Source organism: Salvelinus fontinalis, chromosome 10 (genome assembly GCF_029448725.1).
Source record: "Salvelinus fontinalis isolate EN_2023a chromosome 10, ASM2944872v1, whole genome shotgun sequence".
NCBI lineage: Eukaryota > Metazoa > Chordata > Actinopteri > Salmoniformes > Salmonidae > Salvelinus > Salvelinus fontinalis.
In genome coordinates, this window is record NC_074674.1 from 5,716,793 (window position 1) to 5,788,881 (window position 72,089).

The window sequence follows — 72,089 nt, forward strand, 5'->3', positions numbered from 1 at the left end:
ACCCGGCTTGACTGTTGACCCTTTGTAAGACATGTTTATTTGAATAAGAACATTTGACTGATTGAATGATTATTCAGAGCGACTTGGTTTCATCATCATTACCCTCACAACACATCTTGTCATAAATGTCAAAAGGTAAGTATTAGAAGAAGTATGCATAACATAAATAATTTGTCTGTACAAAGGTAACACGTAGAGGCCAAAATGCAATCTTTTGTTTACTTTGGTACCGAGTGCTGTCACACATGTAACGTTCATGCATTTTTTTCTATGTGCGCTCTAATGAGGTTATTAATGGACTTGTCATTATCAACAGAAGGAGTTTCCTAGAGGTGCCCAAGATATCAGCAGAGTTGATGTCATTCTGGCAATAGCTCCCAGTGCTAGGACAGTTTACAATCAGAGAGTTACTGGTCCACAGTGGAGATCTTATCTTTACCATTGTCAAATATTTGACATGACATGTGTGTATGTGTGTGTGTGTGTGTGTGTGTGTGTGTGTGTGTGTGTGTGTGTGTGTGTGTGTGTGTGTGTGTGTGTGTGTGTGTGTGTGTGTGTGTGTGTGTATATATGTCTGTGTGTGAGCGTGTGTGTGTGTGTGTGTGTGTGTGTGTGTGTGTGTGTGTGTGTGTGTGTGTGTGTGTGTGTGTGTGTGTGTGTGTGTGTGTGTGAGAGAGAGAGAGAGAGAGAGAGATAGAAAGTGATAGAGTGAGAGAGCGAGAGCGAGAGAGAGGGATGGTATATAAGCGGAGTTCTCCAAAATAACGTTTGCTACGCTAGTTAGAAACAGACACCTAGCTGTCTGCCATCCAGCACCTTTCACCGAATTTTACAGAGTATATCTCACCATGCACGGTCAAAACCACAGCAAAGCAACGCAAGGTGTGTGTCTGGTGGCTCTGATTCTTATGCATCAGGTAAAGCACTTTTTTATCATTGTTTTATCATTTTCTTTGGAGTAGTGTTGTTAAACATCTTTAACCAGTAGTGAAACTTTAATGTTAAATGTTGTTGACATATACACTTTGTATGGCAGGTGTATGCTAGTCCAATAGGAAGCCATGATTCAAGGCTGAGTCTGCAGCAGGGCACCAAGCTACTGGAACGGAGAACCCGCATGACCCCTCTGTGGAGGTTCATGGGTACCAAGCCCACTGGGGCGTACTGCCGAGACCATTTTGAGTGCTCCACCCAAATCTGCAGGTAAGATATAGTTAACTGCCTTGGCTTTATACATTAGCAAGGATTGTTTTGTTTTCCCATTTATGTTGATCGACTGTCACTTCTCTCCTGGTGTAGAAGGGGCCACTGTGCCCTCAATGGGGCAGTTCATTCCTAGAAGTGGAGGAGCCAGAGGTTTCTTCTCACCAATCAGAGAACATTGACTAATGTTTTAATGGAGTTGATTTACGTAACAAGCATGTCAAGAATCTTCCCAGACATGGTGAAATTTATCAGATTGCAAACAGTTTTTTTTAATGTAGGCCAGAGATTAAACATTTTGAAATTAGAGGAATGGTTTTATCAACTTGGTGTATATTGATCTCACATGTACTTGAAAGCACTTTAACTTACCATTTATAAGCATGTACTGTATAATACTACAACTCAAGAGCGTTGAAACTATTTTTATTTTATTTTGTATTTTATCCCCATTAGCTGTTGCGAAAGCAGCAGCTACTCTTCTTGGGGTCCACACAATGATCACCATTAAACATTGCCGTAAATGTCCTACATGAAGACTGACATCCTACACAACGGTGTTCAGTTGAAATGTTTAGTATGCACTGTTAACTATTAAGTGTGTACTAAAGTGAATATGAACCATTCATCCATGTGCCATATAATACTGTACTGTAATGATTCTTGCTTACTCATGTCTTATGTCTTTGTAGTGATTTTTATAGAAATAGTACAATGAAGAGGCAAAATGTCAGATTTATTTGAAAAAGGTAACACACCAAAGATTTGTGCATAGATATTTGCATAAGAGCGTACTGTAAAGGAATCAATGTACTGTGCCTGTCTACACTGACATTGTTTAACGAGAGAAGACACACTTAAAGTTGCAAAAATAAAAGTACATTTCTGATCATTTTGATGTTCTTGCTCATGTCTTACTGATGACACAGCACAGGTATTTCAACGTTTTGGAGCCTTTTTGTTTATTTTTATGAATAACTTCATAACTTTATATTGAACTTTATTTTATTGTTTGTGACAACTATTCGGTTGAAGATGCTGTAGTCAATTATACACTGCGGCTAGGCCTAATGCACACAGAAAATACAAACTGACTAGTCTGAGAGAAGCAGTGTAACAGACAGGGACCAGAACGCACCTTCCTAAACCCTGACATTTGCTTCCCTTTCATGTTCTCATCCGATGGTGCAACTATAACAAGTTGTAGTAAGAATTATTTGACTGTATCCATTTTCAAAGACCTTAGTTATCAAACTGCTGCTTCCTATACTAGACTATGGTGACATCATCTATCAAAACAAAACACAACCAAGATCTCACTTTGCGATTTAGATGTAATTTATAACAAGCCGATTCAGACAAGTACATTGGTTAAGGAAACTCACACTACTCCGTTCGACAACAGCAGCCATTACACATTCCAAAGGTACATCATGAGGTTAGAGTAACATCTTTCAGATACAAAGGCTTGACTTTAATCATTTACCTATAGAAATCAGGGCATTAAAATCACACAGTGAATTAAAAAAAGGCTTTTTCAAATGTTAAGATCAAACAGTTTTTGTTTTTAACTAATAGAAACATGTGTAGTTGTGAAGATGTGTGAAGATATTTGTAAATCTGTAGGCCTATGTATGTATATATTATAGGTACTAAGTTGTATTATTTGTATTAGTAGTTGAAGCAGTATTTTTTATTAGTTGCATTAGTAGTTGTAGAAGTAGTTTATATTAGTTGTAGGCCCATTTGTAGTTGTACACAACTTTTTAGGCTCTTAATATAGGGTTTTATTTATGTATTATTGTCATTGTTATTAGACAGTAGGTGCCATATTATTATTGTTAAGAAGCATAGTTTTTTTTCTTCATTTGGACACTTCTGAAAACGAGATGGTGCATCTCAAGAGATTTCACCCTGCAAATGTTCAAATTTCAAATAAACATTGGAGAGAATGTCAGCGAGGTTTGAGGGCTGAAATTCACACAAAACCATCAATATCACGAGGAGCTGTAGAGTCTCTGAGGCAGGGGTGTCAAACTCATTCCAGGGAGGGCTTAGAGCAGGGCTGCCCAACCCTCTTCCTGGAGAGCTACCGTCCTGTGGGTTTTCAGTCCAACCCTCTTCCTGGAGAGCTACCGTCCTGTGGGTTTTCAGTCCAACCCTCTTCCTGGAGAGCTACCGTCCTGTGGGTTTTCAGTCCAACCCTCTTCCTGGAGAGCTACCGTCCTGTGGGTTTTCAGTCCAACCCTCTTCCTGGAGAGCTACCGTCCTGTGGGTTTTCACAATAACGCACAGATGGTTACGGAAACTATACTCCATCAACTGGTGAGTGCACTGTGGGCCTATTCATGACAATAGGCTGGCTACCTTTGACATGCTGTGTATCCTATATCTAATGTACATTTATGATTAGTCTAGCCCTGCTTAATACCAAAAACAATTACATTTTTTGGAAAGGCAAATATTGTTGATTCTTGTCTGATTTTTAAAGTGCACTGGTTATGTTGGAATTTATATACTCAATGCTAATATCAGCACCTCCCCTTCTGTCACATTTCTTGCATCAGTCAACATTTAAGTCATTTAGCAGACGCGCTTTTCCATTCAGTGACCACTCGTCCCCTGTGGATGTGGGCATGGTTATCCTATGTGGGCCTAGCCATGGTAGACAAAAGAATTGCCCAGCATTGTTATGCATGACCCTAAGCATGATGGGATGTTAATTGCTTAATTAAGATGGGTTTTGTTTGTTGACGTGTAACTTTTTGTATGCCGTTTTTCCGCAATGGATTTTTATTTTCTAGTTCAATACCCTGTCTAGCTGGTGGCCGCAACACACCATTAACATTGGATGCCAACCGCCTTTAAACCCCACCATAGAAGAAGAAAAATAATTCAGTGATGACATCACAGCTATCAATTCTTTACCAAGTGCAGCTTGCCACCTGCTGTGAACACAAATCTCAGTTTTTGGACATTATTCCTTTCTAATTAATTTATTCATCACTGTGTGTAAATACGGTATTTGTTTTCCCCATATTTCACTGACAGTTGTCAATAGTTTAAGAATATTTGCATAATTATTAAAGCATTATGTATCTATTTTTTTATGCTAGCTATGCTAGCTAACATTAATAGCTATATTTTTGCCTGTCATTGTTTAACTGGCTAGTCTGATGTTGCTATCTACTTGTATTTTGGTTACATTATTATAACAGATGAGGAGCTGTATATCTTGGTTTGTTATTGTTAAATGAATGTGCCTTGTCTTAGTCTGCATGCCATTGTATTCATGTTTATTATTTCCACACCACATCTTGTATGGATAAATGAACAGTTAATTGGATAATCACAGCTGAGTGCAGGGCTGGTCCTGGCATTTCTGCCACAATTGCCGTCCCAGTAAGCAAAATGACGTTGAAAAGATGTCTAAAATACATGTTTTCCAGACTTTGAAGTTAGGTTCTGAATGAAAGGTGAAAAGACGTCAATGATAGACGTCTATGTTTGGACCAAATCAAGGCTGGTCCAGACCGGACAAAATCTGAACAAAAAAAGATGTCCGGACAGGATCAAAAATACAGCCAAAAGGCGTCAGCCTCGGTCCGTGCTCACTGGGGTACAGCCTACAGTGTCGCCTGAAATTACATTTTAGGAATGCCCATCTACGTGGTAGGACTACTGTTTCGTAAACACAAAAAAAAAGACATCCAAAAGACGTTGGTGTCGGTCTGTGCTTACTGGGGTGTAGCCTACCATGTAGGCCTGCAATGGAATGTTATGAATGCCCATCCATATGGTAGTCCCACCATTTGTAAAACATGCCGTCGCATTGGCAAGTCCTGATTTCTGTGACTAATCAATTTGGCCATTTAAGCTCTGAATTTCAGCTACCCAACTTTATCAGTAGGAGTTATCCTGAACCTATTCGCAATGTGTTTATACAGCGAGAAATGCAGAAGTATTTTATTTTTTGCTATGATCAGTATGTAAAAAATTTATACAAACTTGAAACAGCTGATCATAACAATTTAGCCTATGGGGTGAAACTCCTGGACAGCAGTTGTGTGAGTGCCCTGATTGTCCATTCCATATTGTCCATTTTAATTTGACCTGTCCTGTTTTTAGGATATGTTGTTTTAACATGTGAGCACATTTTTCTTATTTTGATTGGTCGCCAAGTAGGTTAAGCTATTTGATCGGAGAAACCTGCATGATGTAAAAAGTTCCCATCTCATTACATTGTCATATCTCCAGCCTGTAGGCTACAGAAAAGGCCACATACTCTTTCTACCATGTTATATCTGCTAAATTATTTATTTAAAAAACATTGATGGCATGTTGATGGAGCGGCAGGGTAGCCTAGTGGTTAGAGCATTGGACTAGTAACCGAAAGGTTGAAAGTTCAAAACCCCGAGCTGACAAGGTACAAATCTGTCCTTCTGCCCCTGAACAGGCCGTCATTGAAAATAAGAATTTGTTCTTATTAAATAAAGGTTAAAAAAATGGAATGCTGCAGCAGAAAATGGAGTCAGTTTAGCTCAGAAAATGCCGCCCTCGTCAAAAGTGAAAGACTAAAGTTACATACATGGGATGCTTTAGTGAATTTCAGAATGTCTGGAATAGAAAAGGCAGAAATAAAACAATTCAATAAGCATTCGCAGCCAGTCATCCAAAACATAGTCCTATGCAGTCGTTAAATTCCTATAGAAGGCTGAGGATGTGTGTTCAACAGGCAGACAAGTTTCAAACCATTTAAATGCATTCAAATCATTTCGTCATAGGCCTAATGAGCGGGCCGGCCATGGCTAAGTGACATGGCACAGAATTGCAAACTTTTTTTTCATCTCCAATCAACATTAAAGAACCATAAACTAAAGAACTCTCTAAATCTCCATGAATTCACCTACTCAATCATTGTTTAAACACCGCCCTCTACTTCAGCAGTGTTGGCCTGCCTGTACGTCTACAGCGTCTACAGCAGGGAGCTGTTGAGGATGGATGGCTTATTGGTGAGCGTTACCTACTCCATTTGGGGGATAGTTGCCATTGCTAAACCACTTGAGTAGTCCTAATGGTCCTGATTGTAACTGTTTTCATTTTTTGTATATATTTTTTTGCTGCGCCATTGTGGGATATTTAATGGTAAGGCGTTTGTATATTCCTCACGGACATTAAAGCAATGATTTTAGCCATGTATGGTTAATTAGGCACGTTTCAAAATGCAAATAGCAAAAGTTGTTCATGAACACATTTATCAACACATCTTCTACCGGTGTGCGTATGACGCTTGTAGGATTGTTTGAAAAATCACACTTTTTCTATGCGTACGAACATTATAAATTCGGTTCATAAGTAGTATTTTATATTTTCTATGCATTATTGATAAATGAGGCCCCAGGTGTTTGTTCCTTTTTCTCAGATTAACAAATTGGAGAAGTTTAAATACATCAAGTGCAAGTCTGACTGCTACAGTGGTGGGAGACGATGAGTCGGGCCACCTGCAGCCCGGTGGATGCCACCTCAATTTTCTTGCTCTTCCTGGCCCAAATGACCGCATCAGGTACACATACATACCCTCTCCTCCAGTATTGCTGCAACCTTAAACCTTCAAATGTGACAACAGTTCTTCTGTTAATCCTGTCTGCTGTCATCGGCTGGCCTTCATATCGTCTACACTCGAGCTGATACTCATTCAGGACGTCATGTTCTACATAAAGGCTGCATATAAAGTGGCAGGAAGTTCTCCTTTTGACCTGCTGTTGATGTTCAGTGCATTTGCTGAGCGCTGCAGGTTTTTATTAACAAGGGATGGTCAACTTTGATGGGCACCAACAAAAAAAAACTCATCATGAGGCCACAGTGGCTCATCGGTTTGCGTACCCCCCATCAGCTAAAAGAAAGAAAAAAACCTGCAATTACTCTCATTTTGCCATGGGGCGGAAAGAAAAAATTGCAGTTTTACAGCTAATTTCCTGCAATTCTCCACATTTTACCATAGGGTGGAGGGAAATGTTAGCAGTTTTAATATGATAACTGATGATCAATGTGCCTCACCCCGGTTGATAATTATTTACTACAAGTTTAGATATCTGGTTGCTAGACTAAAAGTAGCTGACAAGGGCTAATTGAACAACCTCATTTCGAAATTTTACCTTATGTATTTTGTCATTCTAACTCTCAACAGTAAGTTGAGACCCTGACTGAGTTCCAAAAAATATATATTTCGTGAAATTGGTCCGCAGGCCTAAAAAAGTTTCCCCTCCCTGGTGTAGACGGTCTACGTCTTTTTTTATAGAAGTGTGAACCAGCAGTCCTTCAGTCCTTTCTCTGGATTTTGGGGGGAATATGGGGGACAAAACAAACCGGGGGGTCCTGAGATCAACGTCAGCTCAATCGGCAAAAGTAAGCGTTCTTTCACTCACGCAACTTTCAAAACGTGCACCCGGGGGCCCCAGGACAGAGTTTAGGAAACCCTGGTCTGTGTCAACCTCCAGCGTTATTAAGAGCGGTGTTAAAATGTCAGCTTCTATTGCAGTGTCCCACCCTCTTTGACAGGTGAGTTTAAAAAGGGGTAAACAAAATTGGTCCAGAGGTTTTAAAACCAGGGTTTAAAATATATACGGGAGTAGAAGTTGATAAATTCACAATCAAAATGCAACAGATATCCACTCTAAAATGGTTTTAAAAGTGATACAATTATTTAAGAAGCACAGAGAGGCCGGTACTGGATAAAAATCTGTGCGAGTCTGTTTGTTCTTCTTGAATCATTGTCTTCAGTGACGGGTTCCCCACCGACGTCAGGGTAAACTTGCGCCCCAGAACAGCCATCATTCCTGCACTGTTCTCAGTTCTGACATCTGGTGGATATAGCGGGTATTGTACACGTGGGGAGTCTGTATGCTATCCTGATTGCCAGGGTCTTTTTTTGTGTGCATTCCCACGTTGCTCCAGGCTGGACAGGCATATTCATACAGGGGTCTGATATAACTCTCTGATAGACTTTGATGACAGTTCCGGGGGTGGCTTCTCCTTTCTTTCTGCAAAGCACCCTCAGGTGGTTCAGTCACTTCCTTCCCTCATTCTCCAAGCACAGGAGCTTCCTGTTCACTTGCCTGTTTTTCTTGAGGTGCTTGGAGAAGAGGATGCACTGTGTCTTGAGAGGGTTGAGTTTAACCCGCCACATGTCTCTATTTCAGTTATTCAGTTCTGTAACTTCTTCCCAGCATGTGCAAAGGTCTTTGAGGCCGCCCAGTAGTAGAGGTCATCCGCAAACTGGGAGACCTGTCTCTCTCTCTTGGATGGAAGTAATTAATATCACATATATACATTAAACAGTAGAACGCTGAGGGTGGAGCCTTGGGTTACTCCTGCCTCTGGAAAGAACCTGGGCGATGTGGTTTCTCCCACCCTCACCACTATCTCCCGTTTTATATATTTCTTAAATTAAAAAATGTTTAAGAGTGACCAACTGAGTGCGGAGTTTCTGGTTATATAGCTGGGTCTGATATGACATATGATATATAGCTGGGTCTAATATTATACATGATTTATAGCTGGGTCTGATATGATATATAGATGAGTCCATTGTGACACATCTTGTCAAAGGCCTTCTCGACGTCAAAGAACATCGCTACTGTGACCTCTTTCTTGTTCTATTCTTATTCTTTTAGTTTTTTATATATTTTTTCATTTTTTTAACCCTCTTATGTTTGTTGAGTGGTATATATTTCTGGGGTTTTTTGCATTCATGTCTGAAATGTGCTATATAAATAAAGCTGGATGATTTGATATCGGCCAGCCTCAGGATGTTATCGGTGGTGGATCTTCTTCCTCAAGCCGGCCTGGTGGAGCCAGAGGACCCCCATGTTGTCAGTGTCTCTGAAGCCAGCACCCTCTCCAGGAACTTCCACAAGTTGTTAAGAAGGCTGATGGGCCTATAGTTGGCTGGCTGGTGGGGGTCTTTACCTTGCTTGGGGATCATGGTCACTACTGCTGACTTCCAGGGCTTTGGAAAGTGACCAACATGGAGGCAGAGGGTGTAGAGGTCACAGAGATGGGAGTGGAACTGAGGGGAGGCCGCTTTGAGTGGGTGTCCTCCCCTGGTGCCTTGACTTTTAACTTCTTGATGTGTCTCAGCAGTTATTTTATGGTGACGGGTGTAATGAGGGGTGACTAGTGACCTCTGACCTTGTCTTCATTTACTCTCTCCTCAGCTTCCTCTTCTGCTGTATGAGGTGGAGTACTGGAGGGGGAGGTGCCTGGGGCTGCCCCTGGGCTTCATGGAGACCCTGTCTGGCTTTCAGGAGAACTTGACCCATCTGGACAGTCCTTTGGGATAGGGGTTCTGGGTTACATGGGGGCAGATCAAGGCTCTGGGTGGTTATGGTGAGTTAAGGTTTCCCAGTCTGCAGTTTTAATGTGATCTTCTCATTACAGACTGGGCTTGGAGGCAGGCCTTAACATGTGATGACAAAACAAGAGAACAAATTAACAGAAATTACAACATATCTTAAAGCCACGCCCCTACTAAGCCACCTCTCCCCTCCAGGGTTCCTCCAGGAACACGTTGCTACATCGAACCATTAAAGGTTCCTCAAGAAGCGCTCAACTAACCGAAGGTGCAAATATGAACCATTGATTAGCAATGTTTCCTTCAGGAACTCCAGGGGTTCCTTGAGTAGCCACGAATTCTAAGAGTGTACTGCCTTCTCTCTCTCCTCTCTCTTTACCTGATGCATAAGAATCATAGCCACCAGAAACACACCTTGTATTGCTTTGCTGTAGTTTGACCGTGCATGGTGAGAATATCCTGGAAAATTTGGTGAAAGGTGCTGGATGGCAGGCAGCTAGGTGTCTGTTTCTAACTAGTGTAGCAAATGTTCTTTTGGAGTACTCCGGTTCTCTCTCTCTGAAAAATAATAATTTCTCTCCCCCCTGCATCTATTTCCTACTCCTTCTCTCTCCCATCTATCTCCCTCATTAACAGTGAAAGAGAACCATTAGGGGACCACCTAATTTTACTACATCCTTCCTCTTCTCCTTCCTCTTTTCCTCTCTCACTCCTAGCCCTGTTTTCCTCTTTATGTAACACCTGTTAATCCCTCTCTCTGATCTGTCCGGTCTGTTTAAGAGGAGTGTGAAACGTGACTGACGGGCAAGAACTACAGAATAAAGTTGCCAGTTAAAATCAAGGAACGGTTGTGCTCGTGGTTACTGGAGGGAGCGTTGATCGACATGGTAATGGCTCTATAGTATTGGAGAAAAGTTGAAAAAACTGACCCTCCGTTACATCTTGATGTGTCATGTCGTAAAGTACAGCACGCATAAAGCAACTATTTCTGTCTTACAATCTCTCTCCACCAGGTGTAGCACTTCTCTCATTGTTTACAAACAATAAATGGACAGTGACGGCGCTAAGGGGGGGATATCTAGTCATTTTTTTCGTTATCATTGCATGCGATCATCATTCTCAAAGTCGCTGTTTACTTCTAAGATCACTTTAGCACCGCCCTAAAAACCCGATTCAAATTCGACACAAACCTTCAAATAGGTATGTAATGACACATTATATAAACTCTTTATAGTGTTTTATTTACATTTTAGAGGCGATAAGGTGATAAGTTGGACAGATCGAGTGAAAAAAGCAATTTACCCACACTACATCTGTCCTTCTCACTATCTATCTCGCATTAGTTTCGCTTCCCCACCCGCCATTTTTAAAAAGACAAGACGGGGTTCATTGCCTGCTTGAATTATGCAGAAATGGGCAGTGTTTAGGTCATGTAATTGATTTTGTTGGAAAGGGGAGAAGTTGTGCTTTACAATGGCATTGACATTACAGTTGATCTGAAAGTATTACGTTTTTGGGGCGCTAAAATAAGGGCAATTGTATGGACCAAGGTGATGTACGAGTTTACGTTAGCTAACATTAGCTAGCTAACATCTTCATAGCTAGTAGCATGGAGTCAGGACATAACCAAACTGTTGCTGAGATAATGGATGTGGAAACTTCCAAGGAGGCATTGCTGAAACTCATGCATATGTTTGCAGTGTAAAAACGGGGGTGAATGTGATTCATACCCGAATACCCCAACCAAGGATCAACTTCCAAAGAAGCTGAGAAGTGAACCATCTCTGAGCCAGCTACAGGACAACATCGTCCGCATCCTCACGGCTAAAATCAAAGAGAGCGCAGATGACATCATGGATTTGGTGAAAAGGAACACTGTCAGCATCGATAACCTGAAGCAAGCAATTGATTTCAATGTTGATGAAGTAAATACTCTGAAGCAGCAGAACGCAACATTGAAAACTAAGGTTGCAAAGCAGGAGAAGAAACTTACTGAAATGGAGTCAAAGGTAAAAGAGAATGACCGGTATAGTCGGAGATGAAATCTTCGAATTTATGGAATCGCAGAAAGATCTGACGAGAACATCAAACCAAAAATGAAGGGCAATAGTCCCGGAGGAGGAGCGAAATGTTGTTGCAGGTTCTCCGGATGTAGTGCACCACATGGGTAGGCTGAGAGATGGGGGAAACAACCAGCCACCATGACCAGTGATCATGAGATTCATCTCCAGGACAGCGAGGGATCTGACATGGAAAAGTGCAAAGAAAAATTATTATTTAAAGAACAACAACCAGAAGTTCAAGGAGGACCTGACAGCATTTGACAAAGAAGCTCGGAATCGTCTGTGGCAGATGATTGAGAGAGCAAGGATGGAGGGGAAAAGTGCATACTTTGTGGGAGCCAAGGCTTTTGTTAATGGAAGGGAAATTCGCGCTGGCGCCTAGCTTGAGGACTACTGGATTTACCAAGTGAGTGGTACAGGGCTGATTTTTATTTGCAACTTGTAAAAGGTTGTATTTCTTTAGGAAAGAGCATTATTTGTGTGAGTCAAGCTTTTTATATATATGTTTTTATGGCAGGGAAATTCGCACTGACACTTAATGTTAGCTTGATGGCTATTCGTTTTACCAATCTATGGTACAATGTTATTTACAATTGCATAAAAATATACTTTAGGTCTACCACCTGCGTGGGCAAAGGACTCTTTATTTGCAACTAGTAAGAACGTTTCATTTTGTGAGACCCCGGTTCATGTGAATGCATACAAGTTTAATATTCTTCATATAGTCACTGTGATAGCAAATGTCAATTTCAGTTTTTTCTATTAATGTCAGGAGAATCCGTAATATTTTTAAAAGGAAATCTTTATTTTTGTATTGTAAGGGTAAGAGTGGCGACTTTTACTTCATTCAAGAAACTCATGCCTGTTCCACAGATACTGCGTTTTGGAAGTGGCAATGATATATGGCTTTCATTTGGTACCAATCTGTCAGCAGGTGTCGCTATTTTAAAAGGCAACTTTAAGAGTAATGTACTGAGTCATGAAGCAGATAATACAGGGAGATGGATTATGCCATAGGTAGATGTCAAGTAACTGTATGTTATTGAGAGACATTGAGAGGAAAATAAGAAAAATTATGTCTAAATTTCCATTGGCCAAAGTAATATGAGGTGTAGATTTTAATACAGTATTACATGATAATCTAGATAGATGGCTTCCTAAGGATAGCAATTCTGTTTGTGAGATAGGGAATATATGTCTAAGGTTTGGTGTTCCAGATATTTGTAGACATAAGAACCCAGATAAATCTTTGGTACTCCATGTAAACATAAACTTATCTATACAATCCCATACTTTTTTTCTGGCTGATATCTGAAGATATGGCTGACAAGGTTGATACAGTCTCAATTGAACCATCGATTTTAACAGATCACAAAGGGATTTCAATAAAGATAAATATGCATGGTTTGTCAATAAAACAAGTTGCAGGTTACTGGACATTGAATAAGACTTTACTAGAGAATTAAGTATTTAAGAAGGAAGTAGCAGGAATTGTTGATTAAATATTGGAATCGTGCCTGTGTTATGAATACGTTTGGAAGTTACTGGGAGCTAATGAAATTTGATATAAGGCTGTTGGCTATTTGAATGGGGAAAGAAATTGCTTGTGCCAAGAGCGAGAATATGACATCGTAAAGGGAATAATGGATTATACCAAAAAAACGAATAACTAATCAAGCGTTACTGGAGTTATCATCACTACAAATGCAGTTAGACTGTATCTACGAGGAAAAGGCCGGGGAGCGTTTGTAAGATCAAGACTAAAATGGATGGAAGAGGGAGAGGAAAATACAAAGTATTTCTTTAATTTAATTTGGAAAAAATGGCGAAATGACTTACATATGTAAATAAATTATCAATAATACTCCCAATAAAAATCCAAAAGAAATCTCTCAGCATGTTGCCCAGTTTTATCAGAACCTGTATACATCAGCCCAGTCAAGTTCCAATACGGATCCTTTCCTTTGACAATGTAGCAAACATTCCTAACAAGATAGATAATGATTTTTGTAATGAGTTATCCTAAATGTAGATAAAAGGCTGTATTAAAAGCCTTAAAGACAATAGGTCCGCTAGAAATAATGGCTTAATAAGCAATTTCTATAAAACATTCAATGATCAATTGATTCCTTTCATTCTTACTGTTCCAAGAATCAATAGAAAAAGGGGAGTTACCTGCTTCCTTAAAGCAAGGTGTAATTACTTTGATTCCCAAACCTAATAAGGTTAGTCTTTATATAGACAACTGGAGGCCAATTAGCCTGTTGAATAATGATGGCAAATGATTTGCCCTTGTATTGCTAAGAGGTTGAAACAAGGCTTGCATCATATAATGGATGAAGAACAATCTGGTTTTATGCATGGTCGACACATTAGTTAAAACATCAGGTTGATCTTAGATATGATTGACGATAATGACCTCATCCTTGATGATAGTCTTCTTATGTTTGTTGATTTTTACAAGGCTTTTGACATTGTAGAACATTAATTTATGTTCAAAGCGTTTTTTGGGGTTTGGTGAATTAAACTTTTTATTTTATTTTTTGAAAGCAGTCCAAACTTTATATAGTGGTTGTACTAACTCTGTGAAATTAGCTCACAGGACATCCCAAAGATTTGATATTGGGCGTGGCATTAGGTAGGGCTGCCCAATTAGTAAATAAAATCATGTTTTATTGGTTACTCAAGTTGTGGCTCTTCATATCAAGAAATTGAATTTTCAAGGTGTTTCAGAACTTGGCAAGGAACTTAAACTATGTCAACTGGCTGATGATACTACCATATTTTTGAGAGATATTTCATTATATGGTCGGGTTTTATTGTCCGAAGCTGAAGGGTTATCCAGATCAGTTTATGTCTCGTTATCACTTGACTTACCCCCTAAAATTGTAAAGGACCTAGATAAGATTCTTTATAATTTTATTTGGAGGAACAAGCCTCACTATCTATGGAAAGATATTCTCAGTTATACCCAAGAACAAGGAGGTCTTGAGGTTTTAGATTTTAGTACTCTAAATAATACTTTTAAAATAAATTGGATTCTGAACTATATTAAGAACCAGAACAGTATTTGGAATATCTTCCCTAAGTATATGTTGGTGGTTTAGAATGTCTGCTTCGGTGTAATTTTGATGATAAAATCCCAGTATAATTGTCCAAATTTCATAAGCAGGCACTTTTAGCTTGGATGTTGGCATATTAACATAATTTCCCCCCTCACAGATAACTTATATGGAACAACAAAGATATACGATTTAAAAATAAGTGTCTTTTTTTTCGGTACTGGTTTGAGAATACAATTATTTTGGTTGGTCAGTTACTGAATGAGGATGGATATCTACTCTCATATGGGGAATTTCTTTATAAGTTTAGAATTCCAATAACCCCGAAAGAATATGCAATTGTTTTCGATGCGATTTCAAAGGGGGTTGTGTTGATAATTGGATATGGAGAAGGGCGAGCCGGTCAAGGATCGATTCAGACAAGGTGATAAATTGTATGACAAGCGACAGTTTAATTATGAGTAAAGATATCTGGTACAAGCGTATACGGTCTCGTTCCTTCGGCTCATAGAGAACCTCCAGAAAAAGCCCAGATAACAGAATGCATAGACATTTCATACAACACAGAAAGTAGGTTGAGTCTGGAAGTTCTGGTCCTTTGGTTGGTTCTGGACAGGTTGTTGTCTTCTCAGATTGGTCCTGATGAGCTGGGCGTCATCCTTCTGAGTCTTATAGCAAAAGTTCTTTGTTATCAAATGTTCAGCTAAGCAGGAGATTTTGTGTGTGCGTAGTCAGCCCTCCGTCCTTGAGTATGTGTGTGTGTCTGCACCCTTTTCTTATCAGTGTTTAGGAATGTTCTGTGTCAGCCATCTGTCTCTGGGTGTGTGAGAAACCCTGCTTAGAAAGAAGTTAGTTATAACAATGTAATAGCAATATGCTTGTGTTATTTTAAATGGTATTTATTACAAATGTATTTAAAATAAAATAAAATCCTCTGTGGTTGATGTAAGTAACATAGATTTACATTAAAACATTAATTGGCAATATTAACATCCTCAAAGATAAATGTAGTAATAAACAGAGGTCACCAGTCTGCTCGTTATGGCGCACACCTGTCACCATCGTAACGTGTAATTGCGCATTATGACACTCACCTGGACTCCATCACCTCCTTAATTACCTGCCCTATAATTGTCACTCCATTTCGGTTCCTTCCCCATTCGTCATTGTATCTGTTCCTGTTTCATGTCGGTGCGTTGTTTGTGTTTTTTTGTTCATTTATTAATTAAATGTATTCACTCCCTGAACTTGCTTCCCGACTTAGCGTACATCGTTACAGATATCCAATATTTTCCTTGCCAAAAAACCCAATACCGATATTAAAAATCTTAGCGACCTTTTAAGCATTCTAGTACAGTTAAATAGTTAACACACACACATGGACACAGCTGTCTAAGGCACTGCATCTCAGTGCAAGAGGCATCACTACAGTCCCTGGTTCGAATCCAGGCTGTATCACATCCGGCTGTGATTGGGAGTCCCATAGGGCAGTGCACAGTTGGCCCAGCGTCATCTGGGTTTGGCCGAGGTAGGCTGTCATTGTAAATAAGAATTTGTTCTTAACTGACTTGCCATACTTTTATTTTGAAGGCAAACCGCATATTCTACTATCGTGCACTATTGTGCCTAACTATTATATGATCCCCAATCAGGGACAACGATAGACAGCTGCCCCCGATTGGAAATCAACCACACCAACATAGAAATAAGGAAACTAGAATGCCCAACCTAGTCACACCCTGACCTAACCAAAATAGAGAATAAAAACCTCTCTACGGCCAGGGCATGACAACACGAAGTTGACTGTTCCTTTCAACAGCTTGGAAAATTCCTGAAAATTATGTGATGGTTTTAGAAGCTTCTGATAGGCTAACTTACATTATTTGAGTTAGTTGGAGGTGTACCTGTGAATGTATTTCAAGGCCTTCAAGACAGCTTGCCTGTCGAAACGTTGGTAATTAAATATTTTTGCATCTGAGCTCCTAGAGTGTGCGGCTCTCCTTTATTTTCAAGTTTTCTACTCCGCTAGCCAGCACCTCGCCAATACAGGTGTGCGTTTCTTTTTCTTCTAGATTGTATTTTAAGGCCTACCTTCAAACTCAGTGCCTCTTTGCTTGACATCATGGGAAAATCAAAAGAAATCAGAAAGAAAATTGTAGACCTCCACAAGTCTGGTTCATCCTTGGGAGCAATTTCCGAACGCCTGAAGGTACCACGTTCATCTGTACAAACAATAGTACGCAAGTATAAACACCATGGGACCACGCAGCTGTCATACTGCTCAATAAGGAGATGCGTGCTGTCTCCTAGAGATGAACGTACTTTGGTGTGAAAACTGCAAATCAATCCCAGAACAACAGCAAAGGACCTTGTGAAGAAGCTGGAGAAAACAGGTACAAAGGTATCTATATCCACAGTAAAACAAGTCCTATATCGGCATAACCTGAAAGGCCGCTCAGCAAGGAAGAAGCCACTGCTCCAAAACCGCCATAAAAAAGCCAGACTATGGTTTGGAACTGCACATGGGTACAAAGATTGTACTTTTTGGAGAAATGTCCTCTGGTCTGATGAAACAAAAATAGAACTGTTTGGCCACAATGACCATCGTTATGTTTGGAAGAAAAGGGGGAGGCTTGCAAGCCGAAGAACCTCATCCCAACAGTGAAGCACGGGGGTGGCAGCATCCAGTTCTGGTGGTGCTTTGCTGCAGGAGGGACTGGTGCACTTCACAAAATAGATGGCATCATGAGGGAGGAAAATTATGTGGATGTATTGAAGCAACATCTCAAGACATCAGTCAGGAAGTTAAAGCTTGGTCACAAATGGGTCTTCCAAATGGACAATGACCCCAAGCATACTTCCAAAGTTGTGGCAAAATGGCATAAGGACAACAAAGTTAAGGTATTGGAGTGGCCATCACAAAGCCCTGACCTCAATCCTATAGAACATTTGTGGGCAGAACTGAAAAAGCGTGTGCGAGCAAGGAGGCCTACAAACCTGACCCCGTTACACCAGCTCTGTCAGGGGGAATGGGCCAAAATTCACCCAACTTATTGTGGGAAGCTTGTGGAAGGCTACCCAAAACATTTGACCCAACTTAAACAATTTAAAAGGCAATGCTACCAAATACTGACATTTCACATTCTTAAAATAAAGTGGTGATCCTAACTAACCTAAGACAGGGAATTTTTACTAGGATTGAATGTCAGGAATTGTGAAAAACGGAGTTTAAATGTATTTGGCTAAGGTGTATGTAAACTTACGACTTCAACTGTGTGTATATATATTTTTAAACTTGATTACAACGGAAAAATCCGCCTTCGCCGCTTACGTAGTACGCTGTCCCCTTTAAAACAAGGCCATTTCGTTTCTCCATATACAAACTCATATCAAGACAATAGGGTATCTATCAGTTCTATCTACCAACTGAGGACAGGATCTCCATTGAGTGAGTGATTGGTTTGTTGATTGATTGACTGGTCGGTTGGTTGCACAGCGAACATAATATTATTTCTCAGGGATGCAAACTAGTTACCTTTTGGCGAAATTCGCCGTTTTGAATCGAAAATAGGGGACCTAGGTGAATCGTGTAGATCCGATGAGAAAAGTTTGGGGGGGGCTTTGGATCACTACTGGCTGTAAGCGAACGAAGGATGCGCGTTTGGAGCACTACTGGCTGTATCCAAGGCTCAGCCAATCATTCACATAACAGAATGCAGCACGAGACTGAAGAGAAGAGACAACCAATTTGCTAGTTACAGAATCAGCGCACGCACGCTCTGGAAAGACAGCAGTAGGGTGCAAAGGCAGTTTGCCAGTTACAGCAGCTCGTCCCTGAACGATAACGAAGAGGTCGGTGAGAAGCCTGACCACTGAAACTGGGGTGAGAAGGTGATGAAGTGTACTTCATGAGCTGTAAACAAAAAACAACTGGCATTTGGAAAGTTTGATGTGAGGGAGAAAGTGTGGTGGAACAAGTATTGTTAGCATTGAAACCTAAGGATCCACCCCTTTTAATTTTTTTTGCCTAAAATGACATACCAAAATCTAACTGCCTGTAGCACAGGACCTGAAGCAAGTATCTACATATTCTTAATACCAATTGAAAGGAAACACTTTGAAGTTTGTGGAAATGTGAAATGAATGTAGGAGAATACAACATATTAGATCTGGTAAAAGATAATTTGAAATGCAATAGAAAGGCCATAATATATTATTCCAGCCTAGGCGCAATTTAGATTTTGGCCACTAGATGGCAGCAGTGTATGTGCACATTTTTTAGACTGATCCATTCATATTGCATTTCTGTTCAAAATTGCCCAAAGACTGCCCAAATGTGCTAAATTGGTTTATTAATAACTTTTCAAGTTCATAACTGTGCACTCTCCTCAAACAATAGCATAGTATTCTTTCACTGTAAAAGCTACTGTAAATTGGACAGTGCAGTTAGATTAACAAGAATTTAGGCTCTCTGCCAATATCAGATATGTCTATGTCCGGGAAAATGTTCTTGTTACTTACAACCTCATGCTAATCGCATTCGCCTATTTTAGCTCAACCGTCCCGCAGGGGACCCACCGATCCTGTAGAGGTTTAACTATCTTGCTATAGTAGCTGGATCGAATTCTCCGTTAGCTAGCCAGAGAAATGTTGAGCAACATTAACCAACTTAGCTGATCAAATAATTGAGTTTATTGTTTGAAAATTTGATGGCTAATAAAGTCAGGCAGCTACCTAGCTAATGTTACAACATCAGATGAGCGAACGTTAGTAACCTAACCAATTCGCTATAGTATTAACTGGTATACGACTCCTTGCCATTCCTCAAGTTATAATGCGTTAGTTGCTTACTGGACTCTGGCAATCTGTGTGAAATGTTAACTAGCTAACAAACTAACTACTATCTGTGAACTAATGTTTTCCCTCTACAGTATGTGGTTAATTTTCAGAATGAGAGAATTGGGTGAAATTGAGGTGTTGCTTGTTAAACAAGTGGATTCAGGGATCAAGTGTAGCTGGAGCTGGGCCTGACTTATGCTGGATGCCAATAGAGGTGAAAGAAACGCCACACACTTTCCCTCTTTCAATACAGTGGCTAAAAAGGGATATGCCAGGTGTACTCTCTGCCTGAAAGAGATCAATTATGCCAACAAAGTGTATCATGCTCTGCTGGAACATTGTAGAACAGATCATATCCCAAGATGGCGTAGCAGTCAGACGTCTTTGTCCTTCGTCTTGTCGTGTCCCATGTATATATCTTTTTATATATTTTTCTTTGCATATTTTTTTATATATTTTTTCTAAACTTCAACTTCAAAATACTCTCCTGCAACCCGCCTCACCCAATGTGGTGTGGATCTGTTTTTTCTAAAGTGTTTTTATTTTCCTCGAATCCGGAATCCCCCAACAGAAGCTAGCCAGCTCACTAGCTACTAGCTAGTAGTCAGCTAACCACTGCTAGCGGTCATCAGCTAACCTTTAGCTCGGAAAGCTCTCGCCAGTTTGTACAACGTGACTCAAACCAGAGCATACCGGACCTTTTTTCTCTCCATATCCCCGGATTCCTACCGCAAGCTCTGGACATTTTAACCTGGATCATCGCAGCTAGCTAGCTGCTATCCGAGTGATTACACCTGGCTAACGTCGGTCCGAAGCAAGTACCAATTAGCCTGGAGCTAGCCCATGCTAGGCCCTTTCTCCCAGCTAGCTAAAGAGGCCCTTCAGCCACTCTGGGCTACAATACCCGGACCCCTTCTACTGCCGGTACGGGGCACGGAACCCCGCCGATCCTTCACGACTGGACTACGACGTAATCTGCTCGAGGGGGTACTCAACTGGCCTCTACATCACGACGTCCCCTGAATGCCCATCTGTTAGCCGCGGCCCGCTATCTGCTATCCGCGGCCCGCTAGCTGTCTAGAGCATATTGGACTGTTAGCTGTATAGATCCAGCGGCCAATTTTTTGGGCCACTATACCTATTTTTCCAATTGGACTTGGACCCCTCTGCTACTCGGAACCCTACTAATCCATCACGACTGGTCTATCGACGTCACCGCACGCGGAGGCTAAAACAAACTTTCCTCCTTTGAGACGTACCTCTAAGGCCCGTCTTCTAGCTTGCTATCCCCGGCCTGCTAGCTGTCTGAATCGCAGTGTCTCCAGCCAGCCCAACCACTCACTGGACCCCTATTGATCACCCAGCTACGCATGCCTCTCCCTAATATCAATATGCCTTGTCCATTACTGTCCTGGTTAGTGATTATTGTCTTATTTCACTGTAGAGCCTCTAGCCCTGCTCAATATGCCTTAACCAACCATGTTGTTCCACCTCCCACATATGCGGTGACATCACCTGGTTTAAACGTCTCTAGAGACTATATCTCTCATCATTACTCAATGCCTAGGTTTACCTCCAATGTACTCACATCCTACCATACCTCTGTCTGTACTTTACGCCCAGAAACCTGCTCCTTTTACTCTGCTCCGAACGCACTAGACGACCAGTCCTGATAGCCTTTAGCCGTACCCTTATCCTACTCCTCTGTTCCTCTGGTTATGTAGAGGTTAATCCAGGCCCTGCAGTGCCTAGCTCCACTCCTACTCCCCAGGTGCTCTCATTTGTTGACTTCTGTAACCGTAAAAGCCTTGGTTTCATGCATGTTAACATTAGACGCCTCCTCCCAAAAGTTGGTTTTATTCACTGCTTTAGCACACTGCCAACCCGGATGTCTTAGCCTTGTCTGAATCCTGGCTTAGGAAGACCACCAAAAACCCTGAAATTTCCATCCCTAACAATAACATTTTCTGACAAGATAGAACTGCCAAACGGGGCGGTGTTGCAATGTACTGCAGAGATAGCCTGCAGAGTTCTGTCTTACTATCCAGGTCTGTACCCAAACAATTCGAGCTTCTACTTTTTAAAAATCCACCTTTCCAGAAACAAGTTTCGAACCTTTGCCTCTTGCTATAGACCACCCTCTGCCCCCAGCTGTGCCCAGGACACCATATGTGAATTGATTGCCCGCCATCTATCTTCAGAGCTCGTGCTGCTAGGTGACCTAAACATTGACATGCTTAACACCCCGGCCATCCTACAATCTAAGCTTGATGCCCTAAATCTCACACAAATCATCAATCAACCCACCAGGTACAACTCCTAATAAGTAAACACGGGCACCCTCATAGATATCCTCCTAACCAACTTGCCCTCCAAATATACCTCTGCTGTTTTCAACCAAGATCTCAGCGATCACTGCCTCATTGCCTGCATCTGTAATGGTTCTGCGGTCAAACGACCATCCCTCATCACTGTCAAACGCTCCCTAAAACACTTCAGCGAGCAGGCCTTTCTAATCGACTTGGCCCGGGTATCCTGGAAGGATATTGACCTCATCCCGTCAGTAGAGGATGCCTGGTTATTCTTTTAAAAGTGCCTTCCTCAACATCTTAAATAAGCATGTCCCATTCAAGAAATGTAGAACCAGGAACAGATATAGCCCTTGGTTCTCTCCAGACCTGACTGCTCTTGACCAGCACAAAAACATCCTGTGGCGTTCTGCATTAGCATCGAATAGCCCCCGTGGTATGCAACTTTTCAGGAAAGTTAAGAACCAATATACACAGACAGTTAGGAAAGCTAAGGCTAGCTTTTTCAAACTGAAATTTGCATCCTGTAGCACAAACTCAAAAAAGTTCTGGGACACTGTAAAGTCCATGGAGAAGAAGAGCACCTCCTCCCAGCTGCCCACTGCACTGAGGCAAGGAAACACTGTCACCACCGATAAATCCACTATAACTGAGAATTTCAATAAGCATTTGTCTATGGCTGGCCATGCTTTCCACCTGGCTACCCCTACCCCGATCAACAGTCCTCCACCCCCCACAGCAACTCACCCAAGCCTCCCCCATTTCTCCTTCACCCAAATCCAGATAGCTGATGTTCTGAAAGAGCTGCAAAATCTGGACCCCTACAAATCAGCCGGGTTAGACAATCTGGACCCTCTCTTTCTAAAATTATTAGCTGAAATTGTTGCAACCCCTATTACTAGCCTGTTCAACCTCTCTTTCATATCGTCTGAGATTCCCATAGATTGGAATGCTGCCACGGTCATCCCCCTCTTCAAAGGTGAGACACTCTAGACCCAAACTGCTACAGAATTATGGCTATCATACCCTGCCCTTCTAAGGTCTTCGAAAGACAAGTTAACAAATAGATTACCGATCATTTCGAATCCCATTGTACCTTCTCCGCTATGCAATCTGGTTTCAGAGCTGGTCATGGGTGCACCTCAGCCACGCTCAAGGTCCTAAATTATATCATAACCGCCATCGAAGAGACATTACTGTGCAGCCGTATTCAACGACCTGGCCAAGGCTTTCGACTCTGTCAATCACAACATTCTTATTAGCAGACTCAACAGCCTTGGTTTCTCAAATGATTGCCTCGCCTGGTTCACCAACTACTTCTCTGATAGGGTTCAGTGTGTCAAATCAGAGGGCCTGTTGTCTGGACCTCTGGCAGTCTCTATGGGGGTGCCACAGGGTTCAATTCTCGGGCCGACTCTCTTCTCTGTATACATCAATGATGTCGCTCTTGCTGCTGGTGATTCTTTAATCCACCTCTACGCAGACGACACCATTCTGTATACCTCTGGCCCTTCTTTGGACACTGTGTTAACTAAACTCCAGATGAGCTTCAATGCCATACAACTCTCCTTCCGTGGCCTCCAACTACTCTTAAATGGAAGCAAAACTAAATGCATGCTCTTCAACCGATCGCTGCCCGCACCTGCCCGCCCGTCCAGCACCTCTACTCTGGACGGTTCTGACTTAGAATATGTGGAGAACTACAAATACCTAGGTGTCTGGTTAGACTGTAAACTTTCCTTCCAGACTCACATTAAACATCTCCAATCCAAAATTAAATCTAGAAGCATCCTTCACTCATGCTGCCAAACACCCTCGTAAAACTGACCATCCTACCGATCCTCGACTTCGGCGATTTCATTTACAAAATAGCCTCCAACACTCTACTCAACAAATTGGATGCAGTCTATCACAGTGCCATCCGTTTTGTCACCAAAGCCCCATATACTACCCACCACTGCGACCTGTACGCTCTCATTGGCTGGCCCTCGCTTCATACTCGTTGCCAAACCCACTGGCTCCAGGTCATCTACAAGTCTCTGCTAGGTAAAGCCCCGCCTTATCTCAGCTCACTGGTCACCATAGCAGCACCCACTCGTAGCACACGCTCCAGCAGGTATATCTCACTGGTCACCCCCAAAGCCAATTCTTCCTTTGGCCGCCTCTCCTTCCAGTTCTCTGCTGCCAATGACTGGAACGAACTGCAAAAATCACTAAAGCTGGAGACTCTTACCTTCCTCACTAGCTTTAAGCACCAGCTGTCAGAGCAGCTTGCAGATCACTGCACCTGTACATAGCTCATCTGTAAATAGCCTATCCAATCTACCTCATCCCCATACTGTATTTATTTATTTATCTTGCTCCTTTGCACCACAGTATCTCTACTTGCACATTCATTTTCTGCACATTCTACCATTCCAGTGTTTAATTACTATATTGTAATTACTTCGCCACCATGGCCTATTTATTGCCTTACCTCTCTTATCCTACCTCATTTGCACATGCTGTATATAGATTTTTCTACTGTATTATTGATTGTATATTTGTTTATTCCATGTGTAACTCTGTGTTGTTGTATGTGTCAAACTGCTTTGCTTTATCTTGGCCAGGTCTCAGTTGCAAATGAGAACTTGTTCTCACCTAGCCTACCTGGTTAAATAAAGGTGAAATAAAGAAATTAAAAGATGTCCACAGGCAGAACGTGTACAATGTAAAAATGTGCAGTGTAGCCCAAAGATAGTGTCAAGTTCAACACAACAAATGCATTAACACTTTTGTGTGAGTGAGGGGGGATTATTGATTTTTTTACTCAGTTCACGTTATTTTTGCACACATGTAGCCTTGTGCGGTTGATCGATTACATTTACATTTAAGTCATTTAGCAGACGCTCTTATCCAGAGCGACTTACAAATTGGAAAGTTCATACATATTCATCCTGGTCCCCCGTGGGAATTGAACCCTGGTCCCCCCGTGGGAATTGAACCCACAACCCTGGCGTTGCAAGCGCCATGCTCTACCAACTGAGCCACACGGGATGTCTACTTTAGTGGGCACTATAATGGAGCAGAAATAGAATGTGTTTCATACTATTTCTACTTTAAGATGTTTTTTTCCCAAGTGCAATATTAATGTGTGTGTGTGTGTGGTGACAAGCATTCTATTATAAAGACTGTCATGGCTAACTGCAATATTAATGTATTTTTTCCCCCCGCAAGACTTGAGTGTCATTTGCAGTAAAGTCTAGGCAACAAATTACATTGGATTTCTTTATTTACATTTTTTAAGCTGTGAGTTAGGTTCACATTAAACACTTTTTATTTTACACACAGAGACTGATCATGTAGATCATATTCTGTTTTGTTTAATTCGTTAAAACCTGCATTTCCACCTAGCAGGGATTTTGCATGTTTCAGAGCAACAAAAAAGTGTCACCTTTTTGGGCCCTCACCAGTTTGCATCCCTGATTACTACAGGAGACTAAAACATTTATAATCTAAGTTAACACACCTGGTGAGATGACGACAGTGGTAGAACCAGTTACCATTGAACTGGACTGACCACCTGCTCTGATTCTCTGCACCTTAGCACACATGCACTCACAACACACACATACATTCATGAACATCTAATCAAGTGGCTACCCAGACTATTTGCATTGCCCCAACCCCCTCTTTTACGCTGCTGATCGCTGTTTATTATCTATGCATAGTCACTTAAGAACTCTCTACATGTACATATTACCTCCATTACCTTGACTAACCTGTGCCCCCGCACGTTGACTCTGTACTCGTACCACCTGTATATAGCCCTGCAATTGTTATTTTACTGTTTTTCTTTAATTATTTGTTACTTTTATTTCTTGTTTTTTTTAAAGTCTTTTAAACTGCATTGTTGGATAAGGGCTCGTAAACTAAGCATTTCACTGTAAGGTTGTTGTATTCGGCACATGTGACAAATATAATTTGATTTATATTTGCTACCAGGCTTTTATTATGGTAGATAAATACTGCACAGTTTGAACACTTGCCCCCCAATCTCGCTTCCACAAAACACATGTACATTTTGGACTATACATTTTGCCCTCCTATATTATAGCCATTTACTTTATGTTCATATTCTTATATTTGTATTATTTCTTATTGTATTATCGAAGGAACCTGCAAGTAAGCATTTCCTTTGACGGAGTATACCATGTGTATCCTGTACATACAACTAATAAAACTTAACTTGATTAATGGGGTGTGTCTGTAGCAGGGCTGTCCAAAAGACAATGCAGGTGATATCATTACCAACCCAGTCAGCTAAAGTGAATGTTTTCTCTCATTTGAGATCACACACACACCCGTTCACAGGAAATACAAGTTATTAGGGGTTCAAGCAGCAAAGCTTGATTATTAGGGAAATCGTTCTTTTTGCAAAGCTTGTAAACATTAATTAAACTATTATATTATTCTGACTATCCACAGTAATCACATTATTGTGTGCATGTATGTGTACTCATTGGCTCATAGCGGCCATATTGTTTGAGCTAGAGTCCTTTAAGTAGTCAACATCATTGAAAATTGTCTAAAATACATCAAAAGTATATTGCATGGTCTTTTAGATTGAGTTCTGACATTTGGCAAGCGTGGTAATGAGTACAGAAATAGCTCATCCCACGGTAATGTGTCCAATTGTTACTGATGGTCGTCTTATGGGGCCAAATTCTGAACCTTGGCATGGATGCTTGCAGCTATATTTAGAGTTGAATTTGAATGAATGTTTAGAATTTTTGGTGACCGGTGTCGTGGCAATTTCCTGTATTACCAAATGAGGAGAGTTACAAACCACACACCAGTCAGAGTTATGCTTAAACTTCACCTTTAATAATAATTAAGCTTTTGCAATAGCATTTGACTTTCAACATTTCAGTATCTCTAATGAAAAGTTGAGAGTGGTCAACATAATGGCAACTGAGATCTTTTATAGCAAAGATCCACCCCCTAGTCGACATGACAAACCACAGGAATAGGAACTGTTCACAAAGAAAGACTTTTACTTGAGAGAGGAGTATCCCATAGCCAGATAGCATTCGCTATAAATTATAGTTCAGTTTGGTCTCTAAGACGGGGTTTTAATCTCGTTCCTGGTACTTCATAGTACAAAAACACCAACTCATCCAATGGCATATATCAATTGTCAACTCTAGATACCCCCCTCTCAAGTACACCCCACTCCTGGACAAGCTCACTGAGGGGAGTGAGCCTCTAGGTCATATACTATCTCAAGATAAGTGCAACATCAGAGGGGACATACAATGGTTCCAGACACTGCCATACTCCTCCCCCCAATGGGAAAAGGAGGGAGTGACTGGCGTACAGACATTGTGGAGACAACTAGACAATGTTTCATTCTGTCCTCCTCCCCTTCTGATATTCTGCATAGCACCAGATGGTTTTACAGATACATTCACATATGAAGACAAGCCTGACCTCTCCCCTCTCTGGGCCCCAAGTGACTGAGCCCTAGCTGAGAAGGGATACGTGCAACTGCCAACCCTATAGTTCAAAGGGAAACATTCTAATGACAAGTATCTCACATAAGCATAATATGCAAAAAAAACATTGTATCTATGTTACCCTACTTATTCTGATTCAGCCGCCACATTCCCCTCTCAAGGAACTCCGTCCCTTCTGAAGAATCAGAACAGTAACATGGTACCTTACTAACAGTAGTTGCAGAGTATATGAAGAAAAAAAAATACATAATCAAAATTTAAAGATAATAGGGAATCAAATGCCTTCAATGTCGAGTACCTTATTTCCATGTAAGCTTTCTCCCTTCAGAAACTGAGTTTACAACCTTTATACCACAAGACAGACTTGCACATGTTTAATCACACAGAATAATACATTGTTGAGTAAAATAAAAAACAACAGAACATAAATGCTCCCTAAATTACAGGAGAACCAGTGTCTAAACACAGGCCTCATCAGAACATAAGGACAGTCATCCCTCTAAGCCTCATGCTCAGAATTGGGTTATCCCACTATCAGAGATATAGTCAGGAATAGGGAATAGGTCAGGGAAATCATTCATATACTGTGAACCCTCTCTATCTACACTGTCCAGTGAGAATATTTCCCTTTGTTCACCTGATTGTCGTCCATCAATCTCAGATTCTTCATCTACACCTACTACATTTGCAAATAAGTAAGAACAACATCAACCACTTTATTAAACAATTTCTGCACACAAATGATAATTAGCAACAGAGCAATCAGTAATATTAGACCATAGATGAACCAGTGGAAAATAGTCGCTCCCCAAGCACCAAACACTGACTGAACCCACCCTAACGGATTCCAGTCGATGTCAGGCTGGTGTTCCCTTTCATCTACACCACTAAGCTCTTTCAAATGTTCCACTACAATAGTCAAATTGTCATCTCCCTGGGGTATGAATGTACAACAGTGATCTCCTATCATTTGACACACCCCTCCTTCACGTGCTAGCAACATGTCAAGTGCCACCCTATTTTGTGTTGCCATGAGTCGAGTGGCGTGCAAAACTGGTCTTATCATAGAAAACCCTGCAGTGGTCAAATTTACCAGGGATTCCAAATGATATCCTAGCCTATCCAACTCATGTGCATTCTCCGATGCCCCGTACCAGGGGAATAAACAGCTCCAGAACTTTTCCATTTTCGAGGATCGTCGCGAGTCACTGGGGACATAATTGGATTGCGAGATGTCCCTCTTAATTAGTCTTAACCTGGTTGGAATGGAGGAATTCGTTTTATGCATTACCACAAGGGATATGTTTAGTTTACTAAAAATACAGCACCCTGTCCAATTTGTGGGTAGGTAGAGATATGCTTTATCACCACAAATCCAATAATGATCAATAAATGTTGGCGAGCCAAATTGATGAGGAGAACGATCGTCAGTTTCCGCATCAATAATGGTGTGCCCCACCCTCAGTCTAAAGGGGTATCCAGAGCTGCATGTTCCCTTCTCCCAGCTACATCCTATTGGGAAAACACTATAATTGACACATGTTGACATTCCCAGATAGGATTCATTAAATTGTGGAATGGAAATATTGCTTGGGTTGTGACAATGACAGGACCTAAATGGGGTTTGCCGGGGTTCGACTTGAATAGGTTCTGGTACATGGGATCTAGGTTCTAAGATGATTCTTCTCCACCAATGGGAACAATCAAATCCCCTTCGTAAATCTTTTGTTGATGACAAATTACCATTAATGCATTTATCCCTCAGTGTTCTGCCTAGTGAGGGTTGACCACCTGTGTTCTCATTGGACAAGAGCACTTCTAGTGCACATAGAGTGTCATTAATGCTGACCTCTACTGAATACTGTAAGAATGGGGAGATTGCTGAATGTGGAAACAAGCTACATACATAACAGGAGGTATTTCCTAACATCAGTTCAGTCTTTACTGTATAGTTAAGCAGTGACCACCAAGTGATTCCCTCGTGATTCCTACTGTGATGCTCATCCAGTGGATGCGTCGACCTTCTTCTTCTTTCGATATGGGAGCGGCTATTGTTTGCTGGACTCCTGTCCTGAGCCTGCCGTTGGCTCGAGCTGGAGTGGCTGTTATTTAAGTCCCGCCATGAGACTGAACGGTCATCAGTCGAGTCCGTACCATGTTGTCTTTCCAGGACCGGTTGTCCTTGAGTCACTGTCCATATGGCAACTGTAATGAGAAGGCTCAAGACAAGAGCAAGAAACATTATGCGTAGAGTCTGGACCTGATCCTCCCATGGCCATCTAGTCGGTGACTTCCGGCGTCTCTGGTCCTCCATCCTCAGGGTCTGGTGGGCAGTATGGCACCTTATGCAGTGGCTGGCATGGATCCAAGTAGACCTCTCAGCTACGCAAACAGCAGTGGGGGTAATCAGCATCACCTGGTATGGTCCAGTCCACCTCTGCTGGTTCCAATGCTTTCGTCTCAGGTCTTTCACCATCACTCAGTCACCTGGTTGCAGTTTGTGCAGGATCCCCACCAGAGGCTGGGATAGAGCCGCTTTCACCCTGGGGAAAATAGCCTTAAGAACATTGTTTAGAGCAGTACAATAACTTACCATGTCATCGTCACAGCCCATCGGTGTCAGCTTGTTCTGTGGGAAGGGAGAATTAATCATCCTCATTGGTCTACCTGTCAGAACCTCATGAGGAGCCAATCCAGTGGTTCTGTGGGGCCGCCCTCGCATGTACATCAGAGCCAGGGGCATCACAGTGACCCAGGAAAGCCCTGTCTCTGCCATAAGCTTCACCATCTTAGATTTTAGGGTTTGATTAGCGCGTTCAACTAAACGGATTGCGGCATATAGCTACAATGGGTCCTGAGGTCTATCTGCAGACTCTCAGACAAGTTCTGTATCACCAGGTTTACAAAGTGGGAGCCATTGTCGCTGGTTAATTTAGATGGTAACCCCCACCTTGGGATGATCTCCCTAAGGAGATTCTTGGCTACTGCTATAGCAGTGGAATGTCGACATGGGAAAGCCTCTACCCACTTGGAGAAGGCATCCACTATCACCAGACAATATTTGTAACCTTGACAAGGAGAGAGTTCAATAAAATCCATCATTATGTGTTCAAATGGTCCTTCAGGGGTTGGATGAGTCGACAGTGGCATGAGAATCCCTCTTCCCATGTTGTTAGTCATACAAATCACACATTTTGCACAAAATTGTTCAGCAAACTCAGAAAACCCAGGTGCAAACCAAAATGTATTTACAAAATCAACAACTCCCCCCTTTGGCACATGATCCCTACCATGTGACAGCTTAGCTAAGTAGGGAAAACATGAACGTGGTAATACTGGTAGCCCAGCCGGGCCCAGTCAGAGTTTCTGCAACTGGTCATATGTACATAGTCGTTTCCACTTCCTCAACTCAACAGGACCTACAGAGGATTGCAAGTCAGAGATATCAGTGGGAGAGAAGAGGTTATGATCAGGAAGTTAAACCATCTGTAACACAGGTGCCTCCAAGGAGACAGCTGCTGCCTTAGCTGCCAAGTCAGCCATAGCATTACCTTTGGAGACAGGGTCGGAAGAGTTAGCATGAGCAAGGCACTTACAAACAGCAATTTCAGAAAGGAGCAAAATAGCTTTTAGCAAGTTATCAACAAGTTTTGAATGAGAGATTGTCTTACCAGAGGAGGTCAGGAAGCAGCGCTGTTTCCACAGAGTACCAAAATCATGTACCACGCCAAAGGCATATCTGCTATCTGTATAGATAGTAGCAGACTGGCCTTTAGCTAATATGCGAGCTCTAGGGAGTGCAAAGAGTTCTGCTGCTTGAGCAGAAAGGTGGGAGTGTAATTTAGCACTTTCCAGCGTGGTTGAGGCAGTAGTAACCACATACGCAACCAATGGTTCTCCTTTCTCAGAACACTGAGCAGAGCCATCTACAAACAGTTCCCAATGTGCATTTTGCAAAGGGACATCAGGTAAATCCGATCTTGGTTTAGAGACAAGCTCCACCAGGGCAGCACAGTTGTGCGGCTCTCCATCGTCCTCAGTGGGCAACAAAGTAGCAGGATTTAACACAGTGCACCTCTTCAGGGTCACATGACACATTGTCAGAAGAACATTCTGATAATGGAGCAGTCGAGCTGGTGTTAGATGGGCCATCTTTGCCTGTGAAATAAGAGCATGTACAGCATGAGGAACGTGTACAGTGAGTTCACACATGGCAACAATGTCTGCACAAGCCAACACAGCTTCAGTAGCAGCAGCCACAGCTCTCAAACAACAAACCAGACCTCTGGCCACACTGCCCAGCTGTTTGGAATAATACCCGAACGGGCGCTGCTTTCCTCCATGTTCCTGTGTTAAAACAGATGACATAAAACCATTTTTCTCACTAACAAAGAGGTTAAAAGGTTTAGAATGGTCAGGGAGTCCCAAACAGGGAGAAGTAGTCATGAGTTGTTTCAGTCTGGTCAGAGCAGTCAGTCCCTCTGGTGTCCACTTAATTTTGACAATCATAGCCATTTTGTGGCCATAAATAAGGTCAGCAAGCGGCTGCACCACCTCAGTATAGTCAGGTAACCACTCACTACAATACCCTGCCATACCAGTCAATGACATCATGTGTCGTTTAGTAACCGTCTGTGGGACGGAGAGAATAGCCTGTATCCTCTCTTTACCCAGCTGCCTGCCATTGGGAGAGATGTCATGACCCAAATACCTCACTGTCTGTGAAACCAACTGTACCTTCTTCTTTGAAACTTTATGGCCATTCTCAGCGAGAAATATCAACGGAGGCCGAGTATCAGTTTCACAAGTTTCCATTGAGCTGGAGCACAACAACAAATCATCCACATACTGAATTAGAGTGCTGCCCTCAGGGGGTATAAAACCCTCGAGATTTTGTGCTAAAGCCGCTGAAAAAATAGCGGGGGATTCCACATAACCCATTGGAGCCACAGTCTATGTAAATCCCTGTCATGAGAATTATGCTCTCGATGTTCATAAACCCAATTCAATTAACTACCCAGAATTTGTAGGAAACTGGTTGAAATTAATCAGACGGAGGCCCAGCTACGATAGTCAGAAAATTTATTTACGAGAGCGCTCCTGTGCATATGCAATGATGTTCCCTTTATAACATTCTCTTAACATACGCACATACATACACAATAACATTAGGAGAGCTATCTACTTCTCTACAATTCTCACCACAGTTGCTCACTACCCAGCTGACAGTTCCAGTCCCCCCCAGATACAGGAAACCTGGAGGGGCTCTCCCTGTCCTTTCTTATCTCCCCAGAGCCAGCAGCATACCACCCTGCATACCACTACTGGCTTGCTTCTGAAGCTAAGCAGGGTTGGTCCTGGTCAGTCCCTGGATGGGAGACCAGATGCTGCTGGAAGTGGTGTTGGAGGGCCAGTAGGAGGCACTCTTTCCTCTGGTCTAAAAAAAAATATCCCAATGCCCCAGGGCAGTGATTGGGGACACTGCCCTGTGTAGGGTGCCGTCTTTCGGATGGGACGTTAAACGGGTGTCCTGACTCTCTGAGATTAAAGATCCCATGGCACTTATCGTAAGAGTAGGGGTGTTAACCCCGGTGTCCTGGATAAATTCCCAATCTGACCCTCAAACCATCATGGTCACCTAATAATCCCCAGTTTACAATTGGCTCATTTATCCCCCTCCTCTCCCCTGTAACTATTCCCCAGGTTGTTGCTGCAAATGAGAACGTGTTCTCAGTCAACTTACCTGGTAAAATAAAAATAAATAAATATAGGTCGGTTCAAACATAGTTTAATGATCCACTTAGTTTTCTTTCGGCACACACATACATTCCTCTCTTCTCAGGTCCAACCTAGTTGGACCTGTGTTTATTCTTTTTAATTACTCCTTGTCCATGCTACATAACCTCTAATCCCTAATTGTTAAGTTTCTGGGGGAGAATTATTTAATCAATTATCTTAAACCTTTATAAAATCTTTTAACAATCTCTTACCTAAAAACGTGAAGGCCAACCAGAACTGAGATTCTGGTGCCACTGGAATACTGAAAAATGCATTCGTCAAATCAATCACAGAGAACCACGCTGCTGTGGGTGGTACCGCCCCCAACAGTGTAGTAACATTAGGACCCACCGGGGCACGGGCAAGAACTGCATCGTTCACAGGCCTTATGTCCTGGACCAATCTCCAATCACCTGAAGGTTTTCTAACAGGCAAGATAGGGGTGTTACAGGGTGATTCTGGACAGGGAATTAAAGCACCATTAGCTAACAAGGATGCATGAACAGGAGTAATACCTGCTATTGCCTCCCTACTGAGTGGATACTGTGCTCTAGATGGGCGCCTGGTATCTTTAGGAGTGACCACCATTGGCTCAGCTCCCTTTATTCTCCCAAAATCATACTTGTCCCTTGCCCATAGGCGTTCAGGGACCCCTCTCAGGAGGGTTGCCTCTCAGGAGGGGTGAGTCTTCACTCAACAACATGATATTGGTAGAAAAAGAAACCTGATCAACACCATGCACACCCCTCTCAGTTGGAGTTTCCCAACTGAGTGGGTAACAACTTGTCAGTGTGCTGGGTGAATAAGTTGACCCATCAGGGCGCATCTCCCAGTCTGTAGCATCAACCAAGCATTTCATCCACATTCCAGTATCCACCCATTCTACTCTGTCTGATTTTGCCAGGGACACATGTGGTGCGCTATCCTCAAACAGGTAGAGCTCTTTCTGTGCACGGGTTAGATTAACCCCTAAAGCACAAATCACTGCTACAGTATAAACCCTCACACTGCACTGACTCATTCTGTAATGTATCACACAGCCATTGTTTCTCATAATGGAGATCTCTTGTCAATGGTGAGAAATGGGAGGTGCAATGTAAGCCTCCTTCAGACATGAAACTGCCCTTGTGGCCCCAATGGGTTTTGGCCTTTGAGAAAACACGAGCAATATTGGGCACCTCATCATCAACATCCCATGCATAATACCAGTCACAAAACTCAGACATTAACATACATTGCTCACCCCCTTCCTCCTCTTCCTCATGAATAACAGTTAAACCGGTTCAGCCACATGTTATGTTGATGCCCAGTTTACACAGGAGGTCCCTGCCCATCAGATTGACAGGACAGTGGTCAGAGTAGAGAAATTGATGTTGACACTTCTCCTCACAAAAGGAGACAGGCAGAGGCATGCTCTCTGAGTGGGAGGCCTGAAGCACCTACAGTTTTGACTATTTCATTAGACATGGGAGATTTTGTCATAGCCTTGCAGTTAATCACAGACATAGCAGCCCCAGTATCAACAAGAAATATTAGTGACTCACCATTGACGCAAGCCTCCACGGCTGGCTCTACTCTCGGAAGGGTGTGACACTTTAAAAACAAATGCTCTTGTTGCTCTGAGGATTTTAGCACAACTGTCCCTGTCTTCTCATCATCATGTCAATACACCTCCTCCTGTCCCTGTCCTGGATTGTACAGGGTCGTCTGTGCCGGCGGCCCCGTCTGCCAGGCTCCAGGTTGTCCTCTGCCTGGAGGGACTCCTTGTGGGCCCCACTGTTGCTGTTGCTGGACCCCGTGAGGTTGCCCGACCTGCCATTGATTGAGAGGTGGCTGCCACGGCTGTTGTTGGAATGGGGCTGTCCATGCATGTGCTCCTTTTCCTCCTCTTCTTGCCCCCTCCCATTGGGCCCCTCTTCGTTGGCTCGGAGCAGTCAGCAGCAAAATGACCCGGCTTCCCACAGTTGTAACACTTGCGCACTCCACCCACTTGTCAGGTCCCTGCTGGGGCTGCTCCCTGGTAAAACGTCATCTGGGCAGCCTGTAGTTTCTGTCTTCACTTTTTCTTCCTTTATTTTTTTCTTCCTTCTGAGTACTTTGTTGTCTCTCAGCATGCTTGCAGTGCTGTACCACCATTGCTAATGGCTCAGTCTCCCAACTGATGCAGGTAGTCCTCACAGCAGCGCCGTTATCTGGTCCTGATACGCACCATTCACAGCCCACAGGTAGTTGCAATCAAACTGTCCCTGTACATCCGCCCACCTGAGTCCCAGTTTCTTTGTACAGATATGGGCTATCTCAGCAGCAGATGGTTTGTACTGACCCACCAATACCCTAATTTCTGCTGAATATTTCACAGCGTCCTTACTTGGGTCTGGTAGGTCCTCTACAATGTCTTTGATTTCATTATGTCTCCACGTCCTCTGGACATACACAATGGGGTTCCATGCTGCGGCGGTAGCAGCATTAGCATCATCAGGTCGAGGCTGAGGGTTGGGACAGGCCATCAGAGGGTATTGTCGATACATGTCTGATGCTGGATCGTATGGGGAGGGGGTAGAGACACGCCTTTCCATCCTGGCCCGTAGAGAGTCCTTCAACGGGGGAGTCAGCTGGGGGCCCCTCCGTCCTCACTTTCCTCACTGGAGCTGAGTGGAGCCTTGAGAAAAGGATTGTTGATCTTTTTACCATTCTGGCGTGCTCCCCCCACTGCGCCTCCAGTGGGACTGGCCGGAGTCACTCCAGACCCTTTGAGGACTTCAGCCAGGCTCCGTGCCAGACGATCAATGTGTTGGGAGAGACAGGGGGTGGGGCTGCAGGTTGTAGTGGTCTTGCATCCAGCGGATCAGCAGGGGGCGGCTGAGGAGGAGGGAGGTCCGGCCACACTGGGTAAAGAGTTTGAGGAGTACAGTATGGAGGGGGACAGTCTCTGTCATCATCATCCTTCCTATTCATTCTCACTGTTTCATCTTTCCCCTTCTTTTCTCCTTCCTGAGTCTGAACTACAATATTCTGACAGGGTTTTCCCCGAAATGGGTCCTGTCTTTTCTTTCGTTTGTCAGCTTCCTTTTCCCATTTCCTGACTTTCACCCAGTCAATTTGATCCTTTTCCCCTAGTTTACCTTCCTTCGCTACCAATCTCTGTCTTATCTTGTCTAACAGCGTCACACTTAGTGTCCCTGTCAAAGGAAAACCACCCTCTCTATGCCACCTGTTCCAGAATATCCCTACCCCATTTATCTACCATAACCGTCAAGGCTCCAGTAGGAGGGTCCGGAATGCCTGGTTCTTTGCACCCGCTCGTACCCATGGCTCCTTAGTCACACACACACACACAAACACAAAATCTCACACACACACACACACACACACACACACACAGGGAGAGAAAAACAGTTACAACAGAAATTCCTTAAGTACTCACACAGAACTTTAATGATCACCCACACAGGATATGTCAGACGCTCACACAGAACTGGTCAGATGTCCACACAGAACATCAGAACATAATTGAAAGGTTACCCACACAGAGTCAACCACACAGAACGCTCCTACAAAACAAAACCCTCACACAGAGTAACCCAGGGCATACCTGGCTAGCACATTTTAAATAATTTGAATTCACCACCTCTGAGGGTCACTTAGACAGTCACACAGACACTTTCAGAATGAGGTCCTTCTTCCAATAGGGCTTCACCAAGTACCGTGTTTCACACAGAACACACAGTCACCCTGGCCCGTCACCCCCACAGACCGCACCAATCCCCACTGTGATCAATTCAGTGTCAGGACGGCTCTAGGTCGCCTGCAACTGACCAGTGGCAGAGTATCTTTGAGTCCACAAACTCTCTGATTACTCTCCTCTGACTCGGCCCTGCTTACGCCTCCAAGGTGCCCCCCTCACACAAGAACACACTCAGAGCCCACGTAACAGAGGCTTTTGTTAAAAAACTCAACTTTAAGTGTGGTTTGCTCACCTCACCTTTTTTATTATTTTTTACTATGTTCGGGATGTGGTATCCACTCGGCTCGCTGCCTCTCAGATCTTAGGTTGGTCCATCTGCTCCGTTCCCGAAGTGTGGTCTCCCTGAGATCCCAGGTTTGAGGGATCCCTTGTGCACGATTTATCTAGGTTGTCAGGAGCAGTCACCGAGTGAAGATTCACATCCCATCCCCGTCGCCAAATGTTGTGGCAATTTCCTGTTTTACCAAATGAGGAGAGTTACAAACCACACACCAGTCAGAGTTATACTTAAACTTCACCTTTAATAATAATTAAGCTTTTGCAATAGCATTTGACTTTCAACATTTCAGTATTTCTAATGAAAAGTTGAGAGTGGTCAACATAATGGCAACTGAGATCTTTTATAGCAAAGATCCACCCCCTAGTCGACATGACAAACCAAAGGAATAGGAACTGTTCACAAAGAAAGACTTTTACTTGAAAGAGGAGTATCCCATAGCCAGATAGCATTCGCTATAAATTATCGTTCAGTTTGGTCTCAAAGACGAGGTTCTAATCTCGTTCCTGGTACTTCATAGTACAAAAACACCAACTCATCCAATGGCATATATCAATTGTCAACTCTAGATACTCCCCTCTCAAGTACACCCCACTCCTGGACAAGCTTACTGAGGAGAGTGAGCCTCTAGGTCATATACTATCTCAAGATAAGTGCAACATCAGAGGGGACATACAATGGTTCCAGACACTGCCATACTCCTCCCCCCAATGGGAAAAGGAGGGAGTGACTGGCGTACAGACATTGTGGAGACAACTAACTGGTTCCCCATTAATCACGCCATCCCTTCACATGGTTTAAAAATAGGTAAAGACACATTCACATAAGAAGACAATGTTTCATTCTGTCCTCCTCCCCTTCTGATATTCTGCATAGCACCAGATGGTTTTACAGATACATTCACATATGAAGACAAGCCTGACCTCTCCCCTATCTGGGCCCCAAGTGACTGAGCCCTAGCTGAGAAGGGATACGTGCAACTGCCAACCCTATAGTCCAAAGGGAAACATTCTAATGACAAGTATCTCACATAAGCATATTTTGCAAATAAAACATCTTATCTATGTTACCCTACTAATTCTGATTGAGCTGCCACACCGGGTGCAGTACTTGTTAGACAGGTTCATTGTGGTAGGAGTGGCTTTTGAACAATGGATAGCTTTTGAATATATTTTGAATATTTGAAACTTCTTCACTTTCACCTTCACTTTCCCTGATGTGAACAGTCACGGATGTACATGTATTTTTTGAAGCTTTGTTTTTGTAATATATTGATTTCATATTTTAGTGTGTAGATTTCTTTTTGACCATTACCAAGGATTTTCTGGAAACATGACCCAACACATTGGCCCCTCTAAGAAAGATTACCCATCAAATCTGATCAACTGGTGTTTTGTCCACAAGATGGAAAAAGGTAACTTAATTTTATACTTAATAAGTTCTTTTGATTTATTTTAAGTACTACACAAAAGTACTTCTTAATTACTGGTTTACAACACATAGCCAACTATTAACATCTTGAAAAAATTATAAAAATTATGACTTAGGGGAAAACACAGGATTAGGTTTTCAACAGCACTAACTTTGTTGAAAAGGTGAAAGCAAACATTTGTTAAATAAAGGTAAAATAAGATTGTACTTCAGAAGTTACGTACAACACACAGATGATAAACCCTACACAACACCTTTGTCTCCGGACCACAGGTGTCGCTTGTGTCTCACAAAAAAATTGGAATCGACATCGCGGCTTCGTTCTTTTACGGATTTGCTCCATCGAGTGCACGTGGCATTTTTCAGTCCCGAAGATAAAACTATGGTATTGTTAATTGTACCTAAAATTATTGATATATTTATTCATGTAGCACTGTTTGGTAGCTTTTGCCTTAACACGCAAGTATGTACAGTATGTTAAACACTAGATCAATAGATACGGATGGGTTTAGCCTATGCTACTTGTGTTAGCATGCTAGCCTTACCTAGTTTACTTACCCTGTGATTTTTCGATATAGCATCCAGGGTAGAATATCTTCACTATGTATCTCAGAAGTATGACTTCTATGTTCTACAGATGAACAATGACAAAAGTTTATCTGATCGTGTATCAGTACAATAGATTGTGTCTTTAAGAAAACAGCAGGTTTTATTTTTTCCATGGCGTTATTTGTACCAGGAAGAATGGTTCCTCATTGTCTGTTAGATTCCACAGTCTTCATGTAAAGTTACAATCAAATTGTTGACTGTTGTTTTGTAGCAAACCCCTGCAGAAACCAAAGGGCAGGGTCAAAGTAAATACAACCTTCAGTCTTCTGATCTGACCTGCTGGGATATATCGTAATAACCCAGCACCAATAACCAAGCATTAACAACACAACCTTGCTCTTTTTAAGGAAACCAACCCAAATAAGTGACCCAAAACCTGCAACCCAGCAGTTAGGTCAACCAAACAAACAGTACTTTTTTTGTGTAGGTTGTTCTTTGAGGAACACGTTATAGCCTGCAGGTATAACGCTTTATCATGCACTTATAATGCATTGTAAGACATGTCATGAGTCAAGTTTACTTGTCATGTGTACTTGACTTGACTCAAGACAAGTCATAAAGTATTATACCTGCAGGCTGTTCATAATGTTTGGCATGTTCATAATGTCCTATTATCATCTCAAGGCACAGAAAAGACCCACAGCTGTGCAATGCTTCCTGTGTATATACCAAATGATCGCTCATGGTCAAGTGAAATAGTCCATATTCATACATTTCTTTCCTCAGCATTGACCGTGTTGTGTTGTTTTACAGAGCAGGCATCGTGACCACCCAAGGGCTGATCCTGGAGTCAACGTGGGACCCTCTGAGGAAACACAGCCTCCTGTAAGAAAAACATTGTTATTGTAATTATTGTGTTTATTTACCATCACCTATTAATGTAATAACTTATAATATAAATGAACTAACTGTACATGTAAAAATGAACAATTGCAAAGCATGCTGGGTGTTATTCTAATGAGCTCCGGCCCAAAACAAGGCAAATTAAAATATGCAGTGTGCTTTGCAGTTGTTAATTTTCACATACATTTACATTTTTGTGAACTTTTTAACTCAGCATTTTTTTGAGTGTGGTTGCTTCTGTAATGGTGGTGTATGATGAACTGACATTTCCCAGAAACATACTGCCTAAAGTAAGAAGCAAATGTTTTAATTGTATTTTGAGTTTGTTCAAACATATTTTTTGTCCATTTCCTTGGTCCAAGATTGCACATCTATGCAGTACTGTTTTCAAGGTAAAATAATGCACAACATGAATAGAAAACGTACTTACGCATTGTGGCTACAAAGGCCTTCATCAGGGTGACGATTGTGTTTTTTAAATTCTTGCAATGCATACGCCGTAAATGATAAACGCTTTAAAAATGTTCCACTATATGAGAGTGCCTTGATTTCTTCAGGATTTTTTTTGCCACATTGTTTACAATCCAGCATCAACTACTGTTTATTCCATAGTATGTTAACCTATGAAAGACTACCTTATGGTATACACCTATAACCAAAGAAACTGTCCTCTCCTAATTGGAGATGGAAGGGAGTTCCGTGTGATCATGGGCTCTGTATAATACTGTGCGTCCCTGTGACTTCTTGACTGTTTGCAGGTTCAGGGTGTCAACAACCCGCTGGTTAATGTTGGAGTGGTGGTCCACGACCTGTGGATAAGTCCCATGAACCAGACACCTCTTCATGGAGAGAGGAGGTATGACTAGCAGTGCTCAAGGAAACTTGACACAGAGTAAACATGAAAGCTTGGGGATTTGAACTTGCAACCTCTTGAGTGAGCGCATCAATGGTTCTGCAGTGCCAGCAGGTTCATACTCATTGCTCGGGAACATGTATTTAAGACACTCCAAAAATAAGGGTGTGGTTAGGGTAGAGTGTTGTTCCCTGGGGTACAAAAAAGTCAAAGGTACACTTCACAGGTACACGTATTTATTTGTATTTATTTTTATGTAACCTTTATTTAACTAGTCAAGTCAGTTAAGAACAAATTCATATGAGCTCACATGGTACAGTTCGGTACCTTGTAGGTATAATGGGACATTTTTCTAGACAATATTTAGAAAATAAGGTATGTTCATCACAGCACTTTGATAGGTGATGGCAATGTACTGGTGGGGCTCATTAGCATAGTTGGGGGAGAGGTCAAATACATGTGTATTTGTGCCAACAGTCAGTGGAAGTGTTGTAGCAGTTTAAGTGTTTGATGGTTATGCCAATGCAAATTGAGCATCTCCTTTGACACTGTCTGTTCTGCAAATCTATGTGTTACTGATGAGTGGCAATGCAAGAGGTCATTGTACATTTTCCAGTAATTTAATGGCAACTTGTTGCTGTGAATTTGTCATTTCTTAACTGGAAATCATTTGTCAGTAAGTTATTGTACAATTCACAATAACTTACTGGCAAAACGTTTGCCATTAAACGTCTTAGGGCTCAAATCCCGTTAACGGGATTGATTTGACAACAGCCAGTGAAAGTGCAGGGTGCCAAATTCAAACAACAGAAATCTCATAATTAAAATTCCTCAAACATACAAGTATTATACACCATTGTAAAGATAAACTTGTTGTCAATCCAACCAAAGTGTCCGATTTCAAAAAGGCTTTACGACGAAAGCATACCATGCCATTATGTTAGGTCAGCGCCAAGTCACAGAAAAACACAGCCATTTTTCCAGCCAAAGAGAGGAGTCACAAAAAGCAGAAAAGAGATAAAATTAATCACTAACCTTTGATGATCTTCATCAGATGACACTTCTCCTTAATGCAACCGCTGTGTCTGATTTCAAAAAAGCTTTATGGCAAAAGCACACCATGCAATAATCTGAGTACAGCACGCAGGCCCCAAAACAAGCCTTACAGATACCCGCCATGTTGTGGAGTCAACAAAAGTCAGAAATAGCATTATAAATATTCACTTACCTTTGATGATCTTCATCGGAATGCACTCCCAGGAATCCCAGTTCCACAATACATTTTTGTTTTGTTCGATAAAGTTCATCTTTATGTCCAAATACCTCCTTTTTGTTAGCGCGTTTAGTTCACCAATCGAAATTCACAAGGCGCGGGAAAGTCCAGACGAAAAGTCAAAACAGTTCCATTACAGTTCGTAGAAACATTACATTTACATTTAAGTCATTTAGCAGACGCTCTTATCCATGTCAAACGATGTATAGAATCAATCTTTAGGATGTTTTTATCATAAATCTTCAATAATGTTTCAACCGGACAATTCCTTTGTCTTTAGAAATGAAAAGGAACAGAACTCGCTCTCACGGCCGCGCGCCTGACTTAGCTCATGGCATTCTGCCAGACCCCTTAGTCAAACAGCTCTTATTCGCTCCCCCTTCACAGTTGAAGCCTGAAACAAGGTTCTAAAGACTGTTGACATCTAGTGAAAGCCTTAGGAAGTGCAATCGGACAAAATTTACAATGTATCTTGGATAGGCAAAGACTTGAAAACCTACAAACCTCAGATTTCCCACTTCCTGGTTGGATTTTTTCTCAGGTTTCTGCCTGCCATATGAGTTCTGTTATACTCACAGACATCATTCAAGCAGTTGTAGAAACTTCAGAGAGTTTTCCATCCAAATCTACTAATAATATGCATATCTTAGCTTCTGGGCCTGAGTAGCAGGCAGTTTACTCTGGGCACGCTTTCATCCAAACGTGAAAATAGCGCCCCCAAGCCCAAAGAGGTTTTAACCTACAGGTGTCTTGCTGACTCTAGCAATACATGCAGGTAACCTACTGTGCCTTCCCTGAGTCTTCTGTTGATAGCATGCAACATTACTTGCTAATTAGCAGCATACCGTAGCAGTGGCAGCCTATCAGAATATTGAAGGTGTGGCTTTCAGCTACTTGTAGCTCTTTTTGGTCTCCCAAGAGAGGGGATGCCATCCCAGTGAATGTGCTCAATTGTATTCTGTTCATAAACAATAAGGTTGTAGAGTGTCAGTTCTCCAGCCTTGTTAAAGGCTGACTGTAATAAGTGCATGTTATACCAAAGAGCCGTTCACTATTTAATTTATAGCTGGTCACTGTCGTTGTAATAGTCACTTCCCTGACAAACCAAGGGAAAACACTGTACTGTAACCGTACTCTTATTTTTGAGAGTGTGTGGATATGTGTTCTTGGTATCAAATAAGTGTCTGGTGGCACTTCTGAGACATTAATGCACTCCAGACCAAAAGGTTGCAAGTTCAAATCTCGAGAGAATTTGTGATCACTTAATGTCAAGTGTACTGAGCACTGCTACTTTTTTGTTGGTGTTTTCAGATAATCACATAATTATTGACCTGATTCTAGGCAACTTTTAGAAATGTATTCTTGACAATAAATTTGTGTCCAATCTCTGTCATGGCCACAGACCAGGTGGTGTAGCAGGAAATTCAGATCGCTGGCATCCCCCTTACGGAAAAACCACATGATTTTACATGTGGAAAATCACATGATTTAGTTTCAGAACACATCATGTGACATTTCAGATGTGAAAACGTTTTTTTGGAGCACATCACATGACATTTCACATGTGAAAACATTTGATTGTATGAAATTCATGTGGTTTTTCCCTAAGGGTGAGGACAATGTTAGGATGTTTAAGAATTTCTCAAAACATTGGTTCTACCAGTCGTCAGGAAGTCATGGGATGGTCCTTAATGGTCTCAATCCATCCCAAACCATTATAAATAAAGTAATGAAATGGTTGTTTTAAAGTTAGAGGCTCACTGTTCAGCTAAAGTATGATCCCACGTGGGATTTGAACTCACAATCTCAAGTGCACTGTACTTTCTTCTGCACCACAAAGTCTATAGCATTCTTATACACATTCATTACATCTCTGCACTTCGCAAAAGAGTGGCATTTATATATTTTTAAATGTAACTAGGTAAGTCAGTTAAGAGCAAATTCTTATTTACAATGACGGCCTACACCGGCCACACCCAGTCGACATTGGGCCAATTGTGCGCCGTCCTATGGGACTCCCAATCATGGCCTGTTGTGATACAGCCTGGAATTGAACCAGGGTGTCTGTAGTGATGCCTCTAGCACTGAGATGCAGTGCCTTAGACCGCTGCGCCACTCGGGAGCCGTCTGTGCTGCTATTTTAGTCATCAATTAATCTGACTATTCTGTCATCATTGATTTCATTGACTTGTTTTAGAAAATAGAAGATTTTCGGAATAGTTGTCTAATGATGGTGGGGCATAATATTCTGTATAGTTGTCTAGTGATGGTGGGGCATAATATTCTGTATAGTTGTCTAGTGATGGTGGGGCATAATATTCTGTATAGTTGTCTAGTGATGGTGGGGCAAAATATTCTGTATAGTTGTCTAGTGATGGTGGGGCATAATATTCTGTATAGTTGTGTAATGATGGTGGGGCATTCTATTCTGTATAGTTGTCTAGTGATGGTGGGTTATAATATTCTGTATAGCTGTCTAATGATGGTGGGGCATAATATTCTGTATAGTTGTCTAGTGATGGTAGGGCATAATATTCTGTATAGTTGTCTTATGATGGTGGGGCATAATATTCTGTATTGTTGTCTAGTGATGGTGGGGCAAAATATTCTGTATAGTTGTCTAGTGATGGTGGGGCATAATATTCTGTATAGTTGTCTTATGATGGTGGGGCATAATATTCTGTATAGTTGTCTAGTGATGGTGGGGCATAATATTCTGTATAGTTGTCTAGTGATGGTGGGGCAAAATATTCTGTATAGTTGTCTAGTGATGGTGGGGCATAATATTCTGTATAGTTGTGTAATGATGGTGGGGCATTCTATTCTGTATAGTTGTCTAGTGATGGTGGGTTATAATATTCTGTATAGCTGTCTAATGATGGTGGGGCATAATATTCTGTATAGTTGTCTAGTGATGGTAGGGCATAATATTCTGTATAGTTGTCTTATGATGGTGGGGCATAATATTCTGTATAGTTGTCTTATGATGGTGGGGCATAATATTCTGTATTGTTGTCTAGTGATGGTGGGGCAAAATATTCTGTATAGTTGTCTAGTGATGGTGGGGCATAATATTCTGTATAGTTGTCTTATGATGGTGGGGCATAATATTCTGTATAGTTGTCTAGTGATGGTGGGGCAAAATATTCTGTATAGTTGTCTAGTGATGGTGGGGCATAATATTCTGTATAGTTGTCTTATGATGGTGGGGCATAATATTCTGTATAGTTGTCTAGTGATGGTGGGGCATAATATTCTGTATAGTTGTCTAGTGATGGTGGGGCAAAATATTCTGTATAGTTGTCTAGTGATGGTGGGGCATAATATTCTGTATAGTCGTCTAGTGATGGTGGGGCATAATATTCTGTTTAGTTGTCTAGTGATGGTGGGGCATAATATTCTGTATAGTTGTCTAGTGATGGTAGGGCATAATATTCTGTATAGTTGTCTTATGATGGTGGGGCATAATATTCTGTATTGTTGTCTAGTGATGGTGGGGCAAAATATTCTGTATAGTTGTCTAGTGATGGTGGGGCATAATATTCTGTATAGTTGTCTTATGATGGTGGGGCATAATATTCTGTATAGTTGTCTAGTGATGGTGGGGCATAATATTCTGTATAGTTGTCTAGTGATGGTGGGGCAAAATATTCTGTATAGTTGTCTAGTGATGGTGGGGCATAATATTCTGTATAGTTGTGTAATGATGGTGGGGCATTCTATTCTGTATAGTTGTCTAGTGATGGTGGGTTATAATATTCTGTATAGCTGTCTAATGATGGTGGGGCATAATATTCTGTATAGTTGTCTAGTGATGGTAGGGCATAATATTCTGTATAGTTGTCTTATGATGGTGGGGCATAATATTCTGTATAGTTGTCTTATGATGGTGGGGCATAATATTCTGTATAGTTGTCTAGTGATGGTGGGGCAAAATATTCTGTATAGTTGTCTAGTGATGGTGGGGCATAATATTCTGTATAGTTGTCTTATGATGGTGGGGCATAATATTCTGTATAGTTGTCTAGTGATGGTGGGGCATAATATTCTGTATAGTTGTCTAGTGATGGTGGGGCATAATATTCTGTATAGTTGTCTAGTGATGGTGGGGCATAATATTCTGTATAGTTGTCTAGTGATGGTGGGGCATAATATTCTGTATAGTTGTCTAATGATGGCGGGGCATAATATTCTGTATAGTTGTCTAATGATGGTGGGGCATAATATTCTGTATAGTTGTCTAATGATGGTGGGGCAAAATATTCTGTATAGTTGTCTAGTGATGGTGGGGCATAATATTCTGTATAGTTGTCTAGTGATGGTGGGGCATAATATTCTGTATAGTTGTGTAATGATGGTGGGGCATTCTATTCTGTATAGTTGTCTAGTGATGGTGGGTTATAATATTCTGTATAGCTGTCTAATGATGGTGGGGCATAATATTCTGTATAGTTGTCTAGTGATGGTAGGGCATAATATTCTGTATAGTTGTCTTATGATGGTGGGGCATAATAGTCTGTATTGTTGTCTAGTGATGGTGGGGCAAAATATTCTGTATAGTTGTCTAGTGATGGTGGGGCATAATATTCTGTATAGTTGTCTTATGATGGTGCGGCATAATATTCTGTATAGTTGTCTAGTGATGGTGGGGCATAATATTCTGTATAGTTGTCTAGTGATGGTGGGGCAAAATATTCTGTATAGTTGTCTAGTGATGGTGGGGCATAATATTCTGTATAGTTGTCTAATGATGGTGGGTCATAATATTCTGTATAGTTGTCTAATGATGGTGGAGCATAATATTCTGTATAGTTGTCTAATGATGGTGGGGCATAATATTCTGTATAGTTGTCTAATGATGGTGGGGCATAATATTCTGTATAGTTGTCTAATGATGGTGGGGCATAATATTCTGTATAGTTGTCTAATGATGGTGGGGCATAATATTCTGTATAGTTGTCTAATGATGGTGGGGCATAATATTCTGTATAGTTGTCTAATGATGGTGGAGCATAATATTCTGTATAGTTGTCTAATGATGGTGGGGCATAATATTCTGTATAGTTGTCTAATGATGGTGGGGCAAAATATTCTGTATAGTTGTTTAATGATGGTGGGGCATAATATTCTGTATAGTTGTTTAATGATGGTGGGGCATAATATTCTGTATAGTTGTCTAATGATGGTGGGGCATAATATTCTGTTTCAATGTTATGCCTCAATCACTTTGAAAAAATATTATATTTATCTTGAATTTATTTTGAACAAATCTGAGATTCACTTTGAAGTCCAAAGTGTAGGAATACAGGTGAAATCTGTTGTTAAATAGTCATTGTGGTGTAGCGGTGTAGTGGCAAGGATGTAATTCTGTGAACCAAGAGGTTGTGAGTTCAAACCCAGGTTGAGGACAGGTTGAATAATAATTACTGTGAAATCATGTGTTTTTTCTATAAGGACTGTTTAATTGTCTATTGAATTATGTTGATTGTTTCCCATTTGTGTTTTTCTAGTCAGAATAATGATGAAGATCCAGAGGAACCCATGGAGGTAAAATGACACACACACACACTGTGTGCCTTTATTTTATCATTTTATACAATGCCTGTTTTACATATTTGGGGGGTTTTAAAGGGCAATTCCACCAAAGTAATGCATGTCTATTGACTGTTCAGTGATGAGCAAAATGGGACACTGAAGCAAAGATCATACACCAAGACATAACCTCTGTGGTTAATGGTAATAGTAAGAGATTAGCATGTCTTGGGGGTATGATCTTTGACCCTCTGTAACATTCTCACTCATCATAATTCACAATTCATTCAGGATTATCTCTAATCTTAAAAAAAAGACGTTTTTAATAACAACAAATCAATACAGGAAGTACATGTGGGAACACAAGTATATATACATAATATACAAAGGACAATTGGGCTAGGGGGTACAATATCACATTACACAAGGACCTAAGGGACATACATACACTTAGAATTCTAACAGATTTTTTGTTAGTAAGAAAATGTGGTGTTTTGTTTGTAAGATATTATTTCGGAACCAATATTCTAAAAACAAAGGAACCAATTAGCTGCAACATGAAGTTAAGGCCACCAAAAGTAGAGAATACATGACGAGGAATAAAATTACACATAGAAGTGGGTCTTCTTAGGAATTGTTTTATCCAACTGATCTTAAAAGTATTATTTAAGGTAGTAAAGTCCAGAAAATTCATCCCACCATACTCATAAGTGTTCATTACAACAGTTTTCCTAATGTAATGGGTATGGTTCCTCCACAGAAAGTTGAAAAGCATCTGGGCTATCTCCTTGCTTATTTTACTGTCAAGATATAAAGATAGAGCGCCATATGTTAGTCTAGAGATACCTCCAGCCTTGGTTATTAGGACTCTTCCTTTTAAAGAGAAGTCCCTCTGTAGCCATTGATTTAGCTTCTTCTGGGATTTTTTTATAAGAGGGTTACAATTTAGTAAGCCTCTAGACTTCTGATCCTTAGTAAGGGTGTGCCTGGAGTGAGGGTCTACAACCTGTGGACATGTCCCATGAACCAGACACCTCTTCATGGAGAGAGGGGGTATGACCATGTTAACACCTCTCTGGTTTAGGAGGGAGCTGGGAGAAACCTCTCACTCAGCTGTATGTACTGAATGTACCTATCACAGAAAAACCACATGAATTTTAAGCGATAACATGAAAACGTGATCTTGTGGGATATCATTTGATCACTTGATTTTATGGGGTGACGTGTAAAATAATCCCCCTGACAAAATTAGGGAACTAAACCCCCCCCACCACCTTCGACAGCACCCCAACCCAAAACATCTTCCCGCAGCCATGATAACGTGAGCACATGTGACAACAGGTCTCTGAGTATTAAAGAGATATGGCTCCAGACTTATTGGCAAGAATACATTCCTGCATTTTGCTAAAAACTGCCCAGAATCAAGTAAACAATTGTCCAACTATTGCCACCAACGTTACGTTAACGTAAAACTAGCAGTGCTCAAGGACACTTAAAACAGAGTATACATGATTGCTAGGGGATTTGAACTTGCAACCTTTTGGTTGAGCACAGGTTCATACTCATTGCTCGGGAACATGTATTTAAGACACTCCAAAAATAAGGGTGTGGTTAGGGTAGAGTGTTGTTCCCTGGGGTACAAAAAAGTCAAAGGTACACTTCACAGGTACACGTATTTATTTATATTTATTTTTTATGTAACCTTTATTATAACTATTCAAGTCAGTTAAGAACAAATTCATATGAGCTCACATGGTACAGTTCGGTACCTTGTAGGTATAATGGGACATTTTTCTAGACAATATTTAGAAAATACGGTATGTTCATCACAGCACTTTGATAGGTGATGGCAATGTACTGGTGGGGCTCATTAGCATAGTTGGGGGAGAGGTCAAATACATGTGTATTTGTGCCAACAGTCAGTGGAAGTGTTGTAGCAGTTTAAGTGTTTGATGGTTATGCCAATGCAAATTGAGCATCTCCTTTGACACTGTCTGTTCTGCAAATGTATGTGCTACTGATGAGTGGCAATGCAAAGAGGTCATTGTACATTTTCCAGTAATTTAATGGCAACTTGTTGCTGTGAATATGTCATTTCTTAACTGGAAATCCTTTGTCAGTAAGTTATTGTACAATTCACAATAACTTACTGGCAAAACGTTTGCCATTAAACTTCTTAGGGCTCAAATCCCGTTAACGGGATTGATTTGACAACAGCCAGTGAAAGTGCAGGGCGCCAAATTCAAACAACAGAAATCTCATAATTAAAATTCCTCAAACATACAAGTATTATACACCATTTTAAAGATAAACTTGTTGTTAATCCAACCACAGTGTCCGATTTCAAAAAGGCTTTACGACGAAAGCATACCATGCGATTATGTTAGGTCAGCGCCAAGTCACACAAAAAGACAGCCATTTTTCCAGCCAAAGAAAGGAGTCACAAAAAGCAGAAATAGAGATAAAATGAATCACTAACCTTTGATGATCTTCATCAGATGACACTCATAGGACTTCATGTTACACAATACATGTATGTTTTGTTCGATAAAGTTCATATTTATATCCAAAAATCTCAGTTTACATTGGCACGTTATGTTCAGTAATGTTTTGCCTCAAACATCCATTGATTTTTGCAGGGAGCCACATCAATTTACAGAAATACTCATCATAAACGTTGATGAGAGATACAAGTGTTTTACATAGAATTATAGATACACTTCTCCTTAATGCAACCGCTGTGTCTGATTTCAAAAAAGCTTTATGGCAAAAGCACACCATGCAATAATCTTAGTACAGCACTCAGGCACCAAAACAAGCCTTACAGATACCCGCCATGTTGTGGAGTCAACAAAAGTCAGAAATAGCATTTTAAATATTCACTTACCTTTGATGATCTTAATCGAAATGTACTCCCAGGAATCCCAGTTCCACAATAAATGTTTGTTTGTTCGATAAAGTTCATCTTTATGTCCAAATACCTCCTTTTTGTTAGCGCGTTTAGTTCACCAATCGAAATTCACAAGGCGCGGGAAAGTCCAGACGAAAAGTCAAAACAGTTCCATTACAGTTCGTAGAAACATGTCAAACGATGTATAGAATCAATCTTTAGGATGTTGTTATCATAAATCTTCAATAATGTTTCAACCGGACAATTCCTTTGTCTTTAGAAATGAAAGGAACAGAGCTCGCTCTCACTCGCACATGATTTAGCTCATGGCATTCTGCCAGACCCCTTAGTCAAACAGCTCTTTTTCGCTCCCCCTTCACAGTAGAAGCCTGAAACAAGGTTCTAAAGACTGTTGACATCTAGTGAAAGCCTTAGGAAGTGCAATCGGACCAAATTTACACTGTATCTTGGATAGGCAAAGACTTGAAAACCTACAAACCTTAGATTTCCCACTTCCTGGTTGGATTTTTTCTCAGGTTTCTGCCTGCCATATGAGTTCTGTTATACTCACAGACATCATTCAAACAGTTGTAGAAACTTCAGAGTGTTTTCTATCCAAATCTACTAATAATATGCATATCTTAGCTTCTGGGCCTGAGTAGCAGGCAGTTTACTCTGGGCACGCTTTTCATCCAAACGTGAAAATAGTGCCCCCAAGCCCAAAGAGGTTTTAACCTACAGGCGTCTTGCTGACTCTAGCAATACATGCAGGTAACCTACTGTGCCTTCCCTGAGTCTTCTGTTGACAGCATGCAACATTACTTGCTAATTAGCAGCATACCGTAGCAGTGGCAGCCTATCAGAATATTGAAGGTGTGGCTTTCAGCTACTTGTAGCTCTTTTTGGTCTCCCAAGAGAGGGGATGCCATCCCAGTGAATGTGCTCAATTGTATTCTGTTCATAAACAATAAGGTTGTAGAGTGTCAGTTCTCCAGCCTTGTTAAAGGCTGACTGTAATAAGTGCATGTTATACCAAAGAGCCGTTCACTATTTAATTTATAGCTGGTCACTGTCGTTGTAATAGTCACTTCCCTGACAAACCAAGGGAAAACACTGTACTGTAACCGTACTCTTATTTTTGAGAGTGTGTGGATATGTGTTCTTGGTATCAAATAAGTATCTGGTGGCACTTCTGAGACATTAATGCACTCCAGACCAAAAGGTTGCAAGTTCAAATCTCGAGAGAATTTGTGATCACTTAATGTCAAGTGTACTGAGCACTGCTACTTTTTTGTTGGTGTTTTCAGATAATCACATAATTATTGACCTGATTCTAGGCAACTTTTTGAAATGTATTCTTGACAATAAATTTGTGTCCAAACTCTGTCATGGCCACAGACCAGGTGGTGTAGCAGGAAATTCAGATCGCTGGCATCCCCCTTACGGAAAAACCACATGATTTTACATGTGGAAAATCACATGATTTAGTTTCAGAACACATCATGTGACATTTCAGATGTGAAAACGGGTTTTTGGAGCACATCACATGACATTTCACATGTGAAAACATTTGATTGTATGAAATTCATGTGGTTTTTCCCTAAGGGTGAGGACAATGTTAGGATGTTTAAGAATTTCTCAAAACATTGGTTCTACCAGTCGTCAGGACGTCATGGGATGGTCCTTAATGGTCTCAATCCATCCCAAACCATTATAAATAAAGTAATGAAATGGTTGTTTTAAAGTTAGAGGCTCACTGTTCAGCTAAAGTATGATCCCACGTGGGATTTGAACTCACAATCTCAAGTGCACTGTACTTTCTTCTGCACCACAAAGTCTATAGCATTCTTATACACATTCATTACATCTCTGCACTTCGCAAAAGAGTGGCATTAATATATTTTTAAATGTAACTAGCTAAGTCAGTTAAGAGCAAATTCTTATTTACAATGACGGCCTACACCGGCCACACCCAGTCGACTTTTGGCCAATTGTGTGCCGCCCTATGGGACTCCCAATCATGGCCTGTTGTGATACAGCCTGGAATTGAACCAGGGTGTCTGTAGTGATGCCTCTAGCACTGAGATGCAGTGCCTTAGACCGCTGCGCCACTCGGGAGCCGTCTGTCCTGCTATTTTAGTTATCAATTAATCTGACTATTCTCTCATCAATGATTTCATTGACTTGTTTCAGCAATTTGAAGATTTTCTGAATAGTTGTCTAATGATGGTGGGGCATAATATTCTGTATAGTTGTCTAATGATGGTGGGGCATAATATTCTGTATAGTTGTCTAATGATGGTGGGGCATAATATTCTGTATAGTTGTCTAATGATGGTGGGTCATAATATTCTGTATAGTTGTCTAGTGATGGTGGGGCATAATATTCTGTACAGTTGTCTAATGATGGTGGGGCATAATATTCTGTATAGTTGTCTAATGATGGTGGGGCATAATATTCTGTATAGTTGTCTAATGATGGTGGGGCATAATATTCTGTATAGTTGTCTAATGATGGTGGGGCATAATATTCTTTATAGTTGTCTAGTGATAGTGGGGCATAATATTCTGTATAGTTGTCTAGTGATGGTGGGGCATTCTATTCTGTATAGTTGTCTAATGATGGTGGGGCATAATATTCTGTATAGTTGTCTAGTGATGGTGGGGCATAATATTCTGTATAGTTGTCTAATGATGGTGGGGCATAATATTCTGTATAGTTGTCTAATGATGGTGGGGCATAATATTCTGTATAGTTGTCTAATGATGGTGGGGCATAATATTCTGTATAGTTGTCTAATGATGGTGGGGCATAATATTCTGTATAGTTGTCTAATGATGGCGGGGCATACTATTCTGTATAGTTGTCTAGTGATGGTGGGGCATAATATTCTGTATAGTTGTCTAATGATGGTGGGTTATAATATTCTGTTTAGTTGTCTAGTGATGGTGGGGCATAATATTCTGTATAGTCGTCTAATGATTGTGGGGCATAATATTCTGTATAGTTGTCTAATGATGGTGGGGCATAATATTCTGTACAGTTGTCTAATGATGGTGGGGCATACTATTCTGTATAGTTGTCTAGTGATGGTGGGGCATAATATTCTGTATAGTTGTCTAATGATGGTGGGTTATAATATTCTGTTTAGTTGTCTAGTGATGGTGGGGCATAATATTCTGTATAGTTGTCTAGTGATGGTGGGGCATAATATTCTGTTTAGTTGTCTAGTGATGGTGGGGCATAATATTCTGTATAGTTGTCTAATGATTGTGGGGCTATATTTATCTTGAATTTATTTTGAACAAATCTGAGATTCCCTTTGAAGTCCAAAGTGTAGGAAACAGGTAAACATTGTTATTGACACAGACATGGTGGTGTAACGGTGTAGTGGCAAGATTGAAATGCTGAGAACCAGTAGGTTGTGAGTTCAAACCCAGGTTGAGGACAGGTTGAATAATAATTACTGTGAATTCATGTGTTTTTTCTATAAGGACTGTTAAATTGTCTACTGAATTATGTTGATTGTTTCCCATTTGTGTTTTTCTATTCAGATTAACGATGAAGAGGAACCCATGGAGCTCAACTGACACACACACACACACACACTGTGTGCCTTATTTTATCTTTTAATACAATGCCTGTTTTATATATTTGGGGGGTTTTAAAAGGCAATTCCACCAAAGTAATGCAATTTCAGTCTGATATGAGTTTCAATAAACACACATCATTTCCACTATAGAGTTCTTTAAAAAAAATGTTTTACTGACCAATTCTTTAATAATTAAATATACTGCGCTAGCTAGTAAGTAGTAGGCACTGCAAGAAGCCCCTGGAGTGACACGGTGTCCGCTGTGATTGGTCGAGCTATCACAATGCGGTGGACTGCTCATGTCCCTTGACCCCACCCCTACAGCACCGGTTAGACGTAAATGTCATCACTCAGAAAAACGCCTGTCACTCAGTCTGCCGCATAGCATTAGTGCTCAGCATCCTTAGGCTATTGGGTTTCAGTCAGAGTTATTTAATTGTATATTTAGTGAATGAGCAAGATAAGGGTGTTGATATAAATCATGATATTAGGAAAAGTGTTCATTTCTAGCGACTGTATTTGATTTGAGTTTCGTTTCTTTGCTGACTAGCTGATTAGCTAGCTGAGATTGAAGAGATGAGAACGTTTTTCTGACTGAAGCACATATCTTCTGACCGCGACACAGTGCCCCCCTTGTGGACTGAAGCTGAACTTTACTACAACATATTTAACCCTGTTTGAAATGTGTAGTGTTGAGGTGGTAGAACTGACGGTGTTGTGCCGAAAAGCTCCCCCCTGCCAGAATTCTCCCCTTTGCGTAAACGTGCACGCACTCAATTCTTTATTGCTGCGACTTGGCTCCTAGTTGAGATATCTGATCAAGTTAGGTTGCGTTTCATTTTTTTTTAAATGTCGGTTTGATCGCGGGGGAGGCACTAGTAATGTCTGCAGTTTTCGGTTTGGCTATTTGTTTTAAGTGTATTAGTCTCTATGAATCTGCCAAAATCCGTCATCTCTCCCATGTCTTATTCGACGAGTAGTTGTTCTGAAATGTTTATTGCTTGCCTACAATATAACACACATACATTAATTATTCATTTCGTTTGCCAATCCTGACGTGAAGTTTGTTCTATAGAAAGTATTTGACTCTGATATGTGCCACAGAAAGTATTTGACTAGCTACAAAATTAAGGAAATTAGAAGGGAGTGTATTTTCTTGCCTGCCGAAATTCTCAGCCCCCCCTTCCATCTTGGGACTGCAAGGAAATGGCCTTGTCGAAATCCCCCCCCCCCCCCCTTCTAATTTCCTTAATTTTGTGGTTAGAGTTTTTTTTGTTCTACTGTTCCATTATTGAGAGGTTAACCTGCTAGTAATGCTACCATGTACACAGAGTATACAAAACATTAAGAACACCTGCTCTTTCCATGACATAGAAAGACCAGGTGAAAGCCATGATCCCTTGTTGATTGTTCACCTGTTAAATCGTTGATTGTTCACCTGTTAAACTGTTCACCCCTTGTTCACCTGTTAAATCCACTCCAATCCGTGTAGATGAAGGGGAGGAGACAGGTTAAAGAAGGATTTTTAAGCCTTGAGACAATTGAGACATGTATTGTGTGTGTGCTATTCAGAGGGTGAATGGGAAAGACAAAAAATGAAAGTGCCTTTGAATGAGGTATGGTAGTAGGTGCCAGGAGCACCGGTTTGTGTCAAGAACTGCAAAGCTACTGTTTTTTTCACGCTCAAAAGTTTCCTGTGTGTATCAAGAATGATCCACCACCCAAAGAACATCCAGCCAACTTAACACAACCGTGGGAAACATTGGAGTCAACATGGGCCAGCATCCCTGTGGAATGCTTTAGACACCTTGTAGAGTCCACGCCCCAATGAATTGATGCTGTTCTGAGGGCAAAAAAAGGATACAACTCAATATTAAGAAGGTGTTCCTATTATTTGGTATACTCCTCCATATTATCATGTGTATATGACAAAAAAACTATGTTGAACTTAGAAGGAAAGGAGGAGGTTAGCCAGATAGGGAGGAGAAAAGATGGCCAGCTTTGTGGTGAGATTGTAGGTGAACACATTGAAAATACATAGGCACTTAAATGATGTGTCCTCAAATGTTATGTAATCTAAAACTCTCATATTAGCTGGTAGAACTGATGAAATGGAATGAATAATAGATGTCTTATAACCTATTCCATTCTACAGGTAATTGGTTTTGGCTCATGTCTCTTTATATTCATATATTTACAGTACCAGTCAAAAGTGTGAACACACCTTCTCATTCAAGGGGTTTTCTTTATTTTTTAAAAACTATTTTCTACATTGTATAATAATAGTGAAGACATCAAAACTATGAAATAACACATATGGAATCATGTGGTAACCAAAAAAGTGTTAAACAAATCAAAATATATTTTATTGCGATTCAATTAACAGGTGTGCCATGTTAAAAGTTAATTTGTGGAATTTATTTCCTTCTTAATGCGTTTGAGCCAATTAGTCATGTTGTGACAAGGTAGGGGTGGTATACAGAAGATACAGTAGCCCTATTTGGTGAAAGACCAAGTCCATATTATGGCAAGAACAGCTCAAATAAGCAAAGCGAAATGACAGTCCATCATTACTTTAAGACATGAAGGTCTGTCAATGCGGAAAATCTCAAGAACTTTGAACGTTTCTACAAGTGCATGAGGACCGCCACAGGAAAGAAAGACCTAGAGTTACCTCTGCTGCAGAGGATAAGTTCATTAGAGTTACCAGCCTCAGAAATTACAGCCCAAATAAATGCTTCACAGAGTTCAAGTAACAGACACATCTCAACATCAACTGTTCAAAGGAGACTACATGAATCAGGCCTTCATGGTCAAATTGCTGTAAAGAAACTACTACTAAAGGACACCAATAATAAGAAGAGACTTTCTTGGGCCAAGAAACACGAGCAATGGACAATAGACTGGTGTAAATCTGTCCTTTGGTCTGATAACACCAAATTTGAGATTTTTGGTTCCAACCACCATGTTTTTGTGAGACGCAGAGTAGGTGAACGGATGATCTCCGCATGTGTGGTTCCCACCGTGACGCATGGAGGAGGTGGTGTGATGGTGTGGGGGTGCTTTCCTGGGGACACTGTCTGTGATTTATTTAGAATTCAAGGCACACTTAACCAGCATGGCTACCACAGCATTCTGCAGCTATACGCCATACCATTTGGTTTGCACTTAGTGGGACTATCATTTGTTTTTCAAAATGAAAATGACCCAACACATTTCCAGGTTGTGTAAGGGCTATTTGACCAAGAAGGAGAGTGATGGAGTGCTGCATCGGATGACCTGGCCTCCACAATCACCCAATCTCAACACAATTGAGATGGTTTGCAATGAGTTGGACCGCAGAGTGAAGGAAAAGCAGCCAAGAAGTGCTCAGCATATGTGGGAACTCCTTCAAGACTGTTGGAAAAGCATTCCAGGTGAAGCTGTTTGAGAGAATGCAGAGAGTGTGCAAAGCTGTCATCAAGGCAAAGGATGGCTACTTTGAAGAATCTAAAATGTAACACTTTTTTGGTTACTACATGATTCCATATGTGTTATTTCATAGTTTTGATGTCTTCACTATTATTCTACAATAAAGAAAAAACCTTGAAAGAGTAGGTGTCCAAACTTTTGACTGGTACTGTATATTATACACTGGGTATACAAAACATTATGAACACCTGCTCTATCAAATCAAATTTTATTGGTCACATACACATGGTTAGCAGATGTTATGCTTCTAGTTCCGACAGTGCAGCAGTATCTAACAGGTAATTTCTAACAATTCCACAACAAAACCTAATATCTAACAAATTCCACAACAAAACCTAATATCTAAAAACTTCCACAACAAAACCTAATACACACAATCTAGTAAAGGAATGGGATGAGAATATATAATTATAAAATATATGGATGAGCAGTGACAGAGCGGCTAAGATGTAATATAGTCTCAATCTTAATGATGAGTTTGGAGGGTACTATGGTGTTGAATGCTGAGCTGTAGTCAATGAACAGCATTCTTACATAGGTATTCCTCTTGTCCAGATGGGATAGGGCAGTGTGCAGTGATGGCGATTGCATCGTCTGTGGACCTCTTTCCATGATGTAGACTGACCAGTTGAATCCAGGTGAAAGCTATGATCCCTTATTGATGTCACTTGTTAAATTAATTTCAATCAATGTAGATGAAGGTGAGGAGACAGGTTAAAGGAGGACGGGCTCATTGTAATGGCTGGAATAGTATTAATGGAACGGTATCAAACATTATATATTTGGAAACCACGTTTGACTCCGTTCCATTTATTCCATTCCAGCCATTACAATGAGCCGGTCTTCCTATAGCTCCTCCTCTTCCTTCCCAGCGGTGCCTGTGTCCTCCAACAAGCTTTCAGCGACACATACTATAATAGGGATCAGAACCTGAGAAAGTGGTATTTTATTATAGTTATCCGACCTGTTCCTCATGGAGGTTAATTTATTTTGGTATATTACATATCCCAGGAAGACTGTGACTGACATAGACAGGGAGACCCTCCCTATGAGGGAGAACACATCACAAGATAACAGTATTTTGAATACCAACTTCCTCTGATATGACAGATTGTTATGTAATGCACTGTTTCCCAATTCCAGTCCTTACGCACTCCCAACAGTACTCATTTCTATTGTAACCCTGGACAAATACAGCTGATTCAACTTGTCAACTAATCAACAAGCCCTAAATTAGTTGAACGAGGTACGGTTGTCCCGGGCAACAACAGAAATGTGTTCTGTTGAGGGTACTGGAGGACCGGAGTTGGGAAACACTGCTGTAATACATATAGCTACGTTTCCAGGCTTGTTGTTGTTCACAGCAGGTAGATATTTGTTACTAAATAGATGGTAAACTGTGATTCTATGTCATAGTGAGCGATTGTTGCAATACTAGTGGTAGTGAAATTAGTTGCCTTTGCTGCTTTTGAAAAATTATAATTCTCCTATTGTGTTTTTGTGACATGGATCTTTGAAATGGATAGAGAACAGTGACAATCTTCATCTTGTACACGGTTGTTGTGAGTTACATACGGAGTGCTTCAAGGCTCTCTCATATCCAACTCATAAGATCTGATCCAACAAGTATTCATGAGTATGCATAATGCTTCAACCTGACGATGTTACCTGTCAAGGTGATTCACTGATACTGTATATCCTATAGAAACATCTACCAGCAAGCCATCTCTCCTCTTCCACTGGTGAAATGTGTAGCGGCTACAATGGGCAGCAGGACTACTGCCAAGAATTACATAAAACCTGAGCAAAATATGACATTTTATTCTATTTTATTCCAAAAACAACAACCTCTGCATTTAAAATAAGAACCAATTGTTTATAACAATGTAACGTATCATTGACAATACAGGGTATTATGTATTATCAATCCATTTGATGTACAAAAACAAAATGAAACTCAAAAGGTATGGGCCCTCACTCCTCAAACAGGACATCCTGGACAATGCTTTCATCACAGGAAAAATTACAGTTTCCAGACAGACAGTATGGTATACAGTAGGTAATACTGTTCTCACATTGTGAAATATGCATATATTATATATAACCAGAGAAAGTCAGGCAAAAAGTGAAAACGCATGTTGTCGAACATCTTTCAGTGGCCAAAAGATATGGGAGTGAGATTTTCCACTGCAAACACAAAGGAAGCTTATTGGCAAAGAATGATGTGGTCCAATGACAAGGGGACAAGAAATCCTTAGAGATGTCCAAAAATGTTGTCAGAGTACTCAAAAAAGAGCAAGCATTCAACAAATGTATTGAAAATAGCAACGCTTTAATAAAGAGGGGTTTTGCAGACTAATGTCTAGCTAGCAGGGTGATGCATGTCATTCACATTCATGTTGTTTCACAAACGTGTGGTCTCATAACTGATTTGATAGAGCTTCCGAATTGCATTTCGAATGCAACACAGACGTCTTACTGGTGGGACACACATTTATGAATTCCAATGAATGCTTCTGTAAAGAGGTAAGTAAAATATTGTTTAGCAAGCACACGGTAAGTGAAATTTCACACATGATCATGCTTTTTACCGGGCACACAAGTCAATAAAAAGACAACACTAATCATGCATAAAGACTTGTCTCTGAAATCAAATTCCTTCAAATTGGATATCAGCAAGGTGACCTTGAGAAAGCTGCGCTTGATGACTTTGGTGCAAAATGTTCCTGTACGGACTGAGAGGACAGTGTCCACTGCCACAATGAAGACACTCTTGGTAGACAAGTTGTGATACTGTTGAACCCAACGCCAATCCCTCATCAAGATGTAGACAAACATTACAGACGTACAACCCATGACATCTCCAAACACAATAACCCCACCACAGACACAGCTATAACAACCCATGTCTCTCCATGGGCCATCACTTACAGAGAACACATCAAAAACACATGAGGTTATATACAGAGGACAGCAGAACGGTCAGAATTGGTCTATGGGACTGCACAATCTTGCATGAAACCATTTAACTGACACAGAGGACATTGAGACTGAACTACAACGTTTCAAATAACATCTACACAATGTGGGCTGGTCACAGATCAGAATGCAGTAGTCCGACAGGCCAATGATTAGCAGAATGAGAGGCTCTATAGCAATCTAACAGACGACGGACATGTATTGAGACACGTTACAACACTTGACTACTCATTGCTAAATACACCCTACCGGATTGCCTGGATGACTTCAGTGACCTCATTGACCTCGGAGGACCCAGAAGCTGGGAGGCCTCGTGGAGGATCACTACCCTGTTTATCTCACGGGGAAGGCATGGACATAGAGAAACACAATCAATAGAAAACAAAGCTTTCCCCAGCCCCTTCGACTGTACATCCCAGCAATGGTTTTAGTTTTGTGCAGTAGAACGCTAACCCCTCCAGGGTTTGTGCTATATATGCGGTCTGTCATCGTTAGTTCTTTTGGGAGTTTGACAGACATGACCCGTGATCACATTTACAGATCCCTGTACTTCCTCCTCACTTGTCCCCTGCCTTCTGCTAAAGTTCCGGACAGCTAGGCTCTCTCTGGGGCTGGAGTCAGCAACAGTACGTCAGATAGTTGCTGATTTACTAGAGCGAGTGTCAGTTTCACTGTCTCAGGACGCAGTCTCAGAAAGAGCTCCTCAACAACATTCCCCAGTGGTTGGTGAGGAGCTACACTACAATAACTGCCACTCAGAAACACAACGACAGACGCAACAACTCAGTAGGCCTCAACCTGGAGCAATACAGTTAGCTGGAGAAGAAAAACAAAGAACACACTCTCCCAACGTTTACTCACAGACAGGGCAAGACTGGTAGGACCATTACAAGAACAGCACATCTATCTAGAAAACGCAACCAGTTTCAAAGAGCAGAATCTGTTGTAGCAGCTCAAGAAACATGGATCATATAAAACAACCTCAAGCAGAGCGAACAATGGACGGGACAGCAGAGGCAGAATGTGTTATGACGGTTACATATGAAATTATGAGTGGACCTTCTTCATTGCTTTCATAGGAGTAATACTTTCAGTTTGTGGATGTATGTAGACATGGAGTGCTCCATTTCGAACTAGCACAGTGGCCAGTCAATGCCATGCAGACCACAGCTTTCACAGGAACCTATGAAAACAATACACAATAGCCTTTGTACATTTAGATGTCTGAGTGCTACCTAGCCCTCAGACAGATACACAGTACATACACACAACATGTGTCTCCAAGCCATTTATCCAAGGTCTTACTACAGCTGGCTATGGAATTTGCAGTTACAGCAAAATGGAATGAATACTGATGGTGGTGTACATTGATTTAAATACACACAAAAAAGGACACACTTATCCATGTTACAATGATGGGAACAGCAACTCTGACATGAGCCTTGGAGAGAAAAGACGTAACGGTACTGTAGTGCTTTGTATGAGATGCTAAGTGGACAATGCGCATGTAGACATTGATTAAAGTGCGTGCAAACTCTTAGAGAAAGAGATAGACACTGGTGGATGGGGGCTGGCAGTTGTCTGGAATTCACTACAAAGGGCCAAGCTCCAAACTGGAATATATCATACCATGGGTTCAACAGACAGAACATTACCCATTCAAATGATCAAATCAAATACAAAATGAATGTGAGCTGTGACTTTTCAAAAGATTTGGATGGGACTATCAGTCATGATACACAATGTAACAGAGGTTCTATTCCACAGAGGCCACTGAAAGAGCACGGACACCAACACGTCTCCAGTCTGTCTCCACTCCGATCTTCTGCTCCTCTATCTTGCATTGTATTTGGTTCTGGATTGGTTTGTTTTGTCTCTCTGCTTTGCTGTCATGGTAAAATACTCCCGGTCCTACATGAAGTGCATCTGCATAGGAAAATAAGCCTGTTACGGTTTAATAACAGACAATTCAGTGTAAGAAACAAAACACTACGGTAACACTACAAAAAGGTAATATAGTAACAAGGTCTTACATTATTCCAGAACCTACTGGCAAACCAACAGTAATTGGCATTGACAAATGAAGTATTAAACAGTAACTGATAAATTATAAAAGGAGCAGAGACAGGATTAGAAGTATGATTATGATTAGCCTACTTAGGCCTCTTAACTGATGCCTTGAATCATGATTCACATGCCAGAAGTGGTTAGGGAGAGGACAGTGAGGAGAGGACAGTGAGGAGTGGAGAGAGGAAAGAGGATGGTGGGGAGTGGAGAAAGGACGGTGGGGAGTGTGGAGAGGACGGTGGGGAGTGTAGAGAGGACGGTGGGGAGTGGAGAAAGGACGGTGGGGAGTGTAGAGAGGACGGTGAGGAGTGTAGAGAGGATGGTGAGGAGTGGAGAGAGGACGGTGGCGAGTGGAGATAGGACGGTGGGGAGTGGAGAGAGGACGGTGGGGAGTGGAGAGAGGACGGTGAGGAGTGTAGAGTGGACAGTGAGGAGTGGAGAGAGAAGTGGTTAGGGAGAAGACAGTGAGGAGAGGACAGTGAGGAGTGGAGAGAGGACAGTGAGGAGTGGAGAGAGGAGAGGAGAGAGGACGGTGAGGAGTGGAGAGAGGAGAGGAGAGAGGACGATGAGGAGTGGAGAAAGGACGGTGGGGAGTGGAGAAAGGACGGTGGGGAGTGGAGAGAGGACGGTGGGGAGTGGAGAGAGGACGGTGGGGAGTGGAGAGAGGACGGTGGGGAGTGGAGAGAGGGCGGTGGGGAGTGGAGAGAAGACGGTGGGGAGTGGAGAGAAGACGGTGGGGAGTGGGGAGAGGACGGTGGGGAGTGGGGAGAGGACGATGGGGAGTGGGGAGAGGACGATGGGGAGTGGGGAGAGGACGGTGAGGAGTGGAGAGATGACAGTGAAGAGAGGAGAGGACAGTGAAGTGAGGAAAGGACAGTGAAGTGAGGAGAGGACAGTGAGGAGTGAGAGGAAGGTTGGGAGTGGACAGTGAAGAGAGGACGGTGAGGAGAAGACAGTAAAGAGAGGACAGTGAGGAGAGGACAGTGAGAAGTGGACAGTAAAGAGAGGACAGTGGGCATTACCTGGGCTCCTGGCATGGGGGCGAATGGATTGGTGTGTCGCAGGACAGGCTGGTTGTACATCATAGACTGTGGTGCCATCATAGGGACTCCACCCATCTGTCCCATCTGATGAGGAGGCATCTACGACGGGGGGAGGGAGACGAAATGTCACCTGAGGATCAGTGGTCTTTGTGTGCAGAACCCCCTTATTGTTAGCCCTGGGTACTATACCATGGTGCAGATCATTCCTTATCGTTAGGCCTGGGTGCTGTACCATGGTGCAGATCCCCCTTATCGTTAGGCCTGGGTACTGTACCATGGTGCAGATCATTCCTTATCGTTAGGCCTGGGTACTGTACCATGGTGCAGATCCCCCTTATCGTTAGGCCTGGGTACTGTACCATGGTGCAGATCATTCCTTATCGTTAGGCCTGGGTACTATACCATGGTGCAGATCATTCCTTATCGTTAGGCCTGGGTGCTGTACCATGGTGCAGATCCCCCTTATCGTTAGGCCTGGGTACTATACCATGGTGCAGATCATTCCTTATCGTTAGGCCTGGGTACTGTACCATGGTGCAGATCATTCCTTATCGTTAGGCCTGGGTACTGTACCATTGTGCAGATCATTCCTTATCGTTAGGCCTGGGTACTGTACCATGGTGCAGATCATTCCTTATCGTTAGGCCTGGGTACTGTACCATGGTGCAGATCATTCCTTATCGTTAGGCCTGGGTACTATACCATGGTGCAGATCATTCTTTATCGTTAGGCCTGGGTACTATACCATGGTGCAGATCATTCTTTATCGTTAGGCCTGGGTACTATACCATGGTGCAGATCATTCCTTATCGTTAGGCCTGGGTACTGTACCATGGTGCAGATCATTCCTTATCGTTATCCCTGGGTACTGTACCATGGTGCAGATCATTCCTTATCGTTAGGCCTGGGTACTGTACCATGGTGCAGATCATTCTTTATCGTTAGCCCTGGGTACTGTACCATGGTGCAGATCATTCCTTATCGTTAGGCCTGGGTACTGTACCATGGTGCAGATCCCCCTTATCGGTAGGCCTGGGTGCTGTACCATGGTGCAGATCCCCCTTATCGTTAGGCCTGGGTGCTGTACCATGGTGCAGATCATTCCTTATCGTTAGGCCTGGGTACTGTACCATGGTGCAGATCATTCCTTATCGTTAGGCCTGGGTACTGTACCATGGTGCAGATCATTCCTTATCGTTAGGCCTGGGTACTGTACCATGGTGCAGATCATTCCTTATCGTTAGGCCTGGGTACTGTACCATGGTGCAGATCATTCCTTATCGTTAGGCCTGGGTACTATACCATGGTGCAGATCATTCCTTATCGTTAGGCCTGGGTACTGTACCATGGTGCAGATCATTCCTTATCGTTATCTCTGGGTACTGTACCATGGTGCAGATCATTCCTTATCGTTAGGCCTGGGTACTGTACCATGGTGCAGATCATTCTTTATCGTTAGCCCTGGGTACTGTACCATGGTGCAGATCATTCCTTATCGTTAGGCCTGGGTACTGTACCATGGTGCAGATCCCCCTTATCGGTAGGCCTGGGTGCTGTACCATGGTGCAGATGCCCCTTATCGTTAGCCCTGGGTACTGTACCATGGTGCAGATCCCCCTTATCGTTAGGCCTGGGTGCTGTACCATGGTGCAGATCATTCCTTATCGTTAGGCCTGGGTACTGTACCATGGTGCAGATCATTCCTTATCGTTAGGCCTGGGTACTGTACCATGGTGCAGATCCCCCTTATCGTTAGGCCTGGGTGCTGTACCATGGTGCAGATCATTCCTTATCGTTAGGCCTGGGTACTGTACCATGGTGCAGATCATTCTTTATCGTTAGCCCTGGGTACTATACCATGGTGCAGATCCTCCTTATCGTTAGGCCTGGGTACTGTACCATGGTGCAGAGCCCCCTTATCGTTAGGCCTGGGTGCTGTACCATGGTGCAGATCATTCCTTATTGTTAGGCCTGGGTACTATACCATGGTGCAGATCATTCCTTATCGTTAGGCCTGGGTTCTGTACCATGGTGCAGATCCTCCTTATCGTTAGGCCTGGGTACTGTACCATGGTGCAGATCATTCCTTATCGTTAGGCCTGGGTACTGTACCATGGTGCAGATCCCCCTTATCGTTAGGCCTGGGTGCTGTACCATGGTGCAGATCATTCCTTATCGTTAGGCCTGGGTACTGTACCATGGTGCAGATCATTCCTTATCGTTAGGCCTGGGTACTGTACCATGGTGCAGATCATTCCTTACCATTCCATAAACAGGCAGTTGCTGTGTCGTCATGGGAAAAGCGACTGGTGCTGGAGCCTATGGAGAGAAAGGGTGAAATGGAACAATGCAAGACTAGAAGAACAGACTGAGGAATGCACTACAGGTAACTACAGGTACTCCCTCTACAGATATTCATGTACTTACATAGCCAGTATAGATCATTCCATTCTGCAGCATGAGGGTAAGGAGAGGAGCAATAGCAGGACATGTAGATGGGAATGGATGGTGAATTATTGAGTGGAAAATGTAAAGAGAAGATGGATGAAAAAATGAAATGAAAAGAGGAGAGAGATAATTAGAGTGCAAACTTATTCAAATACAGCACCATCAAAAAACAGAAGTTGCAACTCTGTCAACTCTGTTGCAACTCTGTCAACTTGCAGACTTGTTTACGTGCTGCTGTGCGTTTTGTTGCCAACCTTACTTTGTTACCTGAAGACTTTACAGTTTTTTAATTACGTTTATATTTTTAGTTTTTCCCTCACTCAACTTTTTCACTCCGGACGCTTTATCTGGACATGGTTCGTCAGCACTTCCAACAGCCGAAACTGAGAAGCAACATTAACATGATGCCTTCTAATTGCAGTCACTGTACTCATAATATACAGGAGAACGATCGCCTTACGTCAAGCCCAGCTTTAGACGCAATCGTTAGGCAAGGGTCATTTCAGTGTAGGAAAGGATGAAACAGCGTCTGTGCCACCAGTAAGTACAGATAGTGGTATAAATCCCCTCGCATGGTCCCCGCAGCCGGACAACTTTCTCATGGCTTCTGGAGGGAAATGCTGTAGGAATGCTCAACCGGTGTCGCTCATTCAGCCGACAGAAACTTTCAACCGGTTCTCCCCATTAAGCAGCAAGTCGGAGTCAGAGGCTGAGCCTTCTCTGGTCTCTACTCCTCCCGTTACGGGGTCTGAGATGCCGAAGGCTTCCACCATTAGCTCTGACAAATTGAAAACCCTAGTCATTGGCGACTCCATTACCCGCAGTATTAGACGAATCATCCAGCGATCATACACTGTTTACCAGGCGGCAGGGCTATCAACGTTAAGGCTAATCTGAAGATGGTGCTGGCTAAAACTAAAACTGCCGAGTGTAGAGAGTACAGGGATATTGTCATCCACGTCGGCATCGAGTAACTGTCTCTGGCCCCCTCCCAGTTAGAGGGAGTGATGAGCTCTACAGCAGAGTCTCACAACTCAATCACTTGTTGAAAACTGTTTTCTGCCTCTCCCAAAAGATATCATTTGTAGATAATTGGCCCTCTTTCTGGGACTCACCCACAAACAGGACCACGCCTGGCCTGTTGAGGAGTGACGGATTCCATCCTAGCTGGAGGGGTGCTCTCATCTTATCTACGAACATAGACAGGGCTCTAACTCCCCTAGGTCCACATTGAAATAGGGTGCAGGCCAGGCAGCAGGCTGTTAGCCACTAGCACAGTCAGTGTAGTCAGCTCAGTTATCCCCATTGAGATCGTGTCTGTGTCTCAACCTAGGTTGGGCAAAACTAAACATGGCGGTGTTCGCCTTAGCAATCTCACAAGAATAAAGACCTCCTCCATTCCTGCCATTATTGAAAGAGATCGTGATACCTCACATCTCAAAATAGGGCTACTTAATGTTAGATCCCTCACTTCAAAGGCAGTTATAGTCAATGAACTAATCACTGATCATAATCGCTATGTGATTGGCCTGACTTAAACATGGCTTAAGCCTGATGAATGTAATGTGTTAAATGAGGCCTCACCTCCTGGTTACACTAGTGACCATATCCCCGTGCATCCCGTAAAGGCGGAGGTGTTGCCAAAATTTACGATAGCAAATTTAAATTTACAAAAAAAAAAATTGTCTTTTGAGCTTCTAGTCATGAAATCTATGCAGCCTACTCAATCACTTTTTATAGCTACTGTTTACAGGCCTCCTGGGCCATATACAGCATTCCTCACTGAGTTCCCTGAATTCCTATCGGACCTTGGGTTTTGCCCAACATGTCTCTGGACCTACTCACTGCCACAGTCATACTCTGGACCTAGTTTTGTCCCATGGAATAAATGTTGTGGATCTTAATGTTTTTCCTCATAACCCTGGACTATCGGACTACCATTTTATTACGTTTGCAAACGTTTGCTCAGACCCCAACCAAGGAGCATCAAAAGTCGTGCTATAAATTCTCAGACAACCCAAAGATTCCTTGATGCCCTTCCAGACTCCCTCTGCCTCCCCAAGGACGTCAGAGGACAAAAATCAGTTAACCACCTAACTGAGGAACTCAATTTAACCTTGCGCAATACCCTAGATGCAGTTGCACCCCTAAAAACTAAAAACATTTGTCATAAGAAACTAGCTCCCTGGTATACAGAAAATACCCGAGCTCTGAAGCAAGCTTCCAGAAAATTGGAACGGAAATGGCGCCACACCAAACTGGAAGTCTTCCGACTAGCTTGGAAAGACAGTACCGTGCAGTATCGAAGAGCCCTCACTGCTGCTCGATCATCCTATTTTTCCAACTTAATTGAGGAAAATAAGAACAATCAGAAATGTATTTTTGATACTGTCGCAAAGCTAACTAAAAAGCAGCATTCCCCAAGAGAGGATGGCTTTCACTTCAGCAGTAATAAATTCATGAACTTCTTTGAGGAAAAGATCATGATCATTAGAAAGCAAATTACGGACTCCTCTTTAAATCTGCGTATTCCTCCAAAGCTCAGCTGTCCTGAGTCTGCACAACTCTGCCAGGACCTAGGATCAAGAGAGACACTCAAGTGTTTTAGTACTATATCTCTTGACACAATGATGAGGATAATCATGGCCTCTAAACCTTCAAGCTGCATACTGGACCCTATTCCAACTAAACTACTGAACGAGCTGCTTCCTGTGCTTGGCCCTCCTATGTTGAACATAATAAACGGCTTTCTATCCACCGGATGTGTACCAAACTCACTAAAAGTGGCAGTAATAAAGCCTCTCTTGAAAAAGCCAAACCTTGACCCATAAAATATAAAAAACTATCGGCCTATATCGAATATTCCATTCCTCTCAAAACATTTTGAAAAAGCTGTTGCTCAGCAACTCACTGCCTTCCTGAAGACAAACAATGTATACGAAATGCTTCAGTCTGGTTTTAGACCCCATCATAGCACTGAGACTGCACTTGTGAAGGTGGTAAATTACCTTTTAATGGCTTCAGACCGAGGCTCTGCATCTGTCCTCGTGCTCCTAGACCTTAGTGCTGCTTTTGATACCATCGATCACCACATTCTTTTGGAGAGATTGGAAACCCAAATTGGTCTACACGGACAAGTTCTGGCCTGGTTGAGATCTTATCTGTCGGAAAGATATCAGTTTGTCTCTGTGAATGGTTTGTCCTCTGACAAATCAACTGTAAATGTTGGTGTTCCTCAAGGTTCCGTTTTAGGACCACTATTGTTTTCACTATATATTTTACCTCTTGGGGATGTCATTCGAAAACATAATGTTAACTTTCACTGCTATGCGGATGACACACAGCTGTACATTTCAATGAAACATGGTGAAGCCCCAAAATTGCCCTCGCTAGAAGCCTGTGTTTCAGACATAAGGAAGTGGATGGCTGCAAACTTTCTACTTTTAAACTCGGACAAAACAGAGATGCTTGTTCTAGGTCCCAAGAAACAAAGAGATCTTCTGTTGAATCTGACAATTAATCTTGATGGTTGTACAGTCGTCTCAAATAAAACTGTGAAGGACCTCGGCGTTACTCTGGACACTGATCTCTCTTTTGACGAACATATCAAGACTGTTTCAAGGACAGCATTTTTCCATCTACAAGCATTGCAAAAATCAAAAACTTTCTGTCCAAAAATGATGCAGAAAAATGAATCCATGCTTTTGTTACTTCTAGGTTAGACTAATGCAATGCTCTACTTTCCGGCTACCCGGATAAAGCACTAAATAAACTTCAGTTAGTGCTAAATACGGCTACTAGAATCCTGACTAGAACCAAAAAATGTGGTCATATTACTCCAGTGCTAGCCTCTCTACACTGGCTTCCTGTTAAGGCAAGGGCTGATTTCAAGGTTTTACTGCTAACCTACAAAGCATTACATGGGCTTGCTCCTACCTATCTTTCCGATTTGGTCCTGCCGTACATACCTGCACGTACGCTACGGTCACAAGACGCGGGCCTCCTACTTGTTCCTCAAATTTCTAAGCAAACAGCTGGAGGCAGGGCTTTCTCCTATAGAGCTCCATTTTTATGAAATGGTCTTTCTACCCGTGTGAGAGACGCAGACTCGGTCTCAACCTTTAAGTCTTTACTGAAGACTCATCTCTTCAGCAGGTCATATGATTGACTGTAGTCTGGCCCAGGAGTGTGAAGGTGAACGGAAAGGCTCTGGAGCAACGAACCGCCCTTGCTGTCGCTGCCTGGCCGGTTCCCCTCTCTCCACTGGGATTCTCTGCCTCTAACCCTATTACAGGGGCTGAGTCAATGGCTTACTGGTGCTCTTCCATGCCGTCCCTAGGAGGGGTGCGTCACTTGAGTGGGTTGAGTCAATGACGTGGTCTTCTTGTCTGGGTTGGCGCCCCCCCCCAGGGTTGTGCCGTGGCGGAGATCTTTGTGGGCTATACTCGGCCTTGTCTCAGGATGGTAAGGTGATGGTTGAAGATATCCCTCTAGTGGTGTGGGGGCTGTGCTTTGACAAAGTGGGTGGGTTATATCCTGCCTGTTTGGCCCTGTCCGGGGGTATCATCGGATGGGGCCACAGTGTCTCCTGACCCCTCCTGTCTCAGCCTCCAGTATTTATGCTGCAGTAAAGGGGGGCTAGGGTCAGTCTGTTATATCTGGACTATTTCTTCTGTCTTATCCGGGGTCCTGTGTGAATTTAAGTATGCTCTCTCTAATTCTCTATTTCTTTCTTTCTTTCCCTCTCTCTCTCTCGGAGGACCTGAGCCCTAGGACCATGCCTCAGGACTACCTTGCATGATGACTCCTTGCTGTCCCCAGTCCACCTGGCCGTGCTGCTGCTCCAGTTTCAACTGTTCTGCCTGCGCTATGGAACCCTGACCTGTTCACCGGACGTGCTACCTCTCCCAGACCTGCTGTTTTCAACTCTCTTGAGACAGCAGGAGCGGTAGAGATACTCTCAATGATCGGCTATGAAAAGCCAACTGACATTTACTCCTGAGGTGCTGACTTGTTGCACCCTGGACAACTACTGTGATTATTATTATTTGACCATGCTGGTCATTTATGAACATTTGAACATCTTGGCCATGTTCTGTTATAATCTCCACCCGGCACAGCCAGAACAGGACTGGCCACCCCTCATAGCCTGGTTCCTCTCTAGGTTTCTTCCTAGGTTTTGGCCTTTCTAGGGAGTTTTTCCTAGCCACCGTGCTTCTACACCTGCATTGCTTGCTGTTTGGGGTTTTAGGCTGGGTTTCTGTACAGCACTTTGATATATCAGCTGATTTAAGAAGGGCTATATAAATAAATTTGATTTGAAATATGCAGAGGGAAAATGAGAATCGCCAGCGCCCGAGAAGAGCTGCAATAACCACTTCCATTTTGAAAGATGGGATTTGCAGCAGAATCCCAGTGTGTAATGTGTGCTGTTAGATTCTATAAGGAAAGAGTACATCTAATATCAAAGCCACCTTTTGCATTGTGGCTTGGCCTTAACATTATATTTGGTGAGAGTAAGCAGGAGACTCTTGCAACGCCAGGAACCCGTGTTTGATTCCCGCTGGGGCCACCCATACGGAAATGTATGCACATACAGTATGATTAATGTCTCTTTGTATAAAAGCGTCTGCTAAATGGCATATACAGTGGGGAGAACAAGTATTTGATACACTGCCGATTTTGCAGGTTTTCCTACTTACAAAGCATTTAGAGGTCTGTAATTTTTATCATAGGTACACTTCAACTGTGAGAGACGGAATCTAAAACAAAAATCACATTGTATGATTTTTAAGTAATTAATTTTCATTTTATTGCATGACATAAGTATTTGATCACCTACCAACCAGTAAGAATTCCGGCTCTCACAGACCTGTTAGTTTTTCTTTAAGAAGCCCTCCTGTTCTCCACTCATTACCTGTATTAACTGC

The 72,089-nt window shown here is 42.0% G+C and overlaps 3 protein-coding genes and 2 long non-coding RNA genes across 8 annotated transcripts in view; 3 read left to right on the top strand and 2 right to left on the bottom strand.

Annotated features, from left to right (window-relative positions):
* Nucleotides 1-756: 756 nt before the first annotated feature.
* Nucleotides 757-2,095, top strand: si:dkey-22f5.9 (liver-expressed antimicrobial peptide 2-like). 2 transcript variants are annotated; one of them, XM_055935522.1, is made up of 3 exons: nucleotides 757-917; nucleotides 1,037-1,203; nucleotides 1,660-2,095. In XM_055935522.1, exons 1-3 carry the CDS (start codon nucleotides 849-851, stop codon nucleotides 1,712-1,714), a joined length of 291 nt encoding a protein of 96 aa, XP_055791497.1. In that variant the 5' UTR covers nucleotides 757-848; the 3' UTR covers nucleotides 1,715-2,095. The 2 variants fall into 2 exon arrangements, with proteins under 2 accessions (XP_055791497.1, XP_055791498.1); XM_055935523.1 differs by having other exon boundaries at nucleotides 758-917; nucleotides 1,300-2,095.
* A 7,326-nt stretch (nucleotides 2,096-9,421) lies between these two features.
* Nucleotides 9,422-10,397, top strand: LOC129863495 (uncharacterized). Its single transcript, XR_008760970.1, has 2 exons — nucleotides 9,422-9,591; nucleotides 9,755-10,397. It is a non-coding gene; the product is annotated as an uncharacterized LOC129863495 (long non-coding RNA).
* A 16,276-nt stretch (nucleotides 10,398-26,673) lies between these two features.
* Nucleotides 26,674-35,776, bottom strand: LOC129863484 (uncharacterized). Its single transcript, XM_055935512.1, has 2 exons — nucleotides 34,650-35,776; nucleotides 26,674-29,870 (listed from the first exon to the last, which is right to left on the bottom strand). The coding sequence occupies exon 2, from the start codon at nucleotides 29,801-29,803 to the stop codon at nucleotides 28,007-28,009; it is 1,797 nt and encodes a 598-aa protein (XP_055791487.1). The 5' UTR covers nucleotides 29,804-29,870; nucleotides 34,650-35,776; the 3' UTR covers nucleotides 26,674-28,006.
* Nucleotides 35,777-39,926: 4,150 nt separating this feature from the next.
* Nucleotides 39,927-54,598, top strand: LOC129863204 (uncharacterized). The gene is made up of 3 exons (XR_008760941.1): nucleotides 39,927-40,866; nucleotides 47,647-47,683; nucleotides 54,114-54,598. It is a non-coding gene; the product is annotated as an uncharacterized LOC129863204 (long non-coding RNA).
* Nucleotides 54,599-59,427: 4,829 nt separating this feature from the next.
* The window catches only part of LOC129863496 (phosphatidylinositol-binding clathrin assembly protein), a gene marked incomplete at its 5' end in the record, with an annotated part of 20,715 nt that continues 8,053 nt past the window's right edge, over nucleotides 59,428-72,089 (bottom strand). Inside the window, 4 exon segments of one of the 3 annotated variants that reach the window (XM_055935526.1) lie at nucleotides 59,428-62,527; nucleotides 63,691-63,810; nucleotides 65,974-66,030; nucleotides 66,139-66,162. In XM_055935526.1, coding sequence (XP_055791501.1) covers nucleotides 62,513-62,527; nucleotides 63,691-63,810; nucleotides 65,974-66,030; nucleotides 66,139-66,162 — 216 coding nt within the window. 3 annotated transcript variants of the gene reach the window in all.

Bases quoted from the DNA above. Each gene is read 5' to 3' on its own strand.
- LOC129863484 (XM_055935512.1), bottom strand. From the start codon at position 29,803: ATGGTGAAAGACCTGAGACGAAAGCATTGGAACCAGCAGAGGTGGACT.
- si:dkey-22f5.9 (XM_055935522.1), top strand. From the start codon at position 849: ATGCACGGTCAAAACCACAGCAAAGCAACGCAAGGTGTGTGTCTGGTG. The intron at 918-1,036 runs GTAAAGCACTTT...TTTGTATGGCAG, and splicing joins CTCTGATTCTTATGCATCAG to GTGTATGCTAGTCCAATAGG. The intron at 1,204-1,659 runs GTAAGATATAGT...TATCCCCATTAG, and splicing joins TGCTCCACCCAAATCTGCAG to CTGTTGCGAAAGCAGCAGCT.